The 66,301-nt window shown below is 44.1% G+C and overlaps 4 protein-coding genes, 1 long non-coding RNA gene and 1 other non-coding gene across 7 annotated transcripts; 2 read left to right on the forward strand and 4 right to left on the reverse strand.

Moving 5' to 3' along the window:
* Positions 1 to 15,410: 15,410 nt before the first annotated feature.
* trnag-ccc (transfer RNA glycine (anticodon CCC)) lies at positions 15,411 to 15,481 on the reverse strand. The gene has a single exon. It is a non-coding gene; the product is annotated as a tRNA-Gly (tRNA).
* Positions 15,482 to 15,684: 203 nt separating this feature from the next.
* prdm9 (PR domain containing 9) lies at positions 15,685 to 20,086 on the forward strand. Of its 2 annotated transcripts, none has more exons than XM_020104757.2 (7): positions 15,685 to 15,809; positions 16,046 to 16,173; positions 16,270 to 16,353; positions 16,690 to 16,958; positions 17,048 to 17,115; positions 17,388 to 17,578; positions 17,758 to 20,086. In XM_020104757.2, the coding sequence occupies exons 2-7, from the start codon at positions 16,080 to 16,082 to the stop codon at positions 19,836 to 19,838; spliced, it is 2,787 nt and encodes a 928-aa protein (XP_019960316.2). In that variant the 5' UTR covers positions 15,685 to 15,809; positions 16,046 to 16,079; the 3' UTR covers positions 19,839 to 20,086. The 2 variants fall into 2 exon arrangements, with proteins under 2 accessions (XP_019960316.2, XP_019960315.2); XM_020104756.2 differs by having other exon boundaries at positions 15,689 to 15,809; positions 16,062 to 16,173.
* Positions 20,084 to 36,943, reverse strand: ppp1r9bb (protein phosphatase 1, regulatory subunit 9Bb). The gene is made up of 11 exons (XM_069517014.1): positions 36,804 to 36,943; positions 35,180 to 36,538; positions 27,020 to 27,152; positions 26,053 to 26,173; positions 25,398 to 25,502; positions 23,940 to 24,072; positions 22,770 to 22,922; positions 22,600 to 22,653; positions 22,254 to 22,483; positions 22,075 to 22,171; positions 20,084 to 21,585 (listed from the first exon to the last, which is right to left on the reverse strand). Exons 2-11 carry the CDS (start codon positions 36,467 to 36,469, stop codon positions 21,535 to 21,537), a joined length of 2,367 nt encoding a protein of 788 aa, XP_069373115.1. The 5' UTR covers positions 36,470 to 36,538; positions 36,804 to 36,943; the 3' UTR covers positions 20,084 to 21,534.
* A 2,006-nt stretch (positions 36,944 to 38,949) lies between these two features.
* Positions 38,950 to 42,192, forward strand: sgca (sarcoglycan, alpha). Its single transcript, XM_020104748.2, has 11 exons — positions 38,950 to 39,105; positions 39,359 to 39,487; positions 39,583 to 39,734; positions 40,036 to 40,102; positions 40,205 to 40,403; positions 40,481 to 40,649; positions 40,752 to 40,960; positions 41,098 to 41,124; positions 41,625 to 41,807; positions 41,901 to 41,927; positions 42,022 to 42,192. The coding sequence occupies exons 1-11, from the start codon at positions 39,069 to 39,071 to the stop codon at positions 42,023 to 42,025; spliced, it is 1,203 nt and encodes a 400-aa protein (XP_019960307.2). The 5' UTR covers positions 38,950 to 39,068; the 3' UTR covers positions 42,026 to 42,192.
* On the reverse strand, positions 39,649 to 42,661 carry LOC138405984 (uncharacterized). The gene is made up of 3 exons (XR_011239655.1): positions 42,523 to 42,661; positions 39,865 to 39,892; positions 39,649 to 39,786 (listed from the first exon to the last, which is right to left on the reverse strand). It is a non-coding gene; the product is annotated as an uncharacterized lncRNA (long non-coding RNA).
* Positions 42,662 to 44,477: 1,816 nt separating this feature from the next.
* On the reverse strand, positions 44,478 to 60,207 carry col1a1b (collagen, type I, alpha 1b). The gene is made up of 51 exons (XM_020104751.2): positions 59,900 to 60,207; positions 58,272 to 58,460; positions 57,681 to 57,706; positions 57,424 to 57,459; positions 56,739 to 56,831; positions 56,186 to 56,254; positions 55,997 to 56,041; positions 55,819 to 55,872; positions 55,406 to 55,459; positions 55,098 to 55,151; positions 54,852 to 54,905; positions 54,701 to 54,754; positions 54,287 to 54,331; positions 54,139 to 54,192; positions 53,997 to 54,041; positions 53,770 to 53,823; positions 53,019 to 53,117; positions 52,855 to 52,899; positions 52,670 to 52,768; positions 52,497 to 52,550; positions 52,296 to 52,403; positions 51,949 to 52,002; positions 51,728 to 51,826; positions 51,561 to 51,614; positions 51,338 to 51,436; positions 51,131 to 51,184; positions 50,967 to 51,020; positions 50,782 to 50,835; positions 50,614 to 50,667; positions 50,443 to 50,487; positions 50,260 to 50,358; positions 49,850 to 49,957; positions 49,146 to 49,253; positions 48,869 to 48,922; positions 48,674 to 48,727; positions 48,420 to 48,527; positions 48,227 to 48,280; positions 48,085 to 48,138; positions 47,812 to 47,973; positions 47,609 to 47,716; positions 47,297 to 47,404; positions 47,112 to 47,165; positions 46,867 to 46,974; positions 46,718 to 46,771; positions 46,526 to 46,633; positions 46,377 to 46,430; positions 46,089 to 46,196; positions 45,712 to 45,991; positions 45,437 to 45,627; positions 45,094 to 45,336; positions 44,478 to 44,997 (listed from the first exon to the last, which is right to left on the reverse strand). The coding sequence occupies exons 1-51, from the start codon at positions 59,979 to 59,981 to the stop codon at positions 44,851 to 44,853; spliced, it is 4,344 nt and encodes a 1,447-aa protein (XP_019960310.1). The 5' UTR covers positions 59,982 to 60,207; the 3' UTR covers positions 44,478 to 44,850.
* Between the last annotated feature and the right edge of the window lie 6,094 nt (positions 60,208 to 66,301).

The raw sequence follows: 66,301 nt of genomic DNA on the forward strand, positions 1-66,301 counted from the left end.
CCTGCTAATCTTATTGGCGCTGATGTGAATCTGTTCAGCGTTACTCGTGAAGCACTCTTTTGATCCTTGCCAACTTTCTCAAAAGCATATTTCGGGTTTTACAGGCACTTTTACAGTCACACCTGGAAATTTCCCCATAAGAGTCACAAATTGAAATATTACGAGTGTCACAAATCTGCTCAGCATCCATCAGCATTGCCAAACGACAATCCTGTTAAATATTTAACAGTTTTAACTGAATTTGTGCCAAACATCAATGTACAAAACACACCACTTCAACTTCTGTCTCCCCTCACCCTCACTTCGTCACTGAATGAGGTGGCTGAGACAAACACAAGTTAAACTCTTTCCTTACCACCGCTTTAATTCTTCAGCAGACTTTCTGCATGCTATAAAAACACAGGGTTATCTCTCATTTTAGTCTAAACCAGGGTAGTTTATAGACACAGCAGACTCTCTGGATCACTGCCACAGTGCGAGAAGTCTGAAAGGCTCCGCACTCGCTGGGACTTCTACAAAAAAAATCAAGACAGTGACAGAGATAGAAAGAAGTGCATCTTGACATCTTGTTTTACGACAGTGGCCAAAATGTATTTAACTCTTTAAGCCTTTACCATGGACTGTGTATAAAGATGGATGAAGTGTCTCTATCTCTCCCTGTTGTACAAAAATGAAGCTAAAATATCCCAGATACACGGGCTGACATCTTGTGCTTTTGACATCATTGGGAACCATCGGGGAGATAGAGCCGTAGAATCGAGGTTCCATTGATACACGTTCTCTATCAATCGCGAGTCAGTCTCAGCTATAAATCATAACGTTTCAACCCTTTAACCTCGCACAACACTACTTACCAGAAACACACTTTAACTTCAACTACCTAAAATTACCTTTAACATGATCCGCCACGTACGTTGACATTTGTCATTGGTCTATGTCCCATCTGCTAACATGGAGGAAGTGGGGTTTAGGGCCATACTGCCACCAGGAGACGATCAGAATGATTTTCCTTTGCTTTCTTCGTCCATCTTAATTCACAGTCTCTGACCCTCACTTGCATTTTAAGCTTTGGACTAAAATGCTGCAGGAAACAAGATGTATGGAATCGACCCTTTATGTTAGTTTCATGTTTCTGCACACACCAGAGAGTCATGAATCAGATGACAATTTGTACTATAGCTCAGAAAACAGACATAACAAACATATCCGACATGAATTACAGTCATGATGGGATGTCTATTAATCTCCATGGCCTGCAACCCTATTCATCAGCGCTTGTTGTCATCACCGTGTGTGTACTGTATTAGGCAACGGGCTCTGGTGTCGCACCACTGTGGAGCTGCTGATGGCTAAGGAATGATAAGTGGAGGGATCAACCTTTGTGGGGGTACGTGGCAGCAAAAGGACCCTCGACCACTGCTAAGCATCCAGTTTCAAGATTTCAGAGGCACACAGAGGCCCATTCACAGAATCTTTCTCAATGTGGAGTAAATATAATCACATTTGCGCTTCACATGCACAGGTGGCTCGGGGCTGGGATATCCCCCACAAGCTCACACTAACATATGGGAACCCACTGAAATAACCATGTTCTATTCTTTTCTATCAACTCTAATAAATGTTAAAGGACATGCACAGATTTCATTTGTTGCAAAGAGTTAAATTAGGATCTCAAAAACAAATAGAGTAAAATCGGTGTCGTTAATACGTATTTCATGAGAACTTGAATTCAGCCAATACATTTAAGGTCAAATGTTTTTTTTATTGGGTTAAAGCCTAGATGTGCATCATCATCCACTCTTTCATCCACTTCGGTTTTCTTAATATTACTTGTGAGCAAATAGACAGAAGCAAAAAAAACTTGACTTCTTTCCAACAATGGAATTATTGATCAGAAACCAGATTGATGCTGATGCTAATCAAAAGAGTTGGAGTATTCAGTGGAAAGATTCATGAGCAACTGAAAAAGGTGATTAAAGATTTTTTTAAAAACGGCTGCAGAACTCACGAGTCACTTTTTTAAGCAACATTCTTGACCGAGAAGAGATGATTTAAAAGGCATTTGTTGGCTGTTGGCTGTCGATAAGCATTTGATATCTCTCACACACATTAAAGTATATTAACTCTGGCGGCTTCATGGTTTTTCTCCAGAGTTCTGTTTGTACTTCAAAGGCTTGGCGCCATATATACACACAAAATCTTCTTAACTCCAGGACACTGTGTATGACGTCCAAATCTGAATTTGCCCACCCTGGCAAATAAAGATAGTGATTACGTAAGAGGGAAGATTGCTTTAAAGTATGTTGAGACCAAGAAAGTGTCAGACTAAGATGGCTAACTGAAGACCTGGGTTTTGTTTTTGCATTCCGCACCTGATCATCTTCTTCTGAACGTTCCAGGTCTATCTCCTAATCACTCTCTCAGGTTCTGGCTTCGGGTTGTGATCTGTGTCCCCAGATGAGCATGAAGCACAGCTGGAAACAGGATCTCACACTGGTTTTGGCTTCAGACTTTTCCTCCTCCACCTCACTTTTTCCATCCCTAAGTGGACAGTCAGACACATTATCAATTCAGTCCTCACAGCGATGCAAACAAAGGCAGTTAAAAGAGCACGTCTGTATTTTGTCAGTCTGAGGAAGTGCATCTTAGAATTAGCATTCACTCTCAACCTCTCCATTTCCGCTCAGGCCGTTTGTTTGTGCTGCTCAAAGGGCCCTGTTGCCATGGCAGCTATCTTCAGTTTTCATTTGCCACTTCATCACCTAGCTGTTCCCGCTTTGTGGGTCTGCAGATATAATTTCTTTTTATACAGCTGATTTTATGGTCGGCTTTGCTGTTTGCTTCACCCTGATGGGTTGCTCCCTCAGAAGGAGATTGCGGTTCTGTTTGTAGGCTGACTATCTCTGAAGAAACAAACCATGGTGGGAAGTGAGCACTTGAGAAGGTTCATGCAGGTCTAAGTGACCTTTCAAAAGAGATGATCATAGACTAGTTCTGGCCCCACACTGTAGCTGGATAAAATTGGCGTTCTTGGCTTAGAACTTGACATTTAACTAATACAGTTATGTCTTACTGTATGTCGAGAAACAAAGACGAACGGAGATCGACAATGCATCTTGATTTCCTCCTGTTGAAAAAAATTCCTCCTGCAGAACAGATGAAGCCGAATTATCCTGGATACGATTCTGCCATCGTCATTTGGGGCCAGAGGTGCGGCTCATGACCTATAGAGCAGCCAGCCACCATGGTTTGGACCCAGAAAAGAAATTTAAGATTCTTTCCTTTCAGCCTTTATCTACTTCATGTTCGCACTAACTTTGTCTAAGGGCACCAAAAAGAGTAACTGGACTTAATGCTCTGCAACGTCACCACATTTTCATGAGAAAATGCAATTTTCAGAGACTGACAGGTCATGAACCACATTATTGCGTTCATGGTTAAGACTTCAACCGGCCCTTTATATTTCAGAAATGCTGATTAAGAGAAGCTTTGGGACAAAAAGCATTTTCCCACCGTAGGAAAGATAGAAAGAGTTGATCAGACGGCTTTGACTTCAGTGCAAATGAACAGAACAGGGGGCATGAACCAGGGTTTGATAGCCAAACCAAACAGGTGAGTTGTGAAACCACCCTGAAGACCTCGGTATGCTTATAAAAGACTAGTTCATGAAGTACCGTCTGAAGCCGTCTAAAGCCTAAAGTGTTAAAATGCGTCCCGTCTCAATACCTAGAAGGGATATGAGCACAGTTTCAGTCTCTTCTATAAGGTGTTCATTGTACTGGACTCAGCTGCTCACACCAAAAAAAACCTGATGGAACTTGTGTGCAGAATAAAACACAAAAAAAAAAAGGTTGAGAAAGAAGTTAAACCTGTGCTGACTGACTTGCTCAGGAAGAGGTGGCCCTGACTGTCAGGTATTATATTTCTTAAAGTTAGAAACATTTGACGTTTGACAGTTGTGACAGAGGAGAACTTTCCATTTTGAGGAACCCCATCTTTGGGAGAGACAGTGAATGAATGTTTTCGAACAACGTCGTTAAAATACGTTCTTAGTTGTTTGTGATATGTTTCTTTTCAAAATATTCTTTGTCCACGATCTGCCCTCTGTAGAGATGAAGAAAGTCTGTCATTGACTTTTTGTTATTCTTTTCATGCACTGGGCCCTGTTAGCACCTTTTTTATCATGCAAGCCGTGTTTATATGTTCTGTAAGAGCACAAGAAGTGCAGCCACTGACCTACAGCGAATTGTTTACATATCAGAATGGGCATGATAAGTGATTCTTATCCTTCATCCTGGTCCTATGTATTGCTCACTGTGGTTTTGATATATGTTTTGCTTTGGCTGCTTGTTTGAACCACGCAGATGATGAAATGCCAGTGGGCAAATGGTAAAATAAATTAAAAATGATAAGAACATAAAAAAATAATTTAAAACCCTGTGTTTTGTTTCACTTGGCTCCGAGCAAGGTCACATCACTTGCAGAGCCATATGGAAGTGAATGACATGTGCAGCGCAGCAAGCTGATAAACAACCCTCTTTGAAACGCACGTCTCCTCCTGCAGACAAGCTCTCGGGGAAAAAAGCTCCATGTTGACGATGGAGCATGAAGTGGATGTGGCACTCTTCCTTCTTAAAACAAATGAAAACCGCAAATATCACTTCAACGTACATGAAAAGAATTTGAGGCTTCGCCTCATTCCTCTTGTTGGCAAAGCCTGAGCGCTGAGAACAGGAACTTCCTGGCACAGTCGTGTTATTGTTGCAGAGAATGAGGAGGGTGTGAGCCAGGTATATAGAGCTAGTTCAATAAAGCTTTTGACCAAAAACAGCAAATTGTGCAGGAAAGATTGAGAGCAAGCCAACCCTGTGCCTGGGAGTGCCCTTGAATATTTAGTTTGTCCTTCAGTGTATATTCTATCTATGAATACTTGCAGCTATGCAGGCGAAATGGCAACAAATGGGTAAACTGTTGAAAGACAAAGGTTTAGCAATAATTCATGTACATTTACATAAAAACCAGACTACGGACAATTAAGTTCATGGCGCACTCGACTCAGACTCAGTCCAGTAGAGGAGGGGAGGAGGAGATAGGATATGCCAGGATAGTGTATCGCTCCCCAAATCTCAGGTTTGATGGTTCAAGCCCTGCCAGTAGTTCCCAGAATGTCCTTTTTTCCATGTGGGAAAACTTAACCTCACATGAGATTTGAGGGGTATTTGTTTTCACCTACTGTCACGTTGATGGTTAGCCCAAATGGGACGGATCAAGTGCAATGCCAAAATCCGCTGTCACGTCTTCACGCCACTTAAGAGAAGACATTTCCAGAGGTAAACACATAACTGTGCGGAGGCCAGTCGAATATGGAATATGCACATGAATGTTTAGAGAAATATTCCAGGCGCCTGTTTTGTGTGGATATCTCAACATCTCCCGAGTGTTTTTCACGACACAGCGATCCCAGATGTGGCCCTTGTGTTGTCGTCCAGTCTGGGACTCTCACTCCAACGGGCCTGGGACACACGCCACTGTTTTGGTCCTAAGAACCACGGCTTTCCCTTTCAAGGCAAACGCGCTGTTTATACGGGCTGTGCCAACTGGAACGGTGATTGCAGGCCACTGGTTTATTTTAATTAGCCATGGAGAGCAGTTCCGATGGGTTTGAAAGTGACTCACCCCTTTTTTTCAAAACATTAGTCTTCACTGAGTCCCACTGTTGCCCTTTGAGGTTAGCTTTTATTTCAGATTAGTGAAAAGGAGGGGCCATCCCTGATGTTGTGCCATGTGTGCATTTGTGTATACGTTTGTGTTTGTGTGAGACTGAGGCTACATTACTACGGCTCAGCGAAGTGAAAATTGAATTAACAGCACTAGAGCATGCATTTTCTTATTCTTATCACTTGTTAAGAAATTACTTTCAAACCAGACTTGGTGCTGCAGCAGAGTTAGCTTTTATGGAAATATTTACATGCTCTGCAAATCACCTCTGCTCTTTAAATGCTCTCCGCCTACTGAATGTAATTTCAGATGGCACGGTGTCTATAAGCCAATTAAGTTGAGAGAAATTGCTTTACTCACGAGAGAAAAATAAATCCAGTGCAAGTCTGCTGCCGCACACCTTTAATTCTACGTTCGGGTCACATAAGTTTAGATTCAGTTAACTTGCAGTTAAGGTGTCAGTTCTCATCCGTTGTCCAGTCAGTCCGAGTCTGCTGATCCTAAATGAGAGAATGTTCAGATGTTCTAGTGACTCGCTGGTAGAACTTTTTATTCCAAGTTTCAGACATTGCTATTGATTTCTAGGGGTTTTAATAAAAACATTGCCCTGAAGTGATGGATGGTTTCCACCTCCTCTTTAATGAACAAGTCAGAGACTAAAAACAGATGTCACATCTCTGGTTTGCCAGTTTTTCATTAACAAAAGTGGCTGTTTTGCGTTCTGTGTTCAGCGCGTGACGGATGATATTGCTCTTATTTGTCCGTTTTCTCCACAACATCTTTTCAATCATATAATTTAAAAGTCACAACTTAATTATAATGTCAAAAAATATAAAACTTTGTTTTCTTATGGTCTCAATTTTGTCACATCATTAGGGCCCAGACTCTTATCAAGATTTACTTCATACACAGGTCACAGGGTAAACAAACACTTGCAGACCGGGTCTGTATCATGTTTATTCTTATATGTTTGCGTTCACGTTATCTTATATAACTTTCATAAAATGTATATATTTTCATGATTGTAAGAGAATGAGAAACATCAGTAGATCAAGGGAATCATCAAAGTACAATCATTAATCTGGGGTTGTATTTCCAAAACAAGTAACTACTATTATGTTCTCTAATGTTTTTGTTGTCCTTGAAATTAATTTTTGTATTGTTTTCATTTTCCCCAATTCTTTACAAATTATGCTTTTTCCCGTATTTTCTTTCCTCTGGTGTGTTTTTGTGAATGTAAAAATTCTGCAAAGTTAAAAAGCCATGATGACAAACATTTGCATAACATGTGCCCAGTAGCTAGTCTGGCACGACACTAACAAAGCAGGTCAAGTGGGAGTGGACGCTGACATCACAACAGAGTGGCTCAGCTGGCCAATCAGAGTGGACTGGGATTTATCGAGAGGGAGGACTTAAAGAGACGGGAGCTAAAATCAAGTGTTTCAGACAGAGGCTAAAAGAGGTAATAACACAAAATATAATTATGAACCTGAAAATGAGCAACTTAATTCTCCTTTTGATTATAATATTTTATTCTTTCAAAAGTTTGTAACATAACCTTTTAACACTGCAGTATCAGAGGAGGAGAGCAGTTCCTTTCCACTGGCTCTTTGGCAGAGTGCTGTAAGTGAATCTGGCTGATTCAAAACACATGAGCTGCATACATGTAGTCACATCGGCTCACTCAGTACACAAACATGGACACAAGCAGGGAGAAGAGTTTTCTCGACTTATCACGCGGTATCAAGTTTCTGTTGTGTACATGTGCAGTGGCTTGGTGTTTGGATGGGGCTGAGTGAAACCGTTGTGGACTTTAATTTCCTCAGCCAAAAGATTCAAAACGATATCCTTCATTCTTCCTGTAATTTTAATTTCTGATCTCTCCATCTCTACCTCTCTGCAGCCTCCGATTTGTTGTTTAGACATTGTGTGTGTGTGTGTGTGTGTGTGTGTGTGTGTGCATGCGAGTGTGTAACAGCTCTGTGTAATAAACCGACTTTCCATTGCAGCCACTAAACATGACATTTCACTTTTTCACAGCCCCTGCGAGGAGTGGCAACAGGATGACAGCCCCATCCAACACACACTCGTTATGCCCTGTGAAATGTTAAATTGATATTGTGTGCTGGTTGTGTGGGAAAGACAACTCCAGCGATGTCATTCTTACTTCAATCTTTTACTGGTGAAGAAAAACAGCCCACTGACCCGGGCGACTCGGCGGAGCACCTTTTAAACACTCATAACTGTTATAAGCTGCAGCTGCACGAGGATCGGTTACATTCTTTATCTCACCTTATAGAGCGTTTTGCAATGAGAACTATAAATTGTCAGGCTTTGCACTGCTTGAGACCGTTTGTGTATCTGTGGTGTGTTTTTTTTTTTTTTTTTGATCTCCCTTTTTCTCACACTGGCTTCAAATTAATTTTCTCACAGCTGTTAACAGACGTCGGAAGAAAAAAAAGGGGTTGTAATTATTAAAAGCCGACAGGGGAGGTTACAACAGAGAGAAAGAAGCCAAAACCACAGAGTCAAGGCTCTCTGGAGAAACAAAGTAAAAATTACAGGCACACAGCAATTTGAGAAATGGCCAAAACTTTTGTAGTTAAATCACAAATTTTGATTTAGTCATTAAGGTTACATAAACACCTTTTAAAAACACGCAAGAAGAAAAATTATTTGCACTGGATTAACATAAAAGTCTCCCAGAGAAACTGTTCACTGAAGGATAAGAAGGCTCTTCAGAAAACACTCAGCAAACCAAAGCAAATGTATTTTTTAGTTGTTTGCTTCAGGCGTAAACAAGACAAATGCGAATAAATTGAAAAACTTGAAATTAAGCGTGGGTGATATGAAAAGATAAACTGTATGAGTCGATATTGATAATTATCACCTTTGTTTTTTCAATCAAGTTTAAGTAAAAACTTCTTGAATTGCAGTTTTGCTTATCAGTGAGAGACCTGGGTTCCATGGAAGTAATCCATTGTATTGATGCATGACACAAACCAATGGGGCCACAAAAAATAAATTACATATATTAAATCGTAAAGCGTAAAACAACAAACAAATCGACGTTTTTTAACACTGCGTTTAACAAATAATCTTGAAGTAGTAGCCAGACGGGAAATATGGCCACAAATTATATCAAGATAAAAATTTACATCAGTCAATATTGATGATTATCGCGATAAAAGTCACATTATTATTTTCTTTTGATTTCCTGAGTGAAGGTTGTGGTTTAAAGAATGAAAAATTTAAAAGAAATATGTCTTATTGTTTCCAGCCCAACATGAAACCAAAAGGTATGCAACACTTTTACTGAAACCAAAAGAAAATAACCTACTTTAGAAAGACCTGTCTGTCTTGGAGAACCTGTTAATTCATATCTGTCAATAAAATTGACATCATTTCCGAGGAAAAACTGCCAGTGTTCATGATAACTTCATCTTTCCTTCCATATCCATTTCAGACTTTATGAAATGCATATCAGACATGCGATCCAGGGCCAGACAGATTTATCACAGTCCAACTGAAATAATGTTAAGAAGAAATATTGCTGAAATGTTAAACGTAGCGGACACAAGTCTGAGGGTCAGTTATAATATTCACGTGGCTCCTGCCTGTGTCAGGCTTTATTTGTTTTATAGCACTAAGTTGAATGGTAATCGTCTGATAATGAGGCAGCTACTCAGGCAAAGGAATAGTCAAAACGTCAGAAGGGACAAAGGAATGTCAGTAGTCAGAAAATACTCGCCTTTTGTACCGCAACAGTTTTCGATTCCTGACTCATCCAGCTTGGCACATTAAAATAACGGCACACACGCGGAAACAATTATGGGAATAATGTGGGGTGTTTTAACAGCTGTAGACTGGGGGGAGGGCAGGGTGAGAAGCTGCGGGACTCAATGAATCGTGCAATGACAAGAGAGGAGACACCTATCACAATAGTTACAAGCATCTCAGTCACAGATGACAGAAAAAAGGTACATTTCAATATCAAGTCAGAAACTAAAGTTCTTCACAGAGCCGGCGGTTTCTTGTGCCAGAGGATGGTTCAGTGAGATGTGTTCAGCTGAGTCGTTTTCACTGACACATCTTTGGCACAGCTGTCCTAAGAAAAGTTGAACCTTTGGACATTTTTACGTGCATGTGAAGCATTCGGTATAAAGTCCTTTTAAAGGCATTGACAGTTGACAGGTGTATGTCTTTGTTTTGAAGTATTGCCAAGAGTTAGTTTGGAAAATTAACTCCATTCTCATGTGAGTGTGCTAAATATGAAACCAGTGGGCTAGATTAGCTTAGCATAAATACTGGGGACGAGGGAAACATCCAGCATAGCTGTGTAGAATGTAGAAGTCAAAATATCCAGGGTATGAGCGATGCCATCTTGTGTTATTTCTCCCATACACACACTCGTCCAATCTGTGTCAGCTGTCAATCATGGCATCTCACAATGTTTGTGCAGCATCAAATAACTCATCCAAACCAACCTTGGCAGAAAAATGAACACATGGACAAAAACTACAGAAAATGTATTTAAGCTTGGCTAATGTCCAGTCCACCAACATGGAACACGTAGGGTTGACGACCTATGCTGTAGCCAGCCACCAAGGGGCGATCAAGACACCTTGGCTTCACTCTTTGGGAGCTGTAAGGAGCTGCAAAATGCTCGCCTTCCTCATACAACATACTCTGGTGGCCACAACCGATACTGCTCTCACCACATGAGCCCCTGGGAAAAGCACATCAGACGTTCACTCCATGACCCAAAACATCTGCTGCTAATATGGGTCAGTATTATCCCCAGGTCTCCACAAAAAAAATCTGCACATGACAACTAAATGAAAAACACAAAAGGCATGAATCAACCAGGCTGCATGTGATTTCCCAGCACTTGTAACAACATGCTGGAGAGCCTGCTGAGCTGTGAAATATCTAAACTAGAACACCCGTTGGTTCTCGTCGGCTCCAAAAAAGGCTCTTCCTGGGCCAGGGTCAAGCAAGGAGAGAGTCAGAGTCCCACAGAGTATTTACAGTACAAACAGCCGTCAAGTTATCATGTCTGGAAAGTGGTATTTGTTGTGACTGTTGTTTGGTGGGTTATAGAGAGAGGGTGAACTCAGCAGCAGGGGTAAAAAGCAATCAACATTTTCAGAAGTAGCCCGACCTGCCCTGAATATTCTGTGGATCTGCCTTCATGCAACACTATGCTAATTATTTTACCTTGAAATAGCAGCTTCAGAATTAGTTTGATGGTTCACTGACTTAGAATAGGGAGAATGTTGAATCTCACATTCCAACTACTGAGCGGGTACGACCTCTTAAGCCATTTTCATACACGAACTCCTGAAATGGGAGATACAGACTTTCGGGAGATTGTCCGGGTCAGGCTCGTTCAAAACAACAGGAAATGGTCTGCAGCAGTCAGTGAGGGGTGGCGTCTGGGTAGAGCATGGAGAAGGCAGGTCATGACGTTTATGTTTTCTGCTGATATCATGTGTTTTTGGTTACAACACATCGACACCAGCATCTACCCTTATCACCAAACGTTCTTCAGTCTCGTTGTCTTCATCATCTCCCATTTCAGAATCACAATCTAGATGTAAAAGCCGCCTTATAACTTAAATGCTCTGAGTGTGTATATATGTGTGTGTGTAACTGTGTGTTTGTGTTTTCACCACAAGCTGTGGATGCCTTTGCTTATCAGGTACTGGGACCTCTCCGAACAGCAAGAGCTCTGCTGGTATCAGGATTCAAAGGAGCACAAACATCTGTACTTGACATGAGCGAGTAGCTAATTGTTTCAGAGACAGTGATTAAGTGCATGAGTCAAACTATGAGGAAGAGCACTGATAAAGACGTCCATTAGGCGTCCTGAACTCTCTCCCACACTGTGTGAGTGTGCACTTTAAATAGAAACACTTGGTATTGTTGTCAGTCAACATTTACTGTTTGAGACAGGACTTACAGACACTATTGTCACATAAGTCAAATTGCGTCCAACACAAGTCCTCTAATCTCCTGCTGCCGCTCTGGTCCTATTTAAATGTTTTGTTCTTCTTCTGTGGTGCATTAAGACCTTTGGAGTCTTTACAATTAATTTTCTGTTCATTTTGTGGCAGGAAGTAGAGTCAGATGGCGTTTGCCGTAACTTTCCCTCCGTGAATTGCCTTCTTGTTCCAAAGATGCCAATCCCCCCCCTCCTTCAGACGAAACAAGTCTACTGACCTTCCCCTAAATAGGGAAGTTTATGCAGTTGACCTTTGACTTTTACGTCCCCGTATTTATGTCTGAGAAAATAGTGAAATTATGACTCTTAACTCTGTCGCCTACATGTGTCTGGAGCTGCTCTGTGAAGACTGGGAGCCTTTGAGACCATGGGTCAATCTGTGACGCCCTTTTTACTTGTTTAATAGTGACACATTCAAAAACCCTCACATTGCCTTGCCAGGAAAAACTAAGAGATACAGAATCAAATAGATTTTAAAGCCTGTTATCGGAGTAGTTTCAGACTACTTTGAAGTTAAGCTAATATGTCTTTTATGAGCGTTGGCTAATATAAAGAAAAATAAACATTTTATTTTTACGTTCAATTTACAATAATTATATATATTTAAGATTATTCATAAATAATTGTGATTTAACACAGTTAATGCAAGACATGATTCAAAGAAAAGGAGATGAGACACTGCAGAAGTAGTTGCTCCTTCAGGTCTATCAGCAGTTATAGTGCGCCCCCCACAGGACAAAATGTTTTTTAAAAAGTGCTGCCTGTGAATAATGGTGACATGAAATATAATAAATGCCATGGCCTCAGGTGTTAAAGCACTGTTGTGTTTAATTTAGCTTTTTGTTAATTTGTCTATAGGTCTTTTGTATAGAACAGGTCTTGCAGATGGAGAATAATCTCTTTGCAATTATCAAAATAAATTCCAGACGTCACGCTGTAAAAACAGATGGTCTCTCTGTACAATAAGTCAATTCATAAATGCAGAAAAAAAAGGCTCAAACCTAATGAAACAAACGCAAACAAAATCAAGAGAAGGGAAAAAAAATCTTGGTATCTTTACAGTGGAATTATACAATGGCTCTTTGACATCAACCATGAGGTGTCACCTCCGCAGCCCATGTCAGTGCTCTCTGACATTGAGCTCTGAGTCATGTATGAGTAACAACTTTCCTCTGTCATCTGTTGGGGGTTAGTGTTGTACACGAGGAGCCAGCGTTGGCTTCTTTGATCGTCTTCCTGATGTGTGGTCACAGCTGTTTCACTCCACTCTTTTTCTGGCTCAATCAAGGGCGCTTGAACGCAGCGTGGTCCAACTCCAGAAAACAAGGAGCTGCCCGCTGCAGAGGCACCACTGAGACCCAATCAATGAGCAATCAGATTCCCCCTTATCTATTTGGCTTCGGCTGGATGTGGATGTTAATCAGTCCCATATCTCAGTAATGGTGTTCCTGTTAATTGCCTCCCTTCGTTGTGGCTGCATATTCCCCCTGCGCTTCTGATCTCTATCGGCAAATGAGGTCAGAAAGTCATGTGAAGTCTTCCAGGCCGACTATGATGACTCCGAACAGGGAAAGGTTGGAAACAGCTCTGTCCTCAGATCAAGGCACTTGTCGCTCTGACGTCACTGGTCTGTCAGGTCTCGTTGCTCATTATGTTTCTTGTTTCAGCCTCAGTTTTCCAACAGGTCCTGGGGTACAGTGCTGCACATGAGTCTCGGAGCATGTGTTCCACAATGGGGAGATTTAGTCACTGTTCTTATCGTGAGTCAGTTCCCCCTGAGACTGGTGTGATTTGCATATGCACCGAGCCTTTGCATCTGATGCCCATCTCGTTAGACCTGGCAATGGTGTGATATCTGAACAGCTCCGGGCGAGTCAGCCGCCCGTCTGAGTGACATGCAAATACAAGGTAATGCAGATCAAGATCTGGTTAATCACATTCTAAGCCATGACTGGCGTGGACTGACCTGGCCCGGTGCTAGTCAAGACCGAGTTAGGAGTTCATGCATGCTGCTGACACAGCATGACGAAAATTGAAAGATTTATTTGACAATATGAACTATGATGCAAATATGAGCCTTTGTAGCTGGAGGTCCACGTAGCTCGAAGGTCACCCGGGTCGTACGCAATCATCCTTTTGTCGCTTTCTCCCCAACCTCCAACCCTTAAACCTGTCTTTCACCGTGAAGGGGGTTAACTGTCACTTCTTTAAAGCCGCTCCTCATGCATAAGTAAACCTGCACCCTCCTCCCAGACCAACCCTTGGGCCTGATGCGGGGGAGCAGAAGGTCTAAGAGCATTCCTCTATGAAGACTTTCCCTTTTCTAACTTTGCTTTGATTTCACGCTCATCATCCCCCCTGCAGCTTGGCCTGTCCTTGATGAGACTGTGCTGCCTGATGAAGCTGAGCTGAGGTGCCGTGGTGGCATTGTCTCACTAGGTCACAAAAAAAAGGGGGGGGGGGGGACGCTATTATCCTCAGTTTTCTGACGACCAAATCAAATTAGCAGCAGAGTGTCCTGCAAGCAGGGATGTCTCACCCAGTCAGTTCTCCTCATAATCCTTTGTTACTAGGGGCTGCCCAGCTGTTGTACTGCTGCCGCTTTCAAAGCCGAGGACCTTCCCTCCCTGATCTTCAACCTCCTCGCCCCTAATGATGCCCTCAAGGCACCAGGGCTGGAGGGCAGGTGGCAGGGGGAAAGGTCGCTCTCGATGGGTACGACTCATCACACTCTGACGACCTCACTCATCTCTTTTGAAGTACGGCACAAGTTAAAAGTCCACAAAGATTTGTTTTCACTCCAGTGGTGAAGACAGAGGGAAAAATATATGGAGGAGAATAGGCTTCATGTTAAAAATAGATAAAAGGTATTTTACAACTATAACTGTTGGAGAATGAGAGTACATGCTTGAAAAAACAATAAAAACTGTGGGATCTCCATCAAAAACATAGAAAACTCATCTTCAGAAGAAAAATCTACAGGAATAAAAAAGACAAACCAATAGCTATTATTAACCTAAAAGTTAAGCTTAAACTCTGAATTATTAAAGTAAGAAGGAAGTAAAGTGAACACAAATTGCATAAATAACTCTGGGCCCTGGTCCAGCAACCACAACACTGATACAACACTGACACCTAGTGGAGGTTTGATTAGATAATTAAAACACCACATTGTGCAGTGAAACATTAAACCATAGAAAACTAATAATGAATCATGTATTTGTCCTCATGTTCGCTCCAAACCACGTGCTGATCGTCATGTGTTCATCACACAAACACTCAATCCCACAGAAACAACCTGTGACTCACCTGGAAGCTCAGGTTCGTCCTGAGAGAGTCGTTCATGTCTCCGGTTGAAAATCGTTTCATTCGTCCTCAAATCTGTGTCAGTGACCGGGTAGAGTCTGGGGACACTTCCTGTCCCCCCCTGCCATGTGTCCCCCCCCTGTGTCTCACACACACTTTTAACTAACGCAACAACCAAAACGCGCAGATGGCTAGCATGAGCGCGAGGCGGGCTCGTTTGAGTGACGTAGGTGACGTGAGACAGAGACTCGCGTGGGACGGGAGGTGCAGCGGGACTGTCTCTGTGGACATGAGACAAGAGAGTTAGCTGCTGGGTGTGTGTGTGGGTTGTCAGGAGGCAGAGAAACGTGCGGGATGAGGCAGGAGAAGGAAAAATACGTGCGCCGCCCGGGAATCGAACCCGGGTCGCAAGAATGGGAATCTTGCATGATACCACTACACCAGCGGCGCGGATGCGGTTAGAGGTGACTGCTGCTTAATTTAGCCTATATCATGTTTATTAATTATTGTTTTGTTGCGCTATTGTTTTTGTTTTGACTCGTTGTAAAAGTGCGATCGTGAATAAACAGCCCAGCGATTCTTGCGTCATCACTTTTATTTGGGAGAAAACAAAAACAAACAAAAAAACGGAAATGTGAACCCTTACGCTGAAAGGAACACGTATTCACTTCCGGGGGAGCGTCCTCGGGTTGTGGTGTTTTAGCCTGACTGAGATGTTTCACTGTTTTCAAAGCTAGTTAGCAAAGTAGCAGCGGGGATATATAGCTTCTGTGCAGAAGTAGGTGCAAACTTGTTCTTGTATAAATGTAGAAACTCTTCCTACTGCGTGTTATTCTGCTGTATAATGTCTCTAAGCTAATTCTGAGCGGTTAGCCTGGTGAATGTCCAATGTATTGTGATGCTAACTAGCTACATGTTGATGCTAGTGGGTTTCTAGCTGCGCCACCATGCTAACGTTAGCTGTTGCTCATCCTGTCGTGTTCCTTGTATCAGTGTGATTTCATTTAACCACAGATCTTCATGTAATCAGCCCACAGAGGCTGCACTCATGTCGGGCAGGAGCGACGAGGTGGAGTGGGTCGAGACAACCGAGGAGGTGGTTGAAATCGAGGAGTGTTTATCACCTGATGACAACACCCAAGGTTTCCATTTTCATTTCTGTTTTTAACACCTGATGACCTGATGTGGTTTCACACACGTGTTTGATAAATGTGTACTTGTTATTGTTGTGATTCCAGTTTTAGATGCAGCAGAAGAACCTGTGCAGAAGTTACTGGAAACTGTGGGGAAAGAAGAAACCTCAGAGGCTGATGAGGGTTTTTGTGAGTTTAAGATACTGGACTTACATAAAGTGTAGATCTGATCTTCATCCAGATTAACACAAAGTGCAGCAAATGATAACTCTCAAACATTTATAATCTTTACGAACATTGTGTCTGTAAATTGATCCAGAGAGATGTAAGTGAAGCCTTGGATTTACTAACTGGTTGATTCTACTGTGGAAGAATTAACCTCTAAATCTAACCCAACAATCATACACAGCAGTGTAGATCAGACCTGCAGGAGGAATACAACTTCAACTCTGTTTATAAGTGGTTTAATATGGAAATGTATAAAGAACATTAACTTTATTCCTCTGTTTTCTTTATTTTTCGCAGACTGTGAGGAGTGTCTTCCTCTCTTCCAGGACCAAAGTGACACTAACGGGCCGTCTTTTATCCTTGACTTTCCAACGAGCGTGGGCATCCCCCAGAGGGCCCTCCTCACTCTGCCCTATGGGCTGATGATAGGCAGGTCGAGTATTCCCTGGGCAGGCGTCGGGGTCATGAATCATGGACCGGCGGTGTCTCCAGGAATGCACTTTGGACCATTTGAGGGGGAAGTGACAACAAGTGAAAATGCCATGGAAAGTGACTTTGCTTGGGAGGTGAGCTCAGAAAAGCCAAAGTGAAAATGAGTCTTTAATCGTGGTTTAGTGTCATTCTTATAACAATGTCTCGTTTTCCTTTTCTGCAGATTTACAAAGGAGAACATGAGTTTGACTACATTGATGCTGCCAGGGAATCACACTCAAACTGGATGAGGTAAGTGATGGTTGTTATGTCACTGATGTTTTACACATTACCCTCATTTCTGAGGACATACACACAACCAATGCCTCCAAGGAACACTGGACACTGGAGGTAACTACAATGCTAATGCAAATCACACAGTGTATATAAAGATCCAAATCCAAATTATCCCGGACTGACACATCCTCAAGTCACAAGTATATCAGTGGCTTTAGATCAGCTAAAGTAACCAGGAGTTAATCTTCTGTTGTTCCATGTTTCTAAGCTTCTTTCTTCAAACACAGGTACGTCAACTGTGCTCGTAACAAAGACGAAACCAATCTGCTGGCAGTTCCTTACAAAGGCAGCATCCTGTTTCACTGCTGTCGCACCATACAACCTGGAGACGAGCTCATGGTGTGGCCCAGCGACAAGCTCCTCACCCACTTCAGTGAAGCTTGGACCCAGATGTGGCTTATGAAGTTAAATTCAGCAGGTACGATCACTCACTAGTCACAAACATATATATAGAAGTTGTCAGCCTGGATTTTATTGGCTGTTCTCCTATTAATTAGTTACTATTGTCATTTCACAATCACCATGATTTCAATATTATTTTCATATGTGGTCAAATGAAGCGTGACAGTAACGTTTTCCTCTTCTTCCTAATTGTAGAGAATAATACAACTTCGACATCTCAGATCTTCCTGTGCCCCCATTGTCAGCTTTCCTTCACTACAGAGGCCTTTTTCCATCGACACACAGAATACTTCCACACACAGCCTGCAGGGGGCTGTGCAACACCTGCCGCTGAGGATGCTGACCCTGAAAATCCCACTGCCGACCCCGACCCTAGTCCCTCTGTAGCCTCCCTGGTGGTGTTATCTGTCGATCCCGTCGACTCCAAAACATGTGAGGACTGCGGGAAGATCTTCAAGCAAATGCCTCACCTCAGGAGGCACAAACTTTGCGTCCACTCAAACAAGCGCCCCTACTGCTGCTCACAGTGCAGGCGAACTTTCAGCCAGGCATCTGGACTCATCAGACACCAGCTGGTTCACAGTAAGCAGACTGTGCTAAAAGCTCCTAATCAAGACGGTGAGAAAGAAGAGACCTTGACACGGACGAGGTCAGAACTTTCTAAATCTGCAGATCCATCTGTAACTGATGAATCAAAGGAAATGAATGTAAGTGAGAATCTAGAAGAAGCTATGGATGTAACTGAAACAGAGAGGATGTCTGCAGCAGAGGCAGAAACGTCTCAGTCCAACTGTTCAGACTGTGGAAAGAGCTTCAGGAACGATGCCTCCCTGAGAAAGCACAAGGCTACTGTACATCAGATGTTGCGTCCGTACGTCTGCACCGTGTGTCAGAAGTGCTTCGGCCAGTACCACGACCTGACCAGGCATCTGCGGCTTCACCAGAAACAAAATGAAAGGAAAGAAGCAAAAAGTCAGGCTCCAGTTGAAAAAAGCATGTTGCCCTTTAGCTGTGGTGAGTGTTCACTGACGTTCTCCTCGGTGGATTCCCTCCAGCAGCACATCAGTGAGCTCCACTCAGAAAATACCACAGTGGAAATGCAGGATGATGTCGATAATGATCAAAGCCATGACGCTGATTTTATTCCACCTCCCTCCGTGGCTGAATCCGTTGAATCCACCCGGAAGCAGCCCTCTCAGAGGCCTCAGCGACTCGCGGCGAGATCTAGGATTTCTGACATAACCAAGCTCATCGCTCCAAAACGTAGGGCAGACGCCGGCAAGAAGCCGCCAACCGCCTGCGCTCAGACCGAGCAGAGCGGCACTGAACCAGAAGCACCTGCCGCCAGGAACGTGAAGTACAAGTGGTTCAGCTGCAACAAGTGTAAACGAACGTATGGAAACCCGGATGATCTCAAAGCCCATAAGTGCGCTTTGAAACAGCTCAAGTGCGGTCAGTGTGGGGCAACCTTTAACAAGTCTGGCTTCCTGAGAAGACACGAGCAGACGGTGCACGCAAACGCAAAATCGTACCGCTGTGACCGCTGCGATAAAGTCTTCGTGACGCCCAGTAAACTGAAACAGCATCAGAAGAGCAACACTTGTATGAAGTATCACTGCACATCTGAGCCGTTTTCCTGCTCCTTCTGCCAGTTCTCCTTCACGATGAAGAGCTACCTCATCAAACACATCAAGCGGCACCACCCAGTGGAGTTTCTGTCACACTGCGAGTCGGACAGCCTAATGGATCAGCTGGAGGAAGAGCAGGGGGAGAAGGAACATACGTGCCCCCACTGCAGGAAGAGCTGCGCCAGCGCCAAAGCTCTCAAGTGTCACACGTGCTTTCAGCAGGTGAAGGTTCTGTACCTCTGCACCGACTGTGGAAAGGGCTTCACGAACCACTACAGTCTGAAGCAGCATCAGCGCATCCACACGGGCGAGAAGCCGTACAGATGCCCTCACTGCGACAAAAGCTTCTCGTACACCGGGCAGCTCAACGTGCATCTCAGGACCCACACCGGGGAGAAGCCGTACCTGTGCACCCACTGCGGAGAGAGCTTCCGGCAGTCGGGAGACCTGAAGCGGCACGAGAGGAAGCACACGGGCGTGAGGCCCTACAGCTGCCCCGAGTGCTGCAAGAGCTTCAGCCGCCCGCAGAGTCTGAAAGCTCATCAGATGCTCCACATGGGACAGAAAATGTTCAAATGCACCCAGTGCGGTAAGAGCTTTTCAAGAAACTATCACCTCAGGAGACACCATCAGAAGATGCACATGTAATCACATCACATAGTTAATGTTGAAGAGTTGCAGATATTTTATTTATGTCCTGTACATATGATTTAAACTTAAGCTTGAGTTTGTTTAAAGAGAAAGAAATTCATAAACAAACAAAGGATTCTCCGATTCAATTTATTCTGTTGATTAAGTCAATCTGAATAAAGTAAAGGGAGATGCACATTCACATAAACCAAATGCTCGTTTCACAATGTCAGCTTGCTTTGAAATAAAAACCATCTTGACCGTTACTGTTGACCATTTATTCCACAAAACATACAATGCAAAGCATGTGCACTGTACAAGCCTTAATATTATGAAAATACTCATAACCATGCCTTTTTTTCAATTTGTTAATCTTTGTTTTTGTCGTCATTTAGATCTACTACTTGTTTTACATGACACAGTATAACGTTGTCTATTGAACATTGCTTTTGTAAAGTTTTTGTCCTTGTTAGCTTTCTTATTTCCCACCTGGACTATATTATAAATATTACGTAAAATATTTCAGTCTCACCTGAACTATACAAACATACTGGTATATGACAAGTTGACTCGAGTTTCATTTTAAACTGTGCGTAAATTGAAACAGGTAGAAACCTGGCAGTGTTTTCCATGTGCTACACACAGCGGTGCCAAGTGCAGCTGCTGGTTTGTTTTTGTTTAATTCTGCAACTTTGCTGCTGGTAACGGCTCCTTTAACACCCCGGTCCAGTAATGTTTCTCACATCAGTAGTCCTAACTAATACCAGTTACACAAGTCCTTGACAACATCCATTTTTAGAAGGGAGGAAAAAAAGATCCATTTTCATTTGTGGCACAGCAGTAGTGGAGGCTCGTCTCTGTGGTCCTTTTTTTTTTTGTTGTATTTTCAAAGAAGCGAGGGGTTGAAACTGGAGGATCGGTCGCTCGTTACTGAGTCTTAATGTGTAAAAAATACACAAACACTTCTGAAAGGTAGGCAGCAGGTGGTTTTCAAGGTTAAGTGACAAGACCCCTATGAAGGTTGGGTTACCGTTTGTACAACTTCAAAAAAACAAAACAAAAACAAAAAAAAAACGTCTCATTCCCGTTTAATTCCTCCGTTCCAGTGAAGCACCCGGTGTGATGTCTTCTTCAGTGCAATCTCCGTCCAATTTACACGTCTTCGTCACATAAAATATACAACAATCCTCAATCTCATTAGTTTATATTATGTTAAATGTTATACACATAATAAAAATTTTTACAAACCAAATTGATTGTTAAACCACACAGTATCACATCTGTACAAACTCAGAAAATAAAGAGGTCACGAAACTAGTCAAAAGAAAGGAGGTTTTTTTTTTTTTTTGGCAATTAAAAAGCAACAGCATGGTCTGTCACAAAACAACAAATTAAGGGATTAAATACTGAACTTATAAAAAAAGGAACATTACATCTAGAGCTCAACAGAGTCTGTATTCGTTGATGATAAGATCCGTTCTTCACGTTCCCATTAATGTTAACAGAAAAACAATGATTCCGAAGGGTTGAAATGACTGAAATACAAAGCCTGGGCAGGGTGGGGGGGGGACACATGTACAGTATGTGACCGGACACCAAGCTCAGGTCGGAGAGAAGAAATACCCTGCGGTTCATTGCAAGTACTACAACACAATCGTCTACTTCATCTGGTGAAGTTTCTGCTTTCTGAGACACACGACGGAGAAAAAAAGGCTTATAAAGGTTCCGATTTCAGCTCCTCCACCCGGCACTCCAGGTCCGCCACCTACAGAAGACACGTTTAATGAGCAACTGCACTTCAGGTAGGGTTTTTTTTTTTTTGAGCTGTAAACTCAGTATTTGTATGTGGATCTTTGATGAAACAACACTTTGAACACAATGTGTGAGTCTCGTCAGGGTTTTAATAACAACCCAGACTGAGTAAATATGTTCCTCTTGGGGTTTTGTGGTTGTCGCTAAAAACTAATTCTAACGCTTGTAGAAATGTCACAAGTCTAACTGAGTCTTGTCAGACTGTTCTCACAAGAGCTGAAAAAAAGCTGAATTCTAGCAAACGAATTTAAGACGTGCACATTTATATATAGAAGAAACGTTCTGAAAAGCACGTCGCAGCTTCTCATTTTATATCTCACTCTCTCTCTCTATTTTTGACTTTCCGTTTGCTCGTAGTTATTATTCACACAGCTGCCCGTTGACTATATCTGAGAGTGAAAGCTACGAGCACTAGTGAGGCAGCCTATGTTACCTGCAGTACCTGTTCTTGAAGCTGTCCTGACTCCTCTTTCAGAAGGGAGGCCTCAGCCCCAACTTGTGCACAACGCTGGGTCTCCTTCTTCAGGTACTCAATCTCCCTGATGACGGCAGAACATGACAGATTAGCTTAACTCAAATTTAATACACATGTCACATAATTCTGTAATTCCAGCTTCTTACTTCTGCTGATATTCCTTGATCAGCCGTTTGGCTTTGCTGTACTTGCGCTCCAGGGCCTGGTACTGGGTCTGCGTCTCCTTCAGGTGCTCGTCCACCGCCTGGCACAGGCTCTGAGCCTCCATCCAGTAGCCCTCCAGCTTCTCCATGCGCTCCTTGTTCTCCTGCAGCGTCTGTTCCAGCTGAGCCTTATCCATCCGCCAGCGCTGCTTGTCCTGCTCCGCGTGGTGCAGCTGGAAAGACGGTGAACAGACACACAACCTCTGAGCTTTAGAATAATCCTGTAGGACTAGTATAACATGTTATCTAGTGTAAGATAAGTAATAAATAACAACATTTAACACCTTACCTTTCTTTTCAGCTGCTGGATCTCAGCCTGCGTCACAGCATGCTTTATTTGGAGCTTTACAGCGGAGAGACGACAATTTTAAATACATGTGTTAATTTAATGTACACGAGAGGAAACGAGCTGTGATTAGACGAGACATGTTCCAGTTGAATGAGGAGACGTCTGCTCACCTCTTTGTATTTATGGGCCAGTTTCTCAGGATCCGTCTCCAGGGGCGACATGTCCTCGTTCTCTGCCAAGTCAAACACCTCGATGGCGCTGGGATACGGCGGACTGACCTCCTCATCCTCATCCTCTTCTTCATCTGTGCCATATTCTGCACCCTGCAGGGAGGAAGGTTACAGAGCTGATCTCCACCATCTCATAACTAACGTCGTGCAAGTGGGACGTGACGTGTGGACGGATCAGCCAAAGAGGTCTGTGTAATTTGGATTGCTGTGTAATAACATAGCAGTATAAGGACACTAGATGGTGCCAAACTCAAAAGAGCAGACTGTTCTTTCCATTAAACAACTGACTGCTTTTCAAGAACCACCCACCAGCCCCCCCTTCATGGATGGGGAAACTTCCTCTCAATCATCATAATAAAACTACCGGTAGTTTTCTGCACTCGAGTTCAGTTTCAGTAAAATTAAATCTGAGACACAACGATTAACAAAGCGAACGTCCTCCTGCGTCACTAAATTTGAGTCATCCTGATTTGTCCCCATTTTGGAGCTCAGCTTATGTTTTAATCAGACTGATACTACATGCTGGACGGACAACGGCGTGGCTTGGCGCCAAAATCACACACTCTATGCTGCCACACCAGACCGAGGCGCTTCTGTTCACAATGGCGCAGAGTAACATTTCATAATCCCGAAGGGGAACCAAGGACACGTGCGGCCAACGAATGATTTTGTGCTTGAACAGGCTGAAAATGTTACGTAAACTTTAAGACTATTCAGCGATTTCTTTTCGTTCTGTTGTCAAGTAGAAGTGTTTCCTGTTCTTACACTGAGCGTTGATCATTCATTCACATCACTGGATTTAATATTGATAAGAAAACATCTGAGCTGTAAAAACATTCAGGCTAATCACATACTTTGTCTTATTTTCTAAAAGTGTTTCAAAAAAAGTTTGTTGTCCAACTATGACGTTAAAATCTCGAGAATCTTCTTTGAGAAATTAATTCATGAATATATGTGTATGCATGCAAGTGGTGGGGGAGGGGACGTAAGAAAATGTATTAGTAAGCACTGCACACTCACTCCTGCACCGTGCACATGTGCACACTGCTGCACCACCACCGATTCGAGGGAGTTTGCATTCCCCCCCCCCCCCCAGAATGTCTGACTGACCTCCTGCTCGTCCATGTACTGGTTGTAGCGCTGCTCCATCATCTCCCTCTGCCAGCGCTCCTGCTCCAGGGTCTGCTGGATGAGCTGGGCCACTTCGCTCTGCTCGCCCGGCTTCTCTCGCCCGATCACAAACCTGGGTTTCGGGAAAATCACCATTAAAAACAACATCCCCGATGAGCCACTTAACCCAATCATGTTCGAAAGGGCCACGTCCTACATCTGACATGGTATAACGCTGCGTGTGCATGATGAATAATACATGACGACCACTGTTTTTCATATATAATATTCTGCTCAGAGCTTCTTCCTGTTCAGAGGTAAACAAAGGCAGTCTGTGTGTCGTCGGCCTCGTCTGCGATTAGGATCAAACCCGACTCTGGTTCAGCTCATCGTACAGTTCATTACAGAGGCTTGCAAGCTTCCTGATTGAGGTTCATGAATGTTTATCACATATATAGACGGTGAAGCAGGGAAAAGTGCAGTGACTCACGATGAAGACGGTTATTAAGCTGCAGCCTTTCAATTTCTGCTGCACTAACGGGTAATTAAATGACAAATACACTTCCTGTTTCTGTCTGTGTGTCTCCCTGACGGTTTTTTATTTTTATTTTTATTTTTTTAAATAGGCCGGAGCCCTGTGGTACCTTTCACCACCACTGCAGCGGATCCATAATGGATGAGCCATCTATGGAGGCCTCAGATCTTCGAAAGTCACACAACACTAATAATTACAGCGCTGACCACCGAACCCTGAATTATGAATGAGCTTCACTGACAAAAGCGGCACAAAGGGAACAGACCGCTCCACCCAAAACGCCAAAGAGGCTATAAATAGACTTCTGGCATTTCAAATCAATACCTCTGATGCCGGCTGGCCTGATATTTTTCTGTGGAATCTTCAGGCCTTATCATCTGAATGTGTCCAAAAGGAGCTTTTCATTACTGACGGGCAGCCATGACCCTGTGAGACGCGAGATACACATCTACAGTCTGAATGAGCAGGATGTGGTCGAGGTCAGTCCCCCGTGTGCAGACTGACTCTTACATCAGGAGGAAACCACCTCTTTGAGCAAGAATGCTGTGTGTCACTGTGGCAGTGGAACTAAATGACCTTGTAGTCACAGCCAAAGGCTTTAAAAGGAATAGTTCACCAAAAAAGGAAAATTCACTTATTACCTACTCACCACTGTGACGACAAGTCCAGTGTGTGTATGGGTTTCATTTTTGGGTGAACTATCCCTTTAACAGACCAAGGCCACTGCAAAGGTTAAGTGTAAAAAAAAAAATTGCTGCTAAGAGCTAGCAGGGCCAACATGCTAACAAAGACAAAGCTAACAGTTATCTACCATGTTCACCATTTGGCTTTGGCGCGTTAGCTTGCTAGCATTTGCTTCAATTTCTTTAAAAGTGAGTCAGTGTTGTTGCAACAAGAGCATGACTGGTGGGAGGAGCTCTTACTTGACGGTTCCTGAGGTGTTCCTGAGTACATTGGCGGCAAAAGTCTGGGTGACTCCAACCAAACTGGTCCCGTCCACCTCCACGATCAGATCGTTCACCTGGATCCTGCAGGACAGCGCCGAGGGAGAAATGTAGGATTTTACAGTTCAACTGTTGTTCCACTGAGTGAAACCTCTTTATACCGACGCCCACACAAACCGAGCTCCATTTATAAGTCCTCGTGCACGGCAGCGAGACGCGGTTGAAGTTGGCGAGAACAAAAACGAGACCATGAAGCGTCCACTCCTGGAAATAGCTCACCTCGTGTTCACATGTGTGTGCAACGCAAAGGCTGCACGCAAAGTTTGAGCGAGGGCATTTCATTTTTACGGGGTTTCTTCACAGGAAAGTGAATCTAACAAACTGAAATGCAGCTTTTGCAAACTACGTTCAGTTAACGTCTTTAAAAGAAAACTTCGAACTTTCTTTCTTTTGTTTCTTTACTTTTTTTATTTCCTTTTAAATATAATTTAACATGTTTTTAACTTATAATCTGTTCTCTGGCATGAATTACATTTTAACAAGTTTTCATCTATATTTTGTCTAAAGCACTTTGAGCTGCATTTCTTTCTATCATTATTATTATTATTATCATTATTATTATTATCATTATTACCTGCCATCCCTTTGTGCTGCTCCTCCGTCTGTGACCGTCTTGACGAAGATGCCCAGCTTCTCCAGGCCCATGTCAGCTCCTGCACCCATCCCGATGATACTGATGCCCAGGCCATCGCCATCTGAAAGAGAGCGAGGAACGTCAGCCCTGCCGTTACCGCAGGGTTATCCACGTTTTTACAGGTTTGGGGTTAAACTATACAGTAGAAGTCTGAGGCAGTGACTTCACGTGAGTGTCATCACCGTTGAGATTTTCATGTTTGGTAATAATCTGTGGCTGTGGACTGAAAGATTTGGTATTTTGCTCCCTGCACCATCAGTTCAAAGGAGCAGCGCTTTACCACAGAGGAGAACAAAATGAAAGGTGTTTAAGTTCAAGTTAAATTTGTTTCTCACTGTAATGAGAGTCAGTTTTTCACTTCATACATTCTTTTCCTTCACTGCCTTTGTCGGAGTATAAATCTATCGATGCCACAAGTGGACCAATCACAGCTCTTGATGTCATCACCTCAATGCATAGTTATGTTTTTTGGGGAGGTGCAGGTCAGGGTTCTGTGCGTATTCCACGCAGAAGCATTTGAATTTGGCTTAACTAGCGACTTTGTTTTTACTTGACTGAATCAACAAAGCCAGTACACACAGCAGAAATATTTTTTATATCTAACATATGGTATCCTGTGTAATCTGCCCTGTACACAATTCTAAATATAGTTTTCTATAAATATATTAATGCACCATAATGTTGGAGGGATGGTGTTGGTGTGGCTCACTGGGGAGAAGGTAAAACCATTGCACTGTCTTTGCCCTGTGGGAAACAGGAGGGCTGACAGACGGCAGAGTGTGAACACTGAAGGCCACTTTAAATTACATTTTCAGTGAACCAGATTATTTTGGTTTTAAAAATGATGCCTCAAACTCTCAGTGGGGAGTTAAGTTACGCTTTTTCTGTGAACCATAATGTTAGGTACCTTTCTCCAGCTCTGCGGGGAACAGGTCCAGCCTCTCCACCCTCTTCTCCAGCTCGTACTCGGCAGATGCCGCCATGGGATCCACGTCTTCGTTTCGCCGGTCATAATCCTCGTTGGGGTAGGTGGCAAACACCTGCAGGAGGAGACAGAAACACTCGGTCAGACAAGGTATTGATTCTTAATTATTCTTTATATACAGTCTACCTTTACCTGAACATAGATTTGGGGATTTCCTGGAAAAAAGTGGGTGTTTGTTCTGTCAGGAACAGTTGGACACTTGCGCTTATTTGCTTGAATTAGATGCAGAGACTCGTATCTGTCGATGTAAAGCTGCTTTCAGACATGCACTGTAGTCTGGACATTTCCCCGAGTGAGGCCTCCTGCTAGATTCAATGTCCGGACCCAAGTTTCTTGACATTTTCCAAAGTTCACGTCTCATAAAAGGCTCAAGTCAAGCCAGACGACAGTTAGCTTAGCACATAGCATCAATGAGTCATTTAATTCTTGGCAAGAAAACAGATAATGTCCAACTCTTCCTTATATTGATAACCTTCCAACTCAGTGCTTTGTTTTAACACTGCAGAGAAGTCACCACCAAAGGTCGAATCCTTGTTAAGCCCGTGATAAAATGAAATTTGCGTTTCCGTACGGGCCCCTCTCTTTTCTTTGCAGCCATGCTGACTTATCACTGCTTTGTTCTACTACCCGGTTCTTCTTGGGTTGTTTCCAAATATAGCAACTGCTACTGAAAATGCACGACTTCCTGTGCACTGCGGGGAGCGTGGTAAACGTTGAACCACTCGTGTGTTCCAACGGGTGAGAGGGAAACACGTATTTACACAGAAAATGTGGAAGATTGCATATTAATCTTGTTATTGCATGAATGTTCACATTTAAATCCTGACATCTGTCTCTGCTTAAGTTAATAGAAACTTGTTAGATTGGAAATCCAGTGGCAGACTTTTAAATGAGTTTGTTATCATTTAGCTGCAGCAACAATTTGACACAAAACAGCTTCTCAAGTGAGTCTTGTTTATAATCATTTTTAAAAAACCTCTGTCAACGCCCAACAGTCCCTTTATGAAATCACATTTCTGCACCAAATTCACACACACACACACACATACACACACACACACACTTAAATATCAGTCCCCTGAATGTGCCTGATCATTATCGTTAACATCCATGAACTATTTTCTCAGAAATCCAAATGAAAAAATGGAAACCCCCTTAATATCTAACAAAGAAAGTGAAAGAATATTTCCCAGATCAAACTCCAAAACTGTCACTGGTTCTTCCCTGAAGAACTGATAATAACTTACCACCGCTGTTAATACAGACATAATTCAATTGAAATTCATCGACCAGCTCAACCGAGGCGGCCGCGGTTTCCTCGAGGCCTCGGAGCCGTATCATTTCACAGCGGTAATGTGCACCGAAAACACTGTGGCGAAAAAAATCAATCACAGCCACTGAAGTTGCTCACATGAAGAGAGAGAGAGAGAGTGAGAGGCCTCTGTTTCCAGGGCCAGGCTTCCCACATTCACTCCGGTCTAACAGCATGACAGTTTACATAACCACCTCCAGCATGCTAATGGAGGCCTTCTGCAGCTGCACACACACACACACAGACAGACACACACACACACACACACACACACACACACACACACACACAGCTGAATGTTTAAAAGCCCTCACTTCTTCCGAGGTGATTATGCATGCACCACCTTGCACGGTCCACTAGCCTCACTGATTCAGAGCCGGACCTTCTTCCTCTTCTTTCACACATTCTTTCTTTACTTTATTTAACTTCAACACTTCTCTCATCCCTTTGTTTTCTTCCGCTGCCGCATTTGAACACTTTTATTTTCTCTCTTTGTTTACTTTGCTCCGTCCCTCTCTGGCTGCTCCCTCAGCTGTTCAGTTTTTCCATCTGCGTTACAAACGCTCGCATCTCGTAGCTTCGGTGCGACTCATCCTCGTCTCCCTGGCAACCGCACAGTAAAGACCCTGTCAGTTCTTGACAGCGGCTCTGAAATGAAACCAGCCCCTCCACTCTCCATCCGTTCAGTGTGGTTGTATTTTCATGCATCATCGAACACTGTACAAGCTTCTACTTTGAAAGCCTTCATCACCCACAGGAACAGAGGTCAAGATACAGTTTTCACCAAATCACTGTCTCATCATCACACAAGTGGTGACGAGGTCTTCACCTGCTCGCGATGGGCAGAATTGGCGTCATTTTCTAGACCCGCATTTAAAATGCTAAATTATCAAATTACGGTTTCAAGCTTCTCCAATGTGGATTAATTTCATAGTAAACTGAATATCGACGTATTAATCCATGATGAAAATAAGAATTATTTGAGAATACAGCCCCACAGATATGATTTAAATCACAGTTTCTGGCATCAAATTTGGACCTAACCCTGCTGCCGATAACAGACAGCGTGGCAGCAGCACGGACGTCTAATGGCTTTTGATTTAGGTTACCTTTGTATTTAGAGGGATTAGCAGAATGTGGATTACAGACGCACAAACTACACTGTTTGCATCCTAAGTAAAAGAGCATAACAGCGCACGCCAGGCCTGCGTGGCCACAGTGCACCGCTTCACTCCTTGAGTTTAAAGATCAAGGGGCCACAGCTGGTGGATCGGCGTGCCCTCATTTCACAGCCACGACGCTGCAGAGGATCAGACGACGAGGCTCTGCTGCGTTTAACGTGGCACTGGAAAAACATTCAGGACGTGCGCTGTGACCCGCAGCCCTGAGCGAGTTCGAGGGCCGGTGCCTTGCTGAAGGCCTGGCTGCTCTCTCGGCCTCACGGACACTTTCACTCCCTGACGTCGACAATGACCCCACTCTGGGGCAGACAGACTAATTGGATCCCAGCATGATCCAACATTTTTCCTCACATTTAGCAGCAGCGTAGTGGAAGAACTCCTCGGACAGAGAGGTGGCTATCTTTGGAAGACAAACACTGGGATTAAAGGCAGGGTGGCGGAGGAGGGGGGGTGGAGACGGACACTGTTCCAGTTGTGGCAGATAGTAGGTCAGAGGAGCTAACAGATGGCCAGGAAACTCCCTTCCTCCCTCCCTCTGTTACCAGCAGCCTGGGATGTCCTACAAAAGCTCAGCTAGGAGCTCTGGAGCCTCTCGCCAGCTAACAGACTGTGTTTGCATCTATAACGACGCCCGCTCGGGACAGTAACGTGTATAATAGAAAACCATTATGTGACAGCTAACACTTTACAATGCAGCTGCCGTGACAGAGGCGATGACTAAATGATAGAGCTGCAGCGGAGGCCTTGGCTCTCCTGCAGCGTGGCTGCATCTTGATGGACCTCTGGCTACACTGTGATGTAACACCGTGGTGGTTAAACTAACAGGACGGTGCCCCCCCCCCAGCCACACCGCACCCCACTGTCCACAACAGCATGTCAACCGCCATGTTTCTTTTGCTTTTCATTCTCTGAAGGCAGATCTAATTTTGGATTCAGCCAATAGGATGTGTGGGGGTGGTGCCATTGGTTTTTCACAACAAAAATAGCACCTTTCCGCTCAGTCTCCCCACAACACCCAACTTTCCACAACTTTTATTACCCTTTCCATTCTTCCAATTGTTTCAGCCGGTCTCCACTTCTGCTTTAAAACGCTGCAGTGAATTAAGGTGATTACCGAGCATGACGGTAGCGCTGTGAAATGGCTGCTCCTGCTGTTTAGTTAGACATATTAAAACCAAAAGAAGCACTTCTCCTCTGAACGGCCCAATGACACCTCCATTAATTGCTTTCCCAATCGACCACAGGTCAAACATGTCCAGAAGTGGCAGGTAATTGCTTCTAAATCCTCCTCAAACTGGGGGTTAATCCAGATCCCAGATGTACGACACGCAGACAGAAAATAAGGATGAGGCCCCTCGTGGACGCCACCGCACTGGGCCACTCTCCCCCAGCCAAAAAAATGGATAAAGTGGGCTTGTCATCGTAATGGTTGCATGGCAGCAGAGTTCATCCATTTTGGCAGGCCAGTGTTTGGTCAGCAGTCGTATTTAGGCTTAGAGCTTACTCCGGGGAGAGACATGACAGCAAGAGAATAAGGTCAACAACAGACGACTCAATTGTATGTGGATGATACAGAGACTTTACAACTACATGACTATACTGCACACATCACTGTATGAATATTTATCTAGATATACTAGTATTCCTTACATTATTCTTTATTTGTATTAGACTACAGTTTTTTTCTATATATGTATATTTCATAAATAGTTACCGCCGCTACCTCCAGAATTTGTTTAAGTTTAGAGCAGATGCGGAGGTCAGACAGTATTATCTTAGGCAAAGAAGATGTATGGTCTTCGAAACTTGAAGGCTTCAGTGCAGGTGCAGCCTCACAGATCAGTGCAACCAGCGTCTGTTGTTCTTTAAAAGCTCATCAAGACGAGGGCAGGTTGGATAAGATGAGACGAGCACTCAGACATCATGAGTGAGACGTTGCATAACGTGGCTTGTCGCAGTAAACTGAGCCAACGTGGGCGCATCACGCTAAAATGCTTGCAGCCCACCACCACCACCACCGACACTGCAGGGCTGAGAAGTGGGACAGAGTGACCTTGCTGATAATCCATCTGCTCTGCCGCCCCTCCTGGCTGCGAGCAGCGCACTGTACGAGACGCCTCCGAGTCTAAGTAATAGACAGTTTGAGGATACCTCAGACATATGGTGATGCATTACCACTCCCCTGGGGCCATCGCTCACCGGCTGACCCGAGCGGCACACATCAAACCGCCAAAAGGTTGCATTATGGGTATTCTTTGTTTTACAGTTTGTGATGGCAACCTTTAAAATAAACTCTATTCCTCCTCCCTCTGTTTGTGAGATTTCAACACCCTCACTTTATTATGATATAAGAAGAGTGATGGTTTGTGTTAATGATACAGTGTGAAAGAAAATCATAGGTGTTCTTTGAGCAGGCTGGAGGGACTGCTGTGTGTAGGCAGCAGACACCCAGGTGTGTGTCTGTGTGTGTGTGTTGTGTTGTGTTGATTGAGGGGAGTGTTAGAGTAGGCACTGAGTGAGCGAGGTGATTAAGGTGCATGAAAAATAAATCAGATTATTTTTGGTTTGGAGGGAACACAGTGTCAATCCAGAGGAGATTATCTATTTTATCTTTTACGACAAAAACCAGCACAGCACAATCGATGATTTAAAAAAATCACCACATGCCACAACATGAACTTAACCATACACTCACACCGAGTGATTAGAGAAGGAAGCCTAAACAACTAGAAAATAAATAAGACGGCTTCCTGCGTTCGACGGGGAGGCAGCCCTGAGAGGCGAGGCGGGTCTGTGACGATAACAATGCTGCTATTTTTACTAACAGTAGGAGACTGGTGACAAAGAGCGAGAAGGGAGCGAGAGAACGAGCGTCAGGAGGAGCAAACAAAGGCTCGAGTGTGAACTCTACCCGGAGCAGAGCTGCTATTTTTTGCCGGCTTGAGACGACGAGGAGAGACAGAGACGAGCGTTCACAGAGACAGACATGTGCCCAATGCGTCCAACCGCCATCTCCACAACAAGACGTAGCTGTGGCCCAGAGCTGAGGGGGAAATATGCACTGAAATAAATGGCCACTTCCTGTTTGGAGCTGACACCGTGACTTCAGAGCGACAGAGCCGTTATACAGTCGCATGACATTTGAGCTGCATAATATCGCCCCTCCCATTTGACCTCACCCCCCCCCCCCTCCTCTTGCTTTTAGTCTCACCCACCCCTGCATCAATCTCCATAACAAAGGCCTCAATGATACAGTGTGAAAGGACGCAGCGGGAGGTTGTTCTCTGGTGACGGCTGCAGGGTCACAAACAAGTTCTGCTTTTTTAAATCCAAGCCTGAGATTTGACTTCTCTATATCGCAGCAGAAATAAATGCTTCCTCCTGCTCCATCCTCGATCTCATGAGGACGAAAAGTCTGTTTTCTCATTTTCTTCTGCTTTAAACTTTCAATGACGGAGACACCAAAGCTCCGGAGAGAGTAATATGGGATTTATGGGATTTTCAGCATGGGGGGGGGGGGTTTAGATCATTGTGTGGATAAAAGAGCTCAACACAAGAATTTGAGTGTTTCATTTCTCATTTGCCTTAAAGCTGCATTTCCTATTTTTTAAATTGAAGTATAAAATAATGTATTCGTAAAGCTTTTGTCACTTCCTTCCCTTCCTGGTGGAGATATGTTTACAGCCAGAGTTTCTCGTGCATCATTGATGCCTCGACAAACACGTTAAATGAATTATCTTCCTCATTAAAAAACATTTTCTCATCGTTTACGTCTTTATTCATATTGTCCAGTAACCGCTCCTCTTCCTCTCTTAGCTGCTCAGTTGCGACATTTCTTGCAGCACTGTGACCAAAACGCCTTTCACTACACAACCATAGCTTCGTCAATGGGAAACAAAGTGTCTCAGAGCAAGCCACACTTTGAAATCGGCAACAGGGGGCGCTCATGCTCGTGCCCAGGACATGCTGACCTCTGCCTCTTCCTGGACAATTTCCAGCTACTCCCCCTGTCGCCTACAAAGAGCAGAGAATGGGCTAAAACTTTCTGGGAGCAGTCATGTCGTCCATCTTTGTTTACAGCCTACGATGATAACTCTGGACGGACGCTCTGATTCTGACACATTTTGGTCAGAGAGCCCGATTTTTGGTATTGTTGCCACGGCAACGCTCATCAATAGCTTTGTTTCAATTCCAGTTCAGGAGCCGCGTCCTTCGTCGGACAACTAAGGCTTCCCCCAGGCCCAACATATCCCATGATGCATTGCGCTTCAGTGACGAATAAATGCAAGTACTCAACAACAACACACATTCGAAAAAACATCTTTCCAGCGTTTGTTTTTTTGTTTTTTTAAATCAACCAATCAAGAACTTTCTCGTCTGTAGCTCTGTTGCTAGGCGACGGCTGCAGGGGCAGGACAAACCGAAAAGCAGACTGTATCATTGCGGTTCGGGCGACGCGATCTATGAAGCCGACGTGTGTTGCGGAGACTTCGTCGGCTGAAGTACGCGGCCCCTGACACAGGTTAGGAATGTGAACGGTGGAACTTCTGAAGGACAGACTCTGAGCTCATATTTACATTTCAGGCTCTGGTGTGTGAAGACGCTGCCGGGCCAATGTGCAGCCAAGAGAGGAGAGCAGCAGCAACTTTCAACTTGACTGGACGTGATACAGGACAGGAGCCCTTTGTCACAGGAATGGTTTCTGTGTGAGGGAATGTGTGTGTGTGTGTGTGTGTGTGTGTGTGTGTGTGTGTGTGTGTGTGTGAGATGTTCAGTATCAGGGCCCACTTCAGCTGCCTCAGACCTTGAGGCGGAGCGGAGCAGTGAGTCTGAGCTGCAGAGGATCCGATGCTCCACTCCGGATCATTACACCACCCACAGACACACAGAGACACTTTAAATCAACTCTACCTCCTCCTCCTCCTCCTCTCCTCCTCCTCCTCCTCCTCTCCTCCTCCTATCCCATCTCACTAGTCCAAGAGGAGATTTCTCGCTTCCTCTCACTCACACACTAAAAACACTCCATTACTCATTCAGCTCCTCATCCACTATCCACTCCTCTAAAACAGGGCTAATTATCCGAGGCCTTTTTTTTTTGCTGCTCCTCCTCCTCCTCTTCCTCCTCCTCCTCCTCTCTCTGCACCCCCACCAGGCAATTATTTACAGAAGCAGCTCTAGATAAGTATCTACATCGCAGCTCTTTAGGGGCCGTGTCAGCTGCACAGCAGGAATGCACGGCCATCCATTGGCAGCAGGGGGAGACTGGTGAGGGGATGGGGGGGGGGTGTTTTAGTGATGTGCACAGCCCCTGTGTTGGAACAGGGTGAAAAATCAAACACGTCAGCATCATTGTGACACAGACAGAGGCTGAGAGAGTTCATTAAAACAGCTGACGGAGATGGCTGCGACTGAAACCCGCTGGATGAACTTTGAGGTCAAGTTCAATCATCAAAACAAAGGAGGAGGAGAAAGGAAAGACAACCAGGGTTCAGCTCCTCGGCCTCAGGGGGTGTAGTCTCACCTCCTGACATCTTCACACCTGGAATCAGAACTGTTAACTTGGTGTGTTTGCAGATCATGTGTCCTCACCTTGATGGGATCTGTGCTGAAGCGGATCTTCCTGGTCGTGGGGGGGCTCTCCTCCTCAGGCAGCCCAGTAATCTCCACACAGCTGGACTCTGGCTCGTAGCTGTCGTCTTCCTCCTCCTCTTCCTCCTCCTCGTCCACTTCCCCGTCCTCCCCCACCGCGCTGTAGGTGCTGATATCCAAAGAGTCCAGGCCCGACCGGTCGTCCCTCAGTGTCCTGTCCTCCTCCTCCTCCTCAGCATCCTTCTCCCTCGCCTCACCTCCCTTCAGGTCTTCTCCGTTCTCCACAGAGATGCGGATGTCTCCCTGCAGTGTTGTGCCGGAGGACTGCGAGGGTTTGACCTCAGCACCTGCGTCTGAAACCGCCTGTCCTCTCTCCTCACCCAGGGGACGCTCAGAAGTTGGGGAGCTTCGACCAACACCCTGGCCCCCATTGATGCCCTCAGACGGGGGAGTCAGCCTCCCCCTGGGGCCCCTCGGAGGCCCCTCTTGGTCCCTCTGATAGCCCACGTCCTCGTCCTGGCCGCCTGCTGCAAAGGCACTGACTCTCTTCGTGATTATTTTGGAGTTCAGCACACCCACCTTGGCGCTGACCCCTCGGGAGGGCAGCGGTGGGGTGGAGGAGAGGCGGTGGAGGTTGTTCCGGAGCTCGGCTGCCCGTTCGAACACGGCACTGAGCTGGCTGACGGTGGGGGACACGGCCTCGCTGGTGTCCAGGCTGTCCAGGGACTCGGTGCTGCCGTTGAAACGAGCCATCACGTCCAACCTGCCGTCCTGGAAGCTCGAGGCCTTGTCGGTCTTCAGCAGGACCCGGGTGGTGGCCAGCTTCTCCTGCTGCTGCTGCTCGAAGATGCGGCGGGTCTCCTGCAGCTTGGAGTAGCTCGGGGACGAGGCCCGCTGGTGCCCATTCTCCGGTTTGGGGTCGAACTTGTTGACGCGCTCGGACACGGTGGACCCGAGCTTCAGGAGCGCGCTGTGGTCCACGTTCTCGTTCAGGCTCCCGGCTCTGGGGAGGGAGAGACGCACCGATTTGTCCGCGCTCCTGCCGCCGTCCTCCGCCTCGGCATCGACCGGGACCGTGGTCTGCATCTGCTGGAACATGTTCTTGATACGGTGCACGTTGGAGCCGTACCTGCGCCCCCGGGGGCCGTCCTGCAGGTCCCCGTTCGAGGCGCTGTCTTTGACGGGCTTCAGGGCCTGCATCCCCGCCTCGTACGCGTTCCTGTGCGGGGACGGGCTCCGGAGCGTGGAGCCAGAGCCGGTGCTCTTGGATGTGGATTCGGTCTTCATCATGGTCGGTCAGGCGGCGCAGCGGATGCTCATGGACGGCATGTCTCCTGTCTCAAGCCCCCGGCGGTGAATCTGTGTGGACCCAGACGAGCCCGGCAGATGGAGAGAAACAAAAACAACAGATCGCATTAGAGGAGGAGGAGGCCCTGTCTGCATCCGCTGCAACTCACGTCCCGATGCTACGGAGAAAGTGTGCACGATGCATCTGTCATTAGCACGCTCGCAGCTACACAATGAAAACCTGCAGCAGATAATTGCGTTAGTCATTAAAAAGCAGATATTTGCGCAGAGAAGTGGAGCAGCGCGGATTTGCCGCAGCTGACGACAGATTGCTTACGTTTAATCCCTTTTTCCAGGCAGCATCATTTTGATCTGTTCATTCTGGAAGCTGCAGATTTCTGCTGCTGCTGCTGCTCACAGCTGCTGCTGCATGGAGGAGCAAGCCCCGGGTCCTAGTGCCATCCTCATCCTTCTCCTCCTTCTCCTCCTCCTCCTCCTCCTCCTCCTCTGGGTCTGTGTGCAGCTGCAGCATCACTGAGACTCATTCATTTAACACCTGCAGAAAATACATGACTGCTGTCATGTGTTGCACTGATTTCATCCACAACACACAGTCGAATGTTTTAAAGTTTGAGGTAAACAACAGAATAAAGATTGAAATGATGAAAAATACAAGAAGAATAAAAGATAAATGAACTGTTGCAAAAGCTAAATTTGGTGAAAAATAAAAGAAATGAAGGCTCAAAGCAGCTTTTCATATATATGTGTGTGTGTGTAAGAAACACAGGTTGAAATTGTAAAAAAAATTGTGAAAATAAGGTAAGATAAGATAATAAGGTGGTAATTTAAGATAAGGTGAGATAATAAGGTAAGGTGAGATCATTTAAGATAAGGTAGGGTAGGATAATAAGAGAAGATAAGGTAAACCCATGTGGAGAAATGCAGCATTCCTTTACACCTTCCAACCCCCGAGTCGAATTTCAATCAATCAATCAGATTCTATTTGTAGAGCCCATATTCCCAAATCACAATTTGTCTCTTAGCTCTTTTAACGAGGTGCGACATCTTCTGTCCTCGACTCTCAACAAAAGTAAAACTACCAAAAAAAAACAATTAAAAAAAGGATAAAAACCTGGAAACCTCAGAGAGACATGTGAGGGATCCTCTCCCAGGACGGACACAAGTACAACAGATGTCACTGAACACTATAAATACTTCATTCACAACATCGATGAGAAGAAACAGTTTGTAACATAAAGTCAGAAGGTCGGAGGACCCTCACCACCCGTGACTTCGAAATCCAAGATGGCTGACCCGTGTATCAACAGTAGTGAAAGCTAGCGAGATGCCTCGTAACACGTTTCTATGAAGTGGTTTTAACAATGGCTCGCTGGCTGACATAAACATTGTTCCCGTGCGAACACTATGAACTCTGGTTATTATGGTGTGACGTCATTCCGAGGGCCGAGCTCTGAGGTGTAATGGAACGCGGGAAAAGTCCAGAGGATCTCCAGAGTTCAGTGCACGTCTGAAAGTGAGTTCATGTTTAAATAGACAAAATGTTAATGTATGTTTGAACAAGTCAACAACTTCACAAGTATCACAGCCACAGTTCAAAAACTGGGAAGTACTGCACTGACCACCTGTCACACCCAGAACTGAGTTCAAACAACAACAACGAGTCATTTCTGTGTCATGGTGAACTTTCTAAAGTTGATTTTGAAAACTGCTTCATCATTAAAGTTGTATTATCATTTTTAAATGTTTAAAAAGTCTGACAGATCAACCTGAGGTGTCCTGAACTCGACTCTCACTAGGACCCAGTGAAACTTCCCTCACGTCAAACCCCCTGGTTCACTACCACATCCGTTCTTCTCAGGACGCATCGTCGCTTCCTGCATCTGTCAGCACAGACGCACGAGCATCATCACAGACAAAGCACCGACCTGCTGCTCTCGTTCTGATTCACCTGCACGAACACAAACTCTCTCTGAGTCTCACACCAACAACATGTCATGTGTCCTAAACTCAGTCACTGTATCTGACAGCAGAGACTCACCGACCCCGAAGGACACAACTGACGGGACAACGTCCACAGAGACTGAGCTGCTGTCAGTGAGGCAACAGCGCCACCTAGCTCTGCAGTGAACGTGATGGTGTGCAACCTGAGGAAAGAGAGAATAAAATGAACGTCTTTCTGTTTATAAAACTTTAAATAGTTTCTCATATCAGTTTTAAAAAAAAATCATTTTATTAATGATAGTAAATACCTTTTATTGTATTTCTGTTATTTTAATTTTATTCCCTGACCTTATTTAACTCCTTTATATTCATTGGAGAAAACACACAAATAAGATTTTGTCTCTAAATCCGCACACTGTTGTGTTTTCTATGTTAAAACATGTAAGTTTACTTCCGGCTGTAAAATAAACGCTGACACAACCAGGAGCGATAACCCGGCTTCTGATCTCCTGAACATTCTCAGTCTCACACTGACGCCGGATGTTATTATAGTTGTGTGAAGTATAAATAGACCTGACGCGTCGCTGGCTGAGACCAGGCCCCTCTCCGCTTGCCTCTGTCAATCAAAAGCCAAAACAAGATGGCAGGCGGCAGGAGCTGGGTCTTCTTCTTCACAGGCAAGTTTATTTTCACACTTATTTAACTTCTCCATCAGTGACAGGCCTCCATCCTGCTGCAGTGTCAGATCTGTGTGTGTTTTATTCCAAACTCGATGTCAGCTGGGACAGATGATAGGCCCCACTGTCAAAACTCCAACATCAGGGAGGTGGGGGGGGGGGGGGGGGGGGGGGGGGGGGGGGGGCTCTTTAAACTGTTTGAAGTCAAGTTAAAGTTTTAAGATGAATCTCTTTTTCAAACTCGTCCCCTCAGTTTGTGCCGTCGCTTTGTTTGAGGCCAGTGCAGAGATCAAGTTCACCATTCCTGTTGGGAAGTTTTTCACACACGAGCTGATGAGAGAAACTTTCCAGAACGACTTTGAACCTTTGTCTAAACTCTACGGTGAGACCCCGAGTCATGAATTCACCCGTTCAACAAAATTAAACTGTATAATTGTTCTTATTCTGTTTATCTCTCTCTCTCTCTGTGTCATGAAGCCGGGCGCTTGAACGATGACCCCATGATTTTTAAGTGCATCAGGCAGAATTACCCAGACCTCCCAGAGTGGCTGCGCTTCACCCACAGGCATCCCTTCGATAACGGCTTCCTGTACGGCACGCCAACGTCCCCGGGGAAAAGTATAATCGAGGTATGATGTCATCATTTGAACCAAGAGACACACAAACAGGAACCATGTGATACTGTCAGAATAAAATAAGCCCACATGATCACTCTCAGCATGATGTTTAAATAAAGTTATAACTCTAAAACATACTCACAGAGGAGGCCAGGGGGGTTGGAGGGATTCTGGGAAATGTAGGAAAATAATTAGTATTGCAGAAGTACAATATAAATATAACAATAATAATGAATATTGACGTGTGAAATGTTTTATAAAACAATTAAATCTCTGGATTGATTTATTATTTTGATGAACTCTTTTCTGACAGGTCTACGCCATCAACAAGCGGAGCTATGACACTACCAGACAAATACTCGTCATCAAAATCGTTGCAGGTTTTTGCGATTTAAATCTTATAATATATGTATAATGATGGTATTGGTAATAATGAATGATTTTTATATATACATATATATATATCCTTGTGTCTGGTTCAGAGAAGCTTCTGCCTTATCAAGCTGAATTCTTCATCAAGCTGAGGGAGATTGAGAAGGTGCTGCCCTCTCCTGTCCAGGATGAGATCAAGCAGGATCTGCAGAAGTTGTGGGACACTGAGGCCTTGGAAATCATCAACATGACCAACGCTCTGGACCGGGGGGGCAGAGTTCCTCTCCCTCTCGCTGGACACTTTGAAGGGTAGACGGACAGATTCCCGCAGCTTCAGTGTTTGGGCTGAAATACGTGTTGATTAAAAACCTGCCTCTCTGTGTCAGTGTGTATGTGAAGGTGGGGTCTGAACAGTATTTCTCAGACTGTCTCCTGAGGGCCCTGACGCCCGAGTACCAGCGACAGTGCTCGTCAGGGGCCAAGGTCAAGATCCCTGGAGGCTGTAACTTCTGCAGCATTCCCAGCAATTGCATCAGCTGGTGCAAGATGGAGCTGGTGACACAAACTGACATTTGCTCTAAATATAATAATGATGTGAGATTTAAAGCTCAGTTTAACACACTCTCCTCCTCTGTCCTCCTCTCTCCTCCTCTGCAGTTTGACCTGACCAAGCAGGAGCCGGCTCCTCCTGCTCCCACCATGGGCTCCGGGATCCTGGAGGTTGGAGGTGACTTCGTTCCTCCCGAGTCTCCCCCGAGCAGAGACTTCTTCCCGGACTACATGGTGACGGTGATTGTTCCTCTGATCCTCGCCATCATCCTGTGTCTGCTGCTCGCCTACATCATGTACGGCAGAAGAGAGGGAATGTACGTATCCCTATCTTTACCTCTACCCCCCCCCCCACACCAGGGAAAGACCTCCTGTGATTTAACTGAACAGAAATCAAACCTCTTCATTGATCCCAGTGAGCTTTGTCAAGTAATTCTTTTGTTTTTTGATTCAGTGAAAAGAGGAACGCAAGAACAAACCAGTGAGTACAATTTCTTTTTCATTGTTTTCTGGCTGATGCTGTTACGAGACTTATTTCAGTGGTGGAATGTAACTAAGTACATTTACTCAGTAAAATGTTGAGGTACTTTGATACTTTAAAGGGAAATATAGTTTTTACTCCCCTACTTTGATGCGACCTCCCGGAAATGATCAATATTGATGGTAGATGGAATTATCTGAAAATAACTAATGTGTTAGTTGTCAGAGTAAAAATATTTGAATACTCTGAGATTTTATGAAGTAGAGCCACAGTACAGAGTAGCAAAATATTCAAAAACAACGTAAAGTACCTCAAAGAACTTAAGTAAAAAGTGATGTGAGGTAATTTACCCTCTGACATGTGAAGTTTTCAACCATTCTCATGGTAAAAACTTTCCGAATCACAGTTTGAGTCCCTTGTTGAACTGACGCTGAATAATAAACTCAATAAACTCATGTGAAGCCTGAACACAACTCACACTGTGTGATCCTCCGCTGCAGAATCCAGCTGTACCACCACCACACCATTCACGGCAACACCGACGAGCTGAGGAACATGTCGGGGAACCGGGGCGTTTCTCCACCTCTGTCCACGCTGCCCATGTTCAACAGCCGCACCGGGGAGAGGGCCGCTCCGCCCCTGCAGTCCGACAGCCCCACCATCCCCCTCATCATGGCCCAGCAGTAAGACCCTCACCCACTTTTATGATTTCTGTCACTCTTCCCTCAGAGACGTCGACTAACACAGACTTGTCTTTCCTCCCCTCGTCTGTACAGTGACCCCTACAGCGACACACTGCCCAGGTAAACACGCTCATCAGACGTCCCCCCTATTCTTTATTACTGACGATTCAAAGCATTTAGAAAACACAGATCCATTGTTTCTTCTCTTTTGCAGATAATAAGAAGAATGACAGAGAACGTGTCGTTCATGCACCGGTTTGCTGCCACAGATTTTTGCAGTGAGAAATGTGTTTTCTTCTTCTTTGCCTCCATTAAAATTGATGAAGTGTGCAGTTTTTCATTGTTCCACCCTATTTCATTACTAATAAAAATATCTAAATCTTCATTTATTCAGTCATTGTTCCATCACTTGTAATCTGCCTCTTTAGATTAACATCCTCACCCTCCACTGCACAGATGCCTCATACAGCTCATTACTACAGGAGGAGGATTCACATGACACAGCATCTAAAAACACAGAATTACTTCACTAGTAGTAAAAGAATGGAACTTTTAATGTGTAGGAGACACAGGAGGTAACATAACAGAAGGCTGAAGACGCTCGTTAAGAGTTTCTGCCCGTCCAGACTAAAATCCTTGATTTCAAACTTAATCAGAGTCAGTAGCATTTTCAAACTTCTCTATAAATGTGGAGTCGTGTGGGAGCCAGACGTACCTGTAGCAGGTTTCAAATGAAAACGTGGTGGTTTGGATGTAACCTCAAATCACCAAAATAACACCAAAAAAAAAACAAACACAAAAGAGAGAATCTCCACCAGGCTTCGTTAAAAATTACGAGAGATTCTTGTATCAAAGTGCAAAACAAAATGCAGCTCTGGAGCCGGTTCATCTAAAGAGCAGTGACTGAGGGAGGTTTGCTGCTCCTCTGACGACCTGATGGGATTCAGGAGTTGTCGATTCCTCCACTGAGAGGAGGTGTGGCAGACCTGAAACTGACTGGGAGAACTAGAGAACGCATTAAGGCCTTGGCGGAACCGGGACTGGACCCAAGAGGAGATGGCGCCAACTGCGGCGTCACCGTGCCCCCGCCCCCCCCCCTTTACACAAATATGACACAAATATAAACGTCCCCTGACCTCTGACCTTTAGCGACAGAGCTCTCAGGACTGATCGGTTGGAAAGTGGCCCATGTGGTAAAAGGTGAATACGGTCTGTGGTACATGAAAACATATCTGTGAAGATTCTCTGCCTGAGAACTGAAGACGTGTTTTGGATGATGAGGTGAAACGAGGGTTTTATAAATAATAATATATCTAATATATATATATGTACAGCTCCTGACAAAGAATGGATCATATTTCATCTTTACACCTCCTCGGTCTTTTCTCTCAGCGTCTTTCACATTTTCCATGTTTGCCGTTGGCTGAAGGTCAAAGGTTAAAAGTTAAAGGTTAGAAGCTTCAGTGCAGCAGCAGGTTTCTGATCCTGTTTGCTTCAGCGTTGATTTAAAGTCGCTGTTGTTGCACTGCAAGTCCAGAAGAGGTCGCTGTCGTAGCTCATCTTCTCTCCTGCTTAAGGTGAACATTTATTTCCATGCTAATTAATTTCCCTTTTTTAGGTGACGTAAAAAACGCGGATGACAACACGTCCGATGAACAGTTTCCTCTGTAACTCGTTGGTTTTGTGAGTGTAGAGCGAAAAGGAAAAGCCTGATTGGATATTGGCCTCGTTTTCACTGCTGCTCATTAAAAAACATTCAGTGCAAATGTTGTGGAACAGTTGATTTTCTCCTTGAGGGGAACATGCACCGTTTTTTACTTTCAGAGTGTCCAAATGCAGCTTCAGTGAGGAGCACAGTGTTTTTACAGAATCCTTAACACCTGATTTTTTTTTTTTCGTTTTCAGTTTCACAACAGTTGCAAAACAGGACAGTGAAAACTCCGCCACTGAGTAGACCACTTCACATGCTTTATTTCAGCACCCAAAATAATTAAAAACATCTTGATTTATTATACATGTACAAAATAAGTACAGAATCTCTCTTTTAAACCATGAAAAGTGGGTCTGCTTCAAATTTCTTTTTTAAGAAATCCTTTGCGAAAAAAAGACATCAACAAACAACATAAACAACAGGGTGGGATGATGTGTGCTGTTCTTTCTTTTAGTGAAGAAGAGTTTTTTTTTTTTTCCACAGGGGCAAACAGACAGAAAAGATCAACACTGAACACACGGGCAGGGAAATGAGATTGGAACCAGTCACTTTGCTTTTCTTCTATCTACAGAGACATGATTTGCATGCATAACATCTGCATCGACCTCCGTCATCAAACCAACACTTAAGAAGAAAACAATTGCATTGCACAGACAACAAATCAATTTAGTAGCACCAAAGGTTCTGCAGGCATTAGTGGCAGCGATTACAGTATTGACGGCTTTTAGTTTCACCATCAAACACCAATAACTGGACCTCTTCGATTTAGTAATAGCACCTTTGAATGTTTTCTACTCCCCCGAATACTTGTTGTGTAAAATATACCCTTTTCGTTTAAGAAAAAAAAAACGGGGGTGACTTCTTGTTATGAGGTAGCCATCTACACATTGTGATGAAGGTGAGCTTCTTTGTCTTTCGGGTGTTTCTCTTTCGTGAATTTAGAACAAGAAGACACTTCACACTTTTTACAATTTATTTAACACCAGAAAAATGGTACATATCACTTGTTGTTTTCAATGTCCTTCCGCAGTGGTAGAAAATGGCAAAAGTCACCTGTGTTTCATTGCGTGGATCTTTTTTTTTTTTTTCTCAATCTCCAGGGGGAAATTTTACACAAGTATATATTATATTCTTGTTGCCAGTGGAAACAAACGATTCTTTTTAAAGTGTCCTTGTGGTTGGTTTCAGTTGAAGTAACACCGTCTTCAGTAGAGTGGTTTTAAGCATGTGGACCAATGGCAGCCGAATGAGTTTTGAATGCATAGAAAAAAAGGATTTAGAGATGACCGCTAGAAAAAAAACAACAATGTCATGTCCATATTTCTTTCTTTTTTACAAGAAGCAAACGGGGCCAACTTCGACGCCAAATTCCTGATCAGGTGCACCAACATCCATAGGAGCAATGTCAATGATGGGCAGGCGAGATGTTTTTGATGTCTTGTAGTCGATGACTGTCTTGCCCCATGTGCCAGTGTGTGTCTGTGGAGAGGAAGAGGAGGAGAGGAGGTCAGAAACAGCTCTGATTACCTGTGCACAAGCGCTGTAGGGATCAAAATCTCGGTCGGACAAACTCACCGTGCAGCCATCCTCGCTGACGCTGTATGTGAAGCGGCTGTTGCCCTCGGCTCTGATCTCGACGTCGTTGGAGCCCTGGAGGAGCAGAGCCTTCTTCAGGTTGCCGGTGGCGGAGTCCATGTAGGCGATGCTGTTCTTGCAGTGGTATGTGACGTTCTGAGAGGCCTGGTTGGACATCAGGCGCATGAAGGTCATCTGGATGCTGACATCCTCAGAATCAGCTCCATCGGTGCCGTACTGGAACTGCAGAGTGGAGGAAAGAGGAAAGCATGAGTTACGATACGTCATCCTACAGTGTATCAGTGGATGAGGAGGATTTCTGGAAAGTTTAAGGACTCCTCACCTGGTATCCACCGGTCATGGCCTCGCTGAACCAGACGTGCTTCTTCTCTCTGGCGTTCTTGCTAAGATACCAGTTCTTCATGGGAACAGTGGACTCGCTGGGGTGGATGCAGGTCTCTCCGGTCTCCATGTTGCAGTGGACCTTGATGGCATCCAAAGGAGAGCCCTGGTTGGGATCGACCCAGTAAGAACCTGTAACAGAGGAACATTAAACATTGTGAATCCGAGCTTCTCCTCATGCTTTTCTTTATCTAAAGGTCCCTGACATGCACTCACCGCTCTTCCACTCAGGGTGGCACATCCTCAGGTCGCGGCACATGCGGGCGGGGCTCTTCTGGGTACCGTCGGGGCTGCGGATCTTCTCGACCTTCTGAGTCAGGGTCTTGAGGGTGGTGTCAACCTCCATGTCGCGATCGCGCATCATGTTGGGGTCATCAGCGCGGTATCCGCCACGGAAGGGATCGGGGGCCTTCTCCTGAGCTGGCTGGCTAATGAAGTCGAATCCGCCGCCAGGGGCACCAGGGGGGCCAGCAGGTCCAGGAGGTCCGGGAGGACCCTGTTTACAGGACCAGGGGGTTTACAAGTTGCAGCTACATTCAAAGTGTGACATTTTACAAATCTGAGGATATAATAAAGACAGCAGCGCAACTCACAGCAGGTCCCATCTCTCCGTTGCGACCGCGAGGTCCAGGAGGTCCGATGGGTCCGGGCAGACCGTTCATGCCATCCTTACCAGGGGCACCATTAGATCCAGCAGGTCCCTATGGAGCAAAAGCAACATGATGATGATCAAGCTCTTATTTCATATTGTCCTGACTATCTGTTTTCCTGAGTCAATGAAAGAATCTCAAGAAAAAACTCCTCAACACTCATTATTTTTATTTTAAGTTGAAAGTAAACTACCAGTAAAGTGAGAAATATTACTATATAGTTGTACTTACTCTTGGTCCAGCGGGTCCAGAGGAACCAGCGGGTCCTCTCTCTCCAACGGCTCCCTACAACCACATGAGGAAATTAACATTTAATATTTGATTCAAAAATCGACAAACTTTTTTCTTGATTCTGTGCAATTTCGGAAACAGTTACTTACAGCGGTACCGGGCAGACCCTGCATACCGGTGAATCCTCTGTGTCCCTTGTGGCCTCTATCTCCAGCCTCACCAGCCTCTCCTCTGTCTCCCTTGCCACCAGCAGGGCCCTGAACAGAGACAACAGGAGGTCAAGGTGCCATCTCAAACTCTAAAATGAAGCCAATATGGGTTATGTGTAGAAATGCACGTACAGCAGGTCCACGGACACCAGCGGGGCCAGAAGGACCAGCAGGACCAGCGGGACCCTGGAGGAAAGAGAGCGAGTGGGAAAGTTATCTTCTTTGTCAGGTTCCAAATGTACAATTTCACATTTATTTCAGTGATGTCAAAATAAACTTACAGCCTCTCCACGGTCACCAGTCTTGCCAGAGGGGCCGAAAGCTCCAGGAGCTCCAGGAGCACCAGGAGGTCCAGGGGCTCCAGCATTACCAGCCTCACCACGGTCTCCCTATAGGGGGAGCAAACCTCCAGTGAGACAATGCTAGGCGGCTTAAAGCTAACTGTATTGTTTCTGCAGGACTCGAGCAGAAGTTTTTTTTTTCAGATATTATTTGGGAAAGATTGAAAGAGGAAGAGGAAGGTTACCTTGGGGCCATGAGCTCCGTCGCGACCAGGGGCACCATCGTGACCGGCAGATCCCTGTGGGGGAGGAATCATCACAAGGTTCGACGGTCAGCAACCGTTTGCTTGGTATCCGAGCTAACACAGTGCATCCTTAGCCAATGAATGAATGAGTATCGTGTCCCTCATGTCTCTGATTTAACGCGTACCTCACGACCAGCCTCTCCGGGAGCACCAGACAGTCCAGGGGGTCCAGCAGGTCCAGGGGGTCCACGCTCGCCACTGAGTCCAGAGGGTCCCTGCTTTCCAGGCTCACCCTGAAGAGACACAAGAGAGGTTAACACTCTGCATGGACAGAAATTATGATGTGCACAAGTGTGGTATAAAATTATGAGATGAAGCTCGTTCTACATGTGTCAGTGTCTGCAATACTGTTCTCATGCAAAGGAAACACTACAGATTCTACCAATATTCTGTGTTTCGCTGTAATTCAGCCCACAGACTATACATGATGTACTCACAGAGGGTCCAGGCAGACCAGAGAAACCACGCTCTCCACGCTGTCCAGGGAGACCGACAATACCACGCTGTCCAGCAATACCTTGGGGTCCGGGAATACCACTGGAACCCTGCACAGAGACAGAGACACGGCGACCAGTTAGCAGGCGCACAAATGACAATACCTTGACAGAACATCTACTGCATAGTCACAGCCGCAACTCACAGGGGCACCATCGGAACCAGCAGATCCCTTCTCTCCAGCAATTCCAACGGCTCCAGGAGCACCAGCCTCACCAGGGCGACCAGCAGCGCCGGTCTCACCACGAGCTCCTCTGGCTCCATCTTTGCCAACGGGTCCGACAGGTCCAGGGGGTCCGCCAACTCCCTGGAATCGAAAGAGGAGTCGAGATATTGAGTTGAACTGTGCTGGAGACCATGATGGTAATATTTAAACAGGCTGAAGACAACATCATGTGTTGGTTGGGATGGTACTTACAGCAGGGCCAGGGGGTCCAACTCTACCAGCGGGTCCAGGGAAACCAGTAGCACCCTACATGCACACATAAACAGAAATTAAATCACAAATGAAACTTTAACAGCAACTTTGCCAAAAGTTAAAATGTCGATGGGATACTCACAGGAGTTCCAGCACCACCACGAGAACCTTTGGGTCCAGAAGGTCCAGCAGGTCCCTGTTGACAGAAACATTTGTAGATTAAAGAGGAACCACTATCCAGACCACATGCAAAGATTCCAAGGGTTAGAGTTCGCCCTATCAACAGTAAAGAAATTATTATTCTACAGTATTTATCATCTGATTTGTGGGTCTACCTGAGGACCGGGAGCTCCAACAGGTCCAGAGGGTCCGGGAAGACCAGCATCTCCCTTGGGTCCGGTGTCACCAGACTCTCCCTTGGCACCAGGCTGACCATCAATACCCTGAGGTCGGAGGTCAAGAGAGAACACGGGTCAACACAGTCCTGAATCCAGCTCTGATCTCAAGTGTAATTTCACACAGATGCAAGAATCCGATTCTGAAGAAAAACATTCATCTTGGGTTGAAACGTAATTATCAAAGGACTTACAGGAGGTCCAGCGAACCCAGCGGGTCCTGAAGGTCCAGTCTCTCCACGCTCACCCTGTTGGAGAAATAATGAAAGTCTTGGGGTCATTCAGACGTAAGTGTGTTGAAGTAGACTTTATGTTCAGCATTTTTCTTGAGAAGTGCGTTGTTTTGGTTTTTAGTCTTAAGTTAGGTATGTGCTGGGAGAAGAGCTTACAGGGGAACCACGAGGTCCACTGGGTCCACTGACTCCAGGGGCACCGCCCTCACCCTAAAACCAGAGGGGACGGAAAAAAATCAGGTCAGCAGACAAATCAGTTGGTTGTAAATACTTTTTTGCTTGATGATCCATTATATTGTTTAGGATAATCATGACAGATTAAGTCCAGGAACACTTCTGAAACTGATATCATAACATGAGGACAAAGCCCAAGCTTCGTGAACCTGGATCTGTCATAGTTGCAGGAGAAGGAGAAAGCTGTGTCCGGTCTCACCTTCTCACCCTGAGCACCAGGAGGTCCAGGGACTCCAATACTACCAGTCATACCACGTCCACCATCTTTGCCGACGGCACCATCAGCTCCCTTGACACCAGCGTCACCCTGAGAGGAGAACAAGGTTATGAAGGTCACTTTCGCGCATATAGTTTAGCCACTTTTTATTCATCACAACAACCCAAATATTTCAGTACTTTGCTGATCAGCTGGAGAAAAGGACTTCAGTGACTTTTTTATATATATATATACACAAATATATAGCAAGCATAATACTAATACTACTATATAGAATACATACTTTCCATATCTGATCAAGCAAAAATGTAAAAAGAAGAGGAGAAACATTCTTTTAAAAGTGATGAGTTAGTCTACCACTAGCATTTTGATATTCCTGAATAATCTTCATATTTTCGGAATGGTCCTGTCTTACACATTTTGGAGATTCATTCATTTTGTTTAATTCATGCTGGTGAGTGAAGTTAGAATTAGTGCACCAATATTTATTCCTCTTTAGGCAAATACTTACTTACGTATTTTAAAAATGTAATGTTGTGACAGAAAGGAAATCTATTGTTTCAAGTTACACGCTACACATCGAGACAGTTTCTCTCCGTTTTGACCAATAACTTAAATTCTGTCTCATTTGGTTTGGGTCACGATAAACATAAATAAAACAAGTCTTGTATTGGTGCAATACTCACTCTTTCTCCCTTGGCACCGGGGAGACCAGAAGCTCCGCGCTCACCGGGCATTCCCTGCATACCAGGGGCTCCATTGCCACCAGGGGCACCACCGGCACCGGGCTCTCCCTGTACACACACACAAAAAACATTAAATAATCAAATTATTGATCCGTCGATGGATCAAAACAGCAGCAAGTGACAACAAAGTCAGGTAAATGTAAACGGTGTAAATATTGTATGGGATGTATGGGAACATTAATACTTTTCAATGTTAAATTTAAACTGGGATGTGTTGATGTCAATAAGTTGCTTAGAGTGTTTTTAATTTAAAAAACCAGACCAGGATGCAAAGTGTGATTTAATATTCAAGAATTCTCTGCTGATGAATCAAAAGTTTTTTATAAATACATATTTTATATTTAACTAACCTTAGCACCATCGTTACCAGCAGGTCCGGGGGCACCACGGCCTCCAGTTGGGCCAACAATGCCGGGAGCACCGCGCTCACCAGGGAAACCTTTGTCGCCCTGAAGGAAAGAGGAGACGCATCAGTCATGACCACTTTAGCTAAAGATGAAGGAACAGTGTTTAGATTTGGAGGAGATACTCACTCTGGGTCCAAATGGTCCAGGGGGTCCAGCCTCACCGTTAACACCCTAGAGAAAACAGGGAAAGTGGAGATTGTTATCATGGATTCTGAATTACTGCGACTGATTTTGAGAATGAATCACAAAAAATTACAGCCTAGTTCAGATACAAAACTAATTCCCTGTGGCTCTTACCTGCTCACCAGGCTTGCCAGTCTCACCAGTAGCACCTTGGGGTCCAGGAAGTCCCTGCGCAAATAATACATAAGAAAATTTTGTGATTAATATGTAGAATTGTGACACAGCTAAGAAACACAATAAAAAATGAAACAGTGTTTGAACTCAGGCTGCAGAGAAACTGACCTGGAATCCGGGAGGACCAGCGGGTCCCTGCTCTCCCTTCTCTCCAGCAGGTCCCTGAGGAAAAAGAAGCAAACTCAATGATGGGCAACCTGGAACGGTCATTAAGATATTAATTCTTCTTATAAAATAAACAATGGAAATATCAGTGACAGTATGTGGCTCAATAAGGCAGATGAAATACATACGGCAATGCCAGAAGGTCCTGGAGCACCAACGTCACCATCTTTGCCAGGGGCACCCTGTGAACAAAAACATGGGCCAAACCAATTATCACCAGCTTTTCAACTTGATCGGCATTTATTTTGAATTTAAATAAGTTTACAGAGTTTGGGAAAATACAAGTACTTACAACAGCTCCAGAAGCACCAGCAGGGCCTCTCTCACCGGGCTTACCACTTTCACCCTGTTACAAAGAACAAAGTCCACACTTACATCTGCTGATTAAGGATTTTGCATCAGTTTAGTTGTTGTTTTAGCTCCAGTTTATGATCTTATATTTCAATGAAAACTTATTTTAATTTAGCATTTGAAAGTAAAACAAGTTCTGTTTACTCACACCAGGTCCCTTGGGTCCGGGGAATCCCATAACTCCAGGCTGTCCTCTGCTTCCAGTGGAACCGGCAGGTCCAGAGCGGCCATCTTGTCCGGGAGCGCCCTAACAGGAGAATAAAGACAATGTTGAAAACATGCTCTCCACCCAATCATGATAATGATCACAGCTGCAATCTTCCTTGTTTAATAAAAAATATATCTGATATTACTAATGACTCAGTACTTACAGCAGGTCCAGCTTTGCCATCAGGGCCAGGGCTTCCTGGGCTACCAGTCATACCCTATGGATAAAAACAGTATATGAGATTTAATGAGCTTAAAGAAAAACAACAGAGTTTTGTCAGTGAGTTTTAGTTTCATCAACACAAATGAAGGAATATGCAATTGAACTCACCTTGGATCCAGGAGCACCAGGAGCACCGGAGTTGCCAGACTCACCAGTGGCTCCTTGAGCTCCCATTGGGCCGGGGGCACCACGCTCACCAGGGGCTCCCTGTCAAACAATAGAAGAAGAGTCAGGACAAACTGTGGTGTAAGTCTATGTCCATATTTAAATCTCTGCTACAGTGGATTTGACAGATTTACTACTGATATTAGGAAGACTGACTAACTCACCTTGCCACCAACAGCTCCATCAGCACCAGGGAAACCACGAGCACCAGGGCCACCCTGACGGAGGAACAGACACAACAAACTATGTCACAAACTGTGGTGTTAATGCTCAACTTCAGCAGTGAATCCCCCTGGGAATTTAGCGTAATGGAATTGTGCAAAATGCTGTGTAGGAACATTGCAGGATTACAGGATGTTAACAAGGAGATGTGCTTCCCCTACACGAGTGATGTTGAGTTCTTATCTTAAACATCTGGCCCATGGTGCAGTTCAAACTCCTGCTTAAATCAGTGGCAACTACAGCATGTGACAGAAGTTAAAATGTTGAAGAGAACGAGTGGGTAACGTACACGTTCTCCAGCAGGCCCACGAGCTCCAGCACCACCAGGCTCTCCGCGAGCTCCTCTCTTTCCCTCCTCACCAGATGGGCCAGGGAGTCCCTGAATTCCAGCGGGGCCCTGGAAAAAAACAGGAAGGTCATTGAAAACCAAGGTCCTCCATCTCTAGTTATTTATAATTCATTCATAATTTCATGTTTTTCTCAAACTTACAGGCTCTCCCTTGGCACCAGGCTCTCCCTTAGGACCAGAAGGACCATGGTCACCCTGTTGGCAGAAAGAGAGAAACATTTTCCTTTAAGCTGTCATATGATCCAGGATCCCTATAACACTGAGGAACCATGTATGTAAAAACTGAAAAAGTACACAATCAGTTGTTTACTCACACTGTTACCCTTGGGACCAGGAGCACCAACAGCGCCCTGAGCTCCAGCAGGACCACGGGTTCCAGGGAAACCAGGAGCACCAGCAATACCAGCAGCACCCTGTGGGACGGAGAATGAAGAAGTTAGAAATCTTTACATGCAGCAGATAAGTGTCATGAATGTGCTCAATGTGCGATGAGACTTACAGTAGCACCCTTGTTACCAGGGGCACCATCAGATCCGGGGTTTCCCTGATGGAAGAAGAAGGACATAAAGACTTTAACATGAATAATATTTCGATTTTTAAATTCATGATATTGATTTGACAATGTGTAAAAGAGCGCCTTCAGTGAATCCAGTGTCTACTCACAGCAGGTCCAGCGGGTCCAGAAGGTCCTGGGTTACCAGGCTCACCACGGGAACCTTGGGGTCCCTCAGATCCACGGCCTCCCTGAGGACCAGTCTCTCCCTGTGGAGGGAAGCAACAGTGTCTCAGAAATCTGCTCTAATATTGTGACTCATAATGAAAATAAAACAAATTACAGCAAAAAGAGATTATATAACATAGACATGTAAATTACACTGTAAGTTTAGCGTTTGTACAAATAAAGAGACGAACAGAGACAAAATTCAAATTGTTGGTTTTCTCATCGTATCCAAGTGTGTGAATTAACAACAGGTGAGAGGACATTAAAAAAGATTCCTCATTAGTTGCAACAGGGAGGAGGCATCAGGAAGTCAGGTGCATTTACAAGTCTCATCTTGTGCCGACACTGATCACCTGGTGTAAGTAACATGATGCAAAACATTTAGTTTTGTGTTTTTCTAATGGCTGACTTTGGAGCATTGGGCGTGTCATTTATTAATCGATTAATTATAAATTAAAATATTGTTTCTGACACTTTGTAAGTGTGACTCATTTACTGCATCAATAGTCACATTATCAAAGATTAAAACCACACAGACCATAAAATAGTCTGCAGTGATAATTGATAGACATGAAGCAGTAGAGCAGATAGTTACTGCTGCACTGAAATCTATGGATAATTAACATACTAAGCCAATTGAAACGGTCTAATGTGATGTGATGTGAAAAATGTTTGGAGTCCAAGGTCACCTACCTTAGCACCAGCACCACCGGGGAATCCAGGGGGACCAGCAGGTCCAGTGGGTCCCTGAAAAGATAAAGACACATGATGTCAGCAGAGAATATGGATGCTAACATATGTTTGATACCAAATTGACAGTTGACAGCATTAACTCTTCTACTGAAGCTTTTTGCATAGATGTCACTAAAGAGTTCTAAGAAGCCTGATGGAATCTGCAAGTTGCAAAAGTAGAAACTCACAGGAGGTCCAGCGGCACCACCGTTGCCATCGTTTCCACGAGCACCCTGCAGAGGAGGAAGGAAAAGGTATATGGGTCAAAAGATGAAATATTAGAAACAATGGCAATCACAGGTGTTTCAGTCAACAGATAAGTTTTCTTACAGATGGGCCAGGAGGTCCGGGGCGGCCTCTCTCACCAGGGAGACCACGAGCACCCTGCAAAAGACAAAAAGCAGAACATTAGCTTCACAGTGCTACGACATCTATACTGTGCATGAATGGCTTCTAAATCGCGTTAACCAAAACGTACCATAGAACCAGGAACGCCGTTCTCACCAGAGGAACCAGGCTCTCCCTGTGGACAAATACAGGAGGAACAAAGAGATTAGATGGCTGCACTCTAACACCTTAAGTCTAAACTGTGCAATATCATGTGTGCAATCCATTTAATGTACATATTCTCACAGTGCAAATATTTCTTCCTGTCTTGACACTCTATATACTAGTTTAATAACATTCAAATGTTTTTATATCGCTATATATTTTTTAAATATGTAAGTATTGCATGTTACTTATTCCTTGCTGATGTCTTTTTGACTCTTGCTGCTATAAAACTGCAAATTTCCCCATTCTGGGACTAATAAAGGATTATCTTATCTTATCTTATCTTAACCTGGTGGATTAAACTGAATTTTGTAATGAAGAGCAAATCCTGCTATCTCACCTTAGGACCAGCAGGTCCAGCATCTCCCTTGGCTCCATCCAGACCGCTGAAACCCTGTGGACAAAAATCAATGAGCATCATGAAGCTCAGTCACAACAGCACAGTGGTAGAAAAAGGATGATTTCGGTGTTTGATGCTCTTCTGCACTCACTCTGTGTCCCTTGATGCCGGGGAGTCCGGGAGTTCCGGGGAATCCACGAGCACCCTGCAGGATGAAGACAAGATCTGTGTCAATGCTTTGTGTGTGAGAAAGTCCTGTAATAAACCTTATTATGAGGCTTTATTCTGAGTACATGCTGGGAAATGATTTGAAATCATTCTAAAACAGATACCAATACAGGGTTCATTTTTCTGGATGACCACCTTCTGACCTCTGCCCGTAATGGGAATCGCTTACCTGAGATCCAGCAGCTCCGCGCTCACCGGGGCGTCCAGGTTTGCCAGCCTCACCCTGTTGAAGACACACAGAGACAAGGTTAGTATTTGATTATGGGTGTGGGAGAATCAACAAGAAATAGACAAGAAATCAATAAATAAATAGTCTCTAAGTAAAGTGTATGACATATGATCAAATGATTCCAACAACTAGAACAACTGTATAACCATATCTAAGACACATTTAGCTCTGTCTTTCTGTAGGTTAAGCATGAACATGACATCCAAAGAAGTGCCTCGTAAACTAGGATAGACAGGCAAGTGACTTACATCATCTCCGTTCTTTCCAGTGGGGCCAGCAGGACCACGAGGACCCATGGGACCCTAAAAATACCAATCAATAACTTTATTAGCATGAATCAATCAATGCTGAATATTTACTGGGTAATGCTGAGGGTAAAGAGAGAGGGAGGGGGTGTCGTGAGTGTGTGCAGTTCATCAGACGGTCAGTGATATCAACAGGAAGTGGAAGAGAGAGAACAGGAAATAACGTGTGAAACTGCAAAATACTTGGATGTAAACAGAGTAAATGACTTCTTATTGATTAATAATATTTTATTCACGGGGACCCTCACAGAGTCATAAGCTAATAAAAGAAGGGAAACTGGGTAAATGTTGTGTCTAGTTAATGTGGACTTAACAGAGAACTAAAACAAATTATAGTTTTGATTTTATATACTCACAGCAGCTCCGGGCTCACCAGGCTCACCAGGGGGTCCAGTGAAGCCCTGAGGACCCTGAATGACAAAAAGATAAACAGATCAATTCAACAGGTCCTTTCTTTTTCGTTTAAGCATTCTGAGGTACAGTGTCATACATGAATCACTGAGCTTGTCATGTAATTGAAAAGAGAATACTTACAGAGGAGCCAGGTGATCCAGGAGTACCACGAGGACCCATAGGACCCTGTTGATGAAGATATTTTAAAAAAAAGCCTTTAAAACTGACGAAACATGGAACTGGATTTCAAAAGTCTACTACTGACAATGTAAATATCTAAACTGGGAAATTATTGCTGCATATTTAGCAGTAAAGCAAAAGCGTTCATACCATTGGGCCGGGAACAGGGGGGCCACTGGATTTGGAGTGGTCAACATAGCTCATCTGAGGAGAGAAGTTCTGCAGAGAACAGAAGATAAAGGGTCAGTAACTGAGCTTCGAGGACTGACAATCAGAAGTACTGTTTTTGAGTTACTGTAGCATTTCATGGGAAACCTGGAGAGATATTAGTTATTTAGATATTAGTTACTGTGACTTGGTTAATAGTGTAGATCCTTTAGTAATGTCTTCTATCTCAGGAGTAAGAAGCGCTAACGCTTCTCTCTTTTTACAGCCTGAGGCACAGATGCTTAGGTCAGAATAGAATAACGTTACTAGAGCTTGGCACGTGTCATTTAAGGTCACTCGATCAGATCAACGCTGAGATATTCAACATCTTCCTCAAACCTAAACCTGAGGACCAGGGAGCTGTCTGCCCTCCCAGTGCTGAAATACAACGTTTCCCAGCAGCTTGTAAGTACAAACCCAGAAGTTGTAAGACTCTGATTAAACTTCAGATGAATCCCAGATGCATTTGTGGATGTTCTGACTCAGTGATACTTACTCCGCCAAGGCCAGGGGGGCCAGGGGGGCCAGGTGGGCCAGGAAGACCAGGCTGTCCGGGGATTCCATCATTGCCAGGAGGACCAGGCAGACCCTGTAGAAAAAAGGCAAGCAGACACGGTGTGTTGGTGATATTCTTTTTTTCATTATTTCAGTTTTGTAATTGATTTTTAATTTGGTGTCCAGTATATTGGACCGATTCTGTGTATATGTTGTGAATGAGTGATTCATATTACAGGGTTATTTTTTCCACCTTTAATATATAAATCAGCTGTTTGTTTGAAGCACAAACATTTGTAAAGAAGAAAAAAGGTTTTGTGTCGTCCTATCGTTACTTTAATTAAATCTATTCCTTTCTAAACTAATTTGAGATAAATGACTTGACCTTTTAATGACCTGTTGACCTAATTATCAAAGGTCATCAGCTACAGTTATGTCACAGTTATGTCATCAGTGTGTAGGTTGCTCACTCAGGAAATACGTAAACAAATACAAAGCACATGTTTTCATTTTTTTTCACTGAATGAATATGGAAACATTCATTTGTCAAATGCTTGTGTTCAAACATTACTCTGATCTGACCCTATAGGAACCATGTGTACAATTATTCCAATCATTATTACAAATATACATTTGCAGTTAAAGACAGAAAATGATGTTGAGAGTTGAAGTGAACTGGAACCTACCCTGTCTCCCTTGGGGCCATTGTCTCCTGGTTGTGGCTATGGAGGAACAGAAAAAAGAGTTAGGCTGCGTCGTTGTCATGTTTCATTTTGATGATGTCAAATTAATGTATCTCAAACACAAGCAGAAGTAATGATAAACAAACTTGGGCCATGTCAGCATCTCCGGTGAGAGATCATTACAACGTTCAGAACTCAGAATCAAACCTAAATACACATTAACGTCAGTGTCAGTGAAGGTTAAAAAAGGGTCAAAATACCTCAGGCACTCCTGTGTCCACGGGCTCTATAGGACCAACGGAGAAGAAAGTGTCAACACCTCTTGAACATTTATGAGAGAAACATTCGTAACTTTTGGACATTTACAAAAGGAAACGTGACAGTGGGTTAGGATTAGCATTAAACTGAAGCTCAAAGCTGTCTACAGCAGGTCTAAACAAGAAGTCAGTGCTGACTGGAGCATGAAATACAGTGTGATTGTGAATCAAAAGTCGACTTGTTTGATTCAAAATCATTTCTGTGGAAAACAAAGATTGTTTTGGGAGAAATGAGACATGTGTAGCCATGTTGCACCCTGCACAGGTAAGCATGATGATGAGCAATAAAAAAATTCACTGCCAGGCTTCAGGAAAGAGCAGGTGTAATCCATTGTTAAAAGAATGCATATTGAAATTGAAATGAGGTAAATCCAAAGTGACTGAAAATCCTCAGGCAAGCAGGCAGGCTTAGGGCCTCGAGTCCATTCGTGGCCCAGGAGATTCAGATTGTCAGAGACAAGGTGGGAAGGCACTAGGTGGCGCCACAAAGCTTGTTAACCACACAAAAGGCTGAGGAGGATCAAGGCGCCGTACCATCAGGGCAGATAGGGCAGCACTCTCCGTCTGGGATGATTGGGTCGGCACAGTCGGATGAGTCCTCGCACATCACCTCGTCGCACACAATGCCTCCATTGTCACAGATGCAGATCTGGCAGGGTTCTGGTTTCCATACATCCTTGTCGTTGTACAACTGTCCATCTGATGTGCAGCTGCCTGATAGGACTGAAAGGAGAGAGCCAAGGTGAGTTTGGTAACAGTCAGAGTAAATATCCAGCAAAAAAGAGTGATCATCTAGGTTTGAAGTTATACAGGAGCCAGATGTGTCCCTGCACCAGACCGATAACGTTGCTGGTAAAACAACGTAAAACTCATAAATCTAGAGCTGCTTGGATCCAATGTGAGACAAAACCTAAAATTCAGCAAAGTATTGATTTATCAGTTTCCCTTTTTCTATATTGTACTTGCAATGAAGGCTGATGTAAAGACCTGACCTCTGGCATGTAGCTCGCACCGTTTGGACAATGTCTATTTTTGCTTACAGCAACCTTTGACCTTTCCCTCCCTTAATCACTGTCATCCACGCCACACTTGGACCTCATCCCCTGACCGACACTTTCGGGTGTTTACTGAATGACTTGTGAGCAGAAACCGAGCTTCTGTGGAAGTTTAACATAAGGGATTGTTTTTGAGTAACCTGGGCCCACGTAATGTCAGGAAACAGGACTTCAGGGAGCAAAAGAACCACAAGTCATTATCCAACATCTGCTCGAATGCAGTGGAGGGTTTTCTCCTGTGGAAAATTACTCTGGGCCAAATCACATTTCAATCTGGTGGATGAGCGTTTGAGGCCTGAGAGGAGAGAGCACCGATGGATCCACAGTTCCAGTATTTGCCACAGAGCTGCGCTGTTTGCCTACTAAACTGTGTCCTCCGCACCCTTCTTCTCCTGTATGGTGATTAATTGATGTCTAGACCTTTTCACTGTTGACGTCAGTCTTCAGCAATTTTTCCGTTGCATTTTTTTCAGCAAACAAAGTCCAGTTTCATGCAAACAGGGAAAATGTTGTTTGATTGTGTTTGATCATCCCCCAAAGCTTTTTTTTTGCAAAAACTTTTAAAGTCTTGTAAAGCCCGAAAAAGTCTCCACTGTCACTGACAAACTTCTGTTTTCACACTTTTGATGAAGGGGGAGCTGTTGGGAGGGCTGGGACCTAAAGGATGATTCTGGCACACATTGGGACAGGGAAGAAACTTTTCTACACCTGATTTCCAAAATAATCAAGATTTCATTAAATGCTTTTTCCTCCAAATTTCTTAATGCTTGTGCTCTGGTTCAACTCTCTGAAGCCACAGTCCTGTCAGTGGGCATCAGAGAAAGCGCAGCTGCTCCCCTCAGGTCTGCGCTCCAGCAGGAGGACGCGCACTGAGCGTGTATCTGCACGTCAGGGGAGAGCATCAAGCCATTTAGAAAAATCCAGTCATTAAATTCCTACTCGCTTGCAGCCTCACTGAGTAACAACACATCCCCATCACTGGAGTCAGGGATCCCGCAGAGGACAACCAGTCCCAGCAAACAGCTCAGCATCCTTGCGGTCTATCCACATCTCGAGGGCGCCACAGTCCCAGAACAACTCAAATCAAAGTGTGAAAGTGATACGTACCGTCATCCTCGCCTTGACCTCTCGCCAAAAGCACTGTTGCGCTGAGCAACAGCGCTAACCGAATATCCACAAAGCTGAACATGTCTAAATATTAGACATGTAGATTCTTTGCGACAAGGGGGGAATCCTTTTTTTCCTCAGACACCACTCATGCACGGTAGGGTCCGGTCTGTGCGTAACTCCAATCCAGACCCTAGCAGAAACTCCCTACTGCTTAAACAAATGAGTTAGCTTGGCTTTTATATGCCAAAAGCTTTTGGGGAGGTCCTGAGCGCAGCAGATCACTTGTACATGTTCAAGTGGCAGAGTCCCTCCTTCATCAGAGAGAGGGGCCGTCTTAAAAAAACATGTCAAACAAGTTCACGTTTCAGCTCAAACGTGGACGATGAGCGCACTCGTCTTTTACGCACCGGCACTCCAGTGTTCAGACGTGTTCGATCGCCCTCCTGTTCGCCATGGACTTGCATTATTGAAACTTGTGTTGGGGGCACTTTTGTGTTTTCGGCATCAAACCTGTCTCTATGTCGCTGAGCTGATTTACGGACACTGGATGATTTGATGTAACGCAGCAGATCACTTGCAGATTAGCTCCCGTTTATTTTCATAAGAATCGGAATTAGGTTGTGCAGAAGGTTCTTTAGTTTGAAACTAAATACTATGTTCGTTTGGATTTAATGGTTACTTTTTAAAAAAGCAGTAAAGAGCTCAGAACTATGTCTGGTGATGCAGAAGTCTGCTCATTTTACGCACAGGGAGGAAACCAGATGGAGATGAAAACGTTGCCAAGATCATTTTAAGCTCCAGTGTTTTAGGACTAAATCGTTTTCTATATACAAGTGAAACACATCACCCCTCTTTTCGGGGCAGAATCACTTTTTGAGTGTCCAGCATCTGCGAGCAGCTGCAGATTCATGCCAACATGTACAGACCAACATTAATCATGTCACACAAACATTGCATTCGAATAAAATCTGCAAACCAAAAGGTCAATATGAAATGTGAACATTTCCCAGGGCATTCATATTTTGTATGTTTTCCATCCTCGACAAACTTTCATCTTTCTAATGATTAAAATGTGCCGATATAATTCATAATTTCTGAAAATCCCTTAAAAGTGAACAGTAATCTGAAAGTACACAAAGCAGAGATTTTAAAAACATTGTACGTCAACCTGTACAAAAATCCACCTTTCCAAAAGACGCATGACCGTCCCATAATGTTAGAGACAGGGAGGGAGGGAGGGAGGGAAGAAGGGAGAAGAAAAATCTGGCAGATCCACAAAGCATTCTGGTTACACTGTGGACACGTTGCAGCTTCTACAACTACAGAATGGCCTGATTCGAACTCTGAGTTAACCTCTGCTGCCGCCTTGTCCTGACATTCAAACCCAATAAAGCTTCCCATCTTCGCCAGTTTGAATCAATGACGGATTCGGACATCAGACGTTTTACACAAGCATATGAAACATGTTTGACTGCTGATCCAGGCCTGCAAATCATCATATTGTGGATTTATTGAAAAGGATGCAAAAGTCAATAGGGGTGTTTTATATAGACACCCCATAGACACTACTACACTATAGATATTGAGATAGTATTACAAATCAACAAAGAATCAAAAAGACCATAAAAAGAAAATGCAGGAAATGTTCAATTTTAAGAAACTCAGTTGCAAGAGAAGAAATGGGATGCAATGCATTTTAGGTTGCATGGACGCATCAATCTAGCAATGAAAATGATCTTTTGCCAAATTATCATGACTTCATCATTAAAAAGATGCACAACACCCCCCAAAACCAACGTAGCTAAACTCATTCAGATGTTTATTAAATCATTAAAACAACCACAGAATTCCCTGTAGACGTTTTTCTCCTCCACGTGCACAAACTCAGCACAAACGGCGTCTAAAGCACCAGGTTGCAAAAACTTTATGTTATCGTCTTTATGTTAGTTATTAGCTCGGCTGCAGACAAAATGAATAGTTTCCGGGGGAAGAAAGGTGTGTGGTGAGTGATTCTTTTTGCACTGAGCAGGTTTTTTTTTTTTTTTTTTTAGCACCTGTTGCTCATCTAATGAAAGCAGCACGTCTGCTCAAACACCTGACAAACACAGAGACAGCTGTCAATCTTCACTGCAGTGACGCTACACATTCTTCTCCTCACCCTCTGTCTGAGGGAGGCTTGTGCAACAAAAAGATACTGATTGGTATTTTACACTAATATCGACATAATGTGCATCTTGTCCACAAATTACAGGAGCAATAAAACTGCCCGGCATCGTTGCTATATGATGGTTAAAAAGGGAGATAAGAGAGCTGGGAAACAAAATGATATCAATAATCACTGTGCTATAATTTTCATAAATAGCAATATAACAAAAGTTCAATATGTTGATATAATGCTAATGCAATCTAAAAGCACATTGAGGAGGTATAACCATTTACATAACCATATAGAAATATGCACATAGACTGTATATGAAGATGGATGATATGTCAGTTCCCTAAAATGAAGCCAAAGTCTCTTGATCGCCCTCTAGTGGTTGTCTTGAGTCTAAGTCATAAACCCAAATGATTTCTGTCATTTTAGATAGTTCTCATTCCACTTAAGTGTAATTTTTTTCTGGTAAGTTTTGAAATAAATAAATATTGGGTGAAATGTCCTAATTGACAGCTGAGACTGGTCGGACACGTGTTGACCTCGCTACCACGGCACAGTCCTCCGATCACTACTGCATGGACACAGGGATTTTTAGGAGAAACCTTAAAGCTATTGTTTGCAGCACATACATTATGCAACAATATTGTGACTTGGTAGCACTGGAGCTTCAACACAAGAGACACCATCTGAGTGACTTTTTGGTGACAGTGGGGGTGAGCGGGGAACTGTAAAGTACAGAATATCTCATGACTTCCCGGTGCTTTGAATGAAGTATAAATAAGGAAGTCCTGTTTCACAGAGTCCTGCTGTTTGAGGAAACGTCATTTGATAAGACCCATACCTCTGTGCTGTCTGACTTTAACCTAAAAAACACAAATGGCCTCAGCACACTGATATGAACCACTGGTTTCATTGTCTTTGCAGTGAAGCTCTGACGACGTCAGTCTTTCAGGCAGTCACTCACACATTCAGAAAGACTTTCCATGAGTGAAATGAAACTGAAGCTCACAGGACGGTGTTTAAATAGAACTGGTAATTTTCTGGTGTTTGCTTTGGACTCAACTTGCTGCAATGTATAATATATTTTTTTTGTGGCGAGTCTCTCTGAGTTCAGACTAGTGATTTGGGTGGAAGTGCTTCAGAATGAGCTTAACTGTATTCAAATATGCTTCTACTCTGCTTGAAGCTGTGTGTTTTCTGACTGGTCGATAAGATACTTAACATAGTTCAGATGAGATAATACTGTCAAGAGAATCAGAGACATTCTCCAACTCTAATGTTTTCCCAGAGTGTGCAGGTTAGATCTAGAAATCCATCCTTGTCAGACAGTGTGTGTGTAACAACAGCAGAAGGGGAAAGAAAATAACTGAATAAGAGCCACCGAGCTTTACCGAGTCGGGGGAGGAAATTCCATGTTTGTCACTGGCAGCTTGCGGAGGTACACGAGCCCAAGATGTAACAGGTTGTGGGAAAAGGTGTCTCCACAGCCACTGCTACAGCTTCTACCACACATTTCTTTTCTGTTAATGACAAAACTGTGACTTCTTTCCAGAATTGATCCTAACAGGCGTCCTCCATAGCAGGAACAGAAACTGTGGCTGTTTCATGGTGGAGGAAGAACACATGTTTGGTAAAAAAGAGGTGCAGCCCCCTCAGGAGGTCCTGTATTGATGCTAGTGGAGCTACAGAAACACTTGAGACAAATAAGTAAATCAGCAGTCAGTTTATCATTTGAGAGTCTAGAGCCAATCCAAGTTGAGACAGGGTGAGATTCAGGGAACACCCTAGAATGATCACCAGCATATCGCCATATCTGTCAACTAAGAGTCTCCAATCAATCTAAACCCAATCTGTATGTCTTTGGACTGGGGTAGGCAACCGGCCAAGAAGGACCATAAGCACACAATACATCGCAGCCCCTCCGATTGGCCCCACCCACGTTCACTGTGAGACAAGTGCTAGTTGCCAACTTTTCTGCTCGCTAATCTCTGACTTCAGCAGTGTATGTGTCTCGCTGGCTTGTGAAGACTCTGGTCATGTGTAGTGAGGGCAAATCTTTTATTAATGGCTTTCAGGACGTGAGGAGGATTTCAACAAATAGCAAAAAAAGTGTTTCGGAAACAAATCTACCTTCAACCTTACATTTCAGAGAGGGAAGCTTTGCATAAGTCGGCTAACGTGCAGCATTAGAGTTTACAATGAAACAGAAATGGTCTAAACTGTGCATTCCCCAGCAAGCCTCTGAGCTATAACCAGCAACACGTTGCATCTGCCTGGCTTTGTCCACGTGTTTCTACTTGTAAGACTCTGCAAAGCAAAAAGAGCTTCTCCCCGTGTCCCTCTCTCACTCTGCCTGTAGCCCTGTTTCTCCTCTGCCACACTTAAGGTGCCATGGGGGCATTTATTTGTTGACTGCTTGTTTAACTCTAAGCTCTCCTTTTGCGATAAGAACACCATTACTTGCTTTTAAATCATCGCTCCAGGTGTTTATGATGTTTGTGAATTATTTTCAATGATGGGTTATTGCACAGACACTTCATGTTTAGGTTGAAGCCCGTTGTAGGCCCACCCGCCTCAGACAAATTACAGGGTATGATGAGGAAAATTGTACAGTATCGCAAATAAAATCATTAACTGTACGGTATATCTTTAAAATTTAAATGGCTGTTATCAAGTGAACTGCAATACTGATAATCATGACAAATCATGTGTGTGTTCATTTAGTAAATAGTCCTGATGAAGAAAAAATCTATTTCGGGCATTTTTATTTTTGATGCAGAAAAGTGACGTACAGTGCAACTGAATGGTTTTGGATAGACAGAGAGAATATACTGGGGATTTTTTAATGATGTCGAGCCAAAGACAATACTCTGAGTTTATGTAAGGCACAGACCAAACAAAAATGATTTCTTAAAGATGGTTTCTAGATAATTCTTTTAACAATGATGTGTGATCAAGTGCTAACTTTTTCCAGTTTTCAAGAGAGAGACTTTCCATTAGCGTATTGGTGGGATTATCCTCCGATCGCTACAGCGCAGACTCCAGCTCCAAATGCAAAACATGGCAGGAATCAAATCCATATTATGGCTAATTTCTGGATGGCACATTTTCTATCTTTATATAAAGTGTCAGGACTGTGAGACTCTGCCATGTACGTGTACAGATGGGAAAATAACAAGTGTGACTACAACAGTCGTCTGCATTAAAGTCAACCTTCCAGACTCTGCAAGTTCATTCAAAGCAGCAGCATCCATTGAAAAAAAAAGGAAAAGAGGTACTTCCATGCAGCATTATGGGTAAAAGCTCAATTACAGGGTGAATGCTTGAGCCCACTTCTGACTGTTACTTCAAGCAGATCCCTATGTGAACTGCAATCATCTCATGAAGGCCTGACTTTTGTCTTTTTAGTCTCCAGGCTGGTGTTCTCGCTGGCTGGCTGAGGACCAATCTCACCACTGCAGAAGTTATTTACTTTGAAGACATTTTCTGCACCAGCAAGCCATGCACAGTTGGAATGCAACTGTATGACACTGTATAGATCAGAAACAAATGCTATACATATGCTAAACTAAACGAGCCATCTCCTGGCCTTGGAACCATGTGAGTGGTACTGAACTTGTTTTGTCAAATATTGGGGGGGATTTTTCCACGGACTGTAAATGAAGATGTCACCTCCCCAAAATTGAAACCAACTCGCTTATTAAATACACAGTTTCTTTGGTATCGCTGGATTTTATCACTATTATCATCATAAGTGTTCAAGTAGTATTATCAGAGAGACTGGACAGTGTAATATAACATTTTATACTACTTTGTATATGGTTTACAGATAACCCAGACCCATCAACTTATATCTACTGGTAAAAATATCATGTAAACAGTTCTATAAAGATGAAGGGTAGGTAAAGGGTAAATGGATTTCAGAGTATTTAAATCGTTTTTAACTGTTTTTGAATCAAGAGTTTGGCTGCTGAGCGTACGCAGTCACTCATGAACTCCACCCATCATGACACATCACTTCCCTTTTGGGGCGTGAGAGAACCCAAACCCACAAACCCATAACCCCCATCGTGGCACCACGTCCCTCCTTACTCTAAATATAAACTGTTTGTGTTAAATGTTAAAAGGTAAGACCACTGTTTTTATTTTAATATGCACATGGCACAAGTTTTTCCAGGTTCTGATGTGAGGTGTGCTGCACAGTTATCTGTTGGCTTCACTTCAATCACACAACTTAAATATAA

This window comes from Paralichthys olivaceus, chromosome 21 (assembly GCF_024713975.1).
Source record: "Paralichthys olivaceus isolate ysfri-2021 chromosome 21, ASM2471397v2, whole genome shotgun sequence".
Taxonomy (NCBI): Eukaryota; Metazoa; Chordata; class Actinopteri; order Pleuronectiformes; family Paralichthyidae; genus Paralichthys; species Paralichthys olivaceus.

Excerpts from the sequence above, each read along its gene's own strand:
- prdm9 (XM_020104757.2), top strand. The coding sequence starts at position 16,080 with ATGTCGGGCAGGAGCGACGAGGTGGAGTGGGTCGAGACAACCGAGGAG. Across the intron at positions 16,959-17,047 it reads AAAGTGACTTTGCTTGGGAG|ATTTACAAAGGAGAACATGA; the intron begins GTGAGCTCAGAA and ends CCTTTTCTGCAG. Across the intron at positions 17,116-17,387 it reads TCACACTCAAACTGGATGAG|GTACGTCAACTGTGCTCGTA; the intron begins GTAAGTGATGGT and ends CTTCAAACACAG.
- ppp1r9bb (XM_069517014.1), bottom strand. The coding sequence starts at position 36,469 with ATGATGAAGACCGAATCCACATCCAAGAGCACCGGCTCTGGCTCCACG. Across the intron at positions 22,654-22,769 it reads TGGCCCATAAATACAAAGAG|CTCCAAATAAAGCATGCTGT; the intron begins GTGAGCAGACGT and ends TCCGCTGTAAAG. Across the intron at positions 21,586-22,074 it reads CAGGACAGCTTCAAGAACAG|GTGGCGGACCTGGAGTGCCG; the intron begins GTACTGCAGGTA and ends TGTCTTCTGTAG.
- sgca (XM_020104748.2), top strand. The coding sequence starts at position 39,069 with ATGGCAGGCGGCAGGAGCTGGGTCTTCTTCTTCACAG. Across the intron at positions 39,106-39,358 it reads CTGGGTCTTCTTCTTCACAG|TTTGTGCCGTCGCTTTGTTT; the intron begins GCAAGTTTATTT and ends TCGTCCCCTCAG. Across the intron at positions 40,650-40,751 it reads GCTGGTGCAAGATGGAGCTG|TTTGACCTGACCAAGCAGGA; the intron begins GTGACACAAACT and ends CCTCCTCTGCAG.
- col1a1b (XM_020104751.2), bottom strand. The coding sequence starts at position 59,981 with ATGTTCAGCTTTGTGGATATTCGGTTAGCGCTGTTGCTCAGCGCAACA. Across the intron at positions 52,769-52,854 it reads CTGGTAACAAGGGTGCTACT|GGTGCTGCTGGTATTGCTGG; the intron begins GTAAGTCTCATC and ends TCCGTCCCACAG. Across the intron at positions 49,254-49,849 it reads CCGGTGCCAAGGGAGAAAGA|GGTGACGCTGGTGTCAAGGG; the intron begins GTGAGTATTGCA and ends TTCTCCTCTCAG.